Genomic DNA, 52,855 nt, shown 5'->3' with positions numbered 1-52,855 from the left:
GAACTCTCCGTAGAGCTTGACATCGTCCCACTCGTAGGTCTTGATCTGGTTGCTACCCATCCCAGCGAAGGCGTAGATCAGATGGTCACAAAGGCATGGGTCAACGTTGGTAGGGAAGTATTTCCCAGCTCCTGGTCTGTACTGTCCCCAGTTGGTGAAGTAACATGACAGGATGTAGGAGGAGCCTGAGAGACATGTCAGAGAAGGGTTAGGAAATGCAGATTTAATGGTGCTATATTACTATTAGTGATGACTGTATATAATACACATTTTAAAAGTGTATAGAATTGAATTAGGAATGAATTAGTAATTTGTAAAGCATTTTGTTTAACTTGTATACAGTAAGGAAGTGTTCTCTACTCCCTTACTATAGATACTCTACACAGAGTGTGCTCAGTTTAGTTTGGTTGTAATTTTTAACAAATGTGAGTCTACAGTAAAATTATATTTTTGTTCCGGTTCACAATTATTACACTCCCACTCATCTCTAAACCATATGTGAATGCAGATGTAAATACAACCAAGTAATAACACAGCTGAACACTTTGTCAGCTCTACAAATGTGTAATAAAGTTTCTTGACTGGATTTTCTTCTCGGAGACTAACTGGAGAAGGTCTCAGGTGTGGGAAGAGAGACGGGGGTCACTCACCCAGCTGCACGTGCAGCAGAAAGGCCAGACCTGCAGGACAGAGGGAGAGAGGCTTACTCGAGATCGACAGGCATTCCTGGCTACAGCAGATTTAGTTGAATTTTAAGCAGCTAGTTTAAGCACTAAGCTAGTTTCCAGAGTGACTGCAAAGACCTAAATTCTACACAGGCCCTTTGGTACTCAGCATCAAAGAGCTACTAACAAACATGCACACTGTCATGCATCATCACAGTTAAGGGCTACATCCCAAATTACAGAGCCTTGAGTGACTCTAAAGCACTATATTGTACAGTCGCCTGTTGGCACATAAAACTAAACCACCCAACAAACTAAACCAATCTTAACCATCCAGTTAAAGGACTCCAAAACTGTTTTTGTCTTATTAAACCAGAGTCAGGTGCAGTTAAATTCCTCATGCTAAAGTGAAATACAGATCTATAGCACAAGGACAATGCGATGCAGGACATTGCCATCCCATAACCGAAGCCCAACAGTCTCCAAAGTTCAGAGAGAGATGCATGGCTGAGAGCGCAGTACTCACCAATGCAGATCAGTAGCTTGCCCATGTTCGCCTCTGTACAACTAACTCTCGGCAGCCTGGACCTTATATAGCGCCCAACTCCAGAGTTATCACCTTATCATGCAGAGAAACGCCCCCTTCTTATTTGTCCAGGCCCGGACAATAGTATAACTTTCCAATGATGGAAACCGACGTATTTAATTAGGGGCTATCTTTCCATTGTTTCTGAATTTTAATGCCCTTGAGACATGACCCTGCCTGTGCACATGTGTATATTTCCTCCAATCAGGTATTCTGAAAGTTGCCATTATGCCGATTGTGCCAAACTATCTGACCTTACAGAAGAGATATCAGGCATTATATAAAATGTTACCAGTTAATAATTAGTAATAAGAAAGATACAGTCTCACCTATAGCTTTTAACATTTGTAATGTACACACCATTACCATTATTTATTATACTTGGGCTTAACTGTACTGATTAAAGAACAGTTCAGATGGTTCAGAAACAGGCAGACTTTATTTGAAACTAAATGTTGCTGAAATTTTATTAAACAGTTTTAGCAACCAGGATTTTTTGGTCTAAAGAGTTGCCAAAATTGAATCCATCCATCCTTCCATCTATCTGTCTTCAAAACCACTTATCCTGGTGAGGGTTGTGGGGAAGTTGGAGCCGATCATGGCAGGCATAGGGTGCAAGGCAGGAATATACACAGGATGGGACGCCAGTCCATCGCTGGGACCAAATTTGAATATTTCTCAAAATGTGAGAGCTAGCATGTGAGGAGAGCAGGGCAATGCTTAAGGTTTCTCTGTTCTGTATTTGCAAAACATGATGAATGCATATATGTGCAGCAGAGTGATCTTTGGGGATTCTTCAATGTGAATGAAATAAAGTCTTATTATAGTGCATATTGGGCTGTTGCATTATTACTGAGCTTTAGTTAACCAGCAGAACATATAGAGAGAGGGAAAGCAAGAGAAAGAGACATAGGGAGATGCACTCTACCACACAGAGCAGCCAAAACGATATCTTCTTTGTGGAAAGGCCAGATTGCAGTGCTTGTGAAGCATGTGAACACACCGAAAACATGACATAATACAACATAATGTTACACAAACAGCTGACGAACATATATGTTTGAGAGTCCTGCTCTTTGCTATTGAAATGACCACTGAGCACTTCAGGACGGCGCTGTAATTGAATTGTATCGTAGGAGTGTCTGACATTAAGAGGTTACATTTTTCCACAATCATGTGGACGTTTCAGTTATGCGTCAACAGGGTGTCCATACAGTGATCTGTGCAAGTGCCGTCCACCGAGACACAGGGACAGGACAGGGAGCGCAGTCCTGGTACTCATACTGTAATGCAATATATGAAAAATGTATTGGTCAACTGTAAAATGTAACATATACTATATTTTGGTAAAATGCATTTACACAAATTACATTAAATGTATATTTAAAAAAGTATTTAAATGCTTTGAGCCTTTGAATAAACACAAAGTTGAGGCAATAATCAATAAGCTTAAGAACTGTTACTCTTCCTCTATTCCTCAACTATAAATATATATATGCATACAGATATACATGTGTCTGTGAAAAATGTCTTGGCACCCTTTGTTTACTGGTCTGCAGTTGTATTGAGACAGTGCTGAGAAATGTTCAGAATTGCCTACAAGCACTTTCTAAAATTTTGGAATACATATTACTTTCAATGTTGCATTTTCTCACACATGACAAAGTTATCAATATTGTCAAAAGTTTCAAAGGCGAACGGTTAAAGTTACTGTGTTTGTCTGTTGTAGTTAATTTAAATGTCCTCACAGAAATACAGTTTGTGTAGATCTCTTATATGCTGCCCCTGAGAAATGTTTGAGTAAAAAGGACCATATTTACTCCCTGCTAACAGTCTAATGTTGTCTAATTGTGTATTTTGCTGGTCCATGTCATTATATTTGTAGTATTGGACCAAAACACTACCTAGGTAGTGTAATATTGAATAAATGTTTTCTGATATTTTTAATAAGCTTATAAACACATATTCGGGGCAAAAATATATTTTACAAAATATATTAACAATCTTTTGTTACCTCTCTGTGCCTCAGTAAGAATTGTGCTGATTTACTCTGCTTTTACCCTGGTATAGCACAGTGAATATCGACAAGGGTAGTCACCTGTTATATCAATTACAGTGTTTTTGCAGTGTATTGTTTCCATTGGTATACAAATTGCGTTGTTTGTAAGCTGCATTTTTATTAAAACTCTGTAATAATAATCATAATATATTTTTCAGTACTGTTTTTGTTGACACAGCACTGTGTCGGTTCTCAGACCCGAGAGCCCTCGGTGCCCTTAATGGTATTTACTTCTTATGTGCTAAGTGGCTTAAAGTCAAACTGTAAAATGTAATGTAAAATATATTTTGGTTAAATACATTTACATAAATTACATTACCTGTATATTTTAAAAAGTATTTAAGCACTTTGAGCCTTTAGATAAGCACAAAGTTGTGTCAATAATCAATAAGCTTAAGAACTGTTACTCTTCTCTCTACAAATATAAATATATATAAGCACACAGATTTACACTACCGGTCAAAATTTTTAGAACACCTAAATTTCTCCAGTTTTTATTGAAATGTATTCAGTTTATTTTCTCAATGTAGTCTGAAATTAAAACATGGAACAATTAAACAATTGGAGATAAAAAATAAATCATCGAATCATTTTTGTTTAACAAAATTTAACCCCTTAAGCTGACAAACCCCTCTGGTACCTTTAAAAGGGCACCAAATCCATGTGCTTCTCTTTAATCCCATATGTACTCTTTACTGTTGTGTTGTTTGCCAAGTGTTTGGTATCCCATGAAAGCTGAGACTCTCAGCTTTCTAATGATATGAAGCATTATCGGAGGTGAAACAATTGTTTTTTATACCCTCCCTGCATTCTGAAATTTTGGGGGGAATACTTGGTCTGAGTAGGAATTCAAAATCTCAGAAAATATTGACAATTATGACATATTCTGGAACCAGACAGTCTACTGATCAAAACAAGACCATCCACGTTTTGGTAGAAGCAACACACACCTGTAGAGAGCTCAACATGTCAAGATAGAAAACTCTGTGTACAGTGTACTAATACACAACAAGTTTACATAATTGGATCTGAACTTCTCCGTGTTTGATAGAACATCAAATAATATAATATACTGGATTAATCGTTAGGTTGTTCTGAACAAATCAAGCCTAGTTGCAGAGAAATCCAATTGAAACCGAGTGATCTGTGAACATCTGAATGAGATCCCCCTCGGAGCAGACTGCATGTTTACCCCCCGGGCTCTGAATGACGGCGGGCAACACGGAAACTGTGAATCAGATGTGTTTGAGAATAAAACATGCTGGTAGCCAAGAGAATAAGCTTTCAAACGATGTGCACATTGTCAGAAAAAAGTGTAAATTATATGCACAGTAGCTGTGTGTAACTGCCAAATAATGCTTAAGAGGGTGTAGTAACAGTATATGACTCAGAAATGTACATTCTTTTTCAGTTTTTTTTAACCTCTGGCAGTTCACTGCTTACCTTTGTACCATTTCAGGTTATTCACTGAACTGTTTAGATTTCAATAAAAACTCCAAAAATTGAGGTGTTGTAAAACTTTTGCACAGTAGTGTATGTGTGTCTGTGAAAAATGTTTTGGCACCCTTTGTTAACTGGTATACAATTGTATTGAAATGTTCAGAATTGCCTACAATCACTTTCTAAAATGTTGCAAATGTTGGAATACATATTACATTCAATGTTGCATTTTCTCACTCATGATGAAGTTATCAATATTGTCGAAAGTGTCAAAGGCAAATGGCTAAAGTTACTGTGTATATATGTTGTAGTCCATTCATGTAAATGTCCTCACAGAAATACAGTTTGTGAAGATCTCTTCCTGAGAAATGTTTGAGTAAAAAGGAGCATATTTACTCCCTGATAACAGTCTCATGTCATCTTCTGTATTTTTCTGGTCCATGTCATTATGTTTGTAGTATTGGATCGAAATGCTACCTAATTTGTGTAATATTGAGACCCAAACGCTGTGCTTAGATTTTTTAATTTAATTTATTCTGGAGTGAGATTTCTGATTACACAGGGGACAAATAACACCTGAGTTCAGGCCAAGGGAAAGGTGGGTGGTCGGGTGGGCAGAAGGGGGTTGAAAGCCCAGTTTAAGCCCAATTGCAGCAAGAGCAGCTGGGGTCGAAGACCAGGCCGGCGGCGCAGTGCTGGTTGTAGGTCTCGCCATTCATGCAGTGCCAGAAGTGGTTCTTGTTTGCCGCGTCGGGGTAGAGTCCATCAGCCTTGCCGGAGCAGTAGCCACTGCCGCCACTGCTGGGGTTTCCACCACTGCCTCCACTGCCAGGGTTGGGGGCCTGAGTCACAGGGGCGGGGGGGGCCTGAGTCACGGGAGGAAGGGGCTGAGCTGGAGGAGTGCAGCCTGAGAGAGAGGGAGAGAGAGAGAGAGAGGTCAGTCAGGTGTGTGTTTCCCAGTTTCTCCTCGAATTCCAATGATATCCACATTGTAAACAGACAGCCTGGGGGTCTTCTCTCACCTGAGTTGGAGGTGCCGAGCCCGCTCCTCAGGGTGTTGATCAGGGGGTATTTGCCCTGGTTGCAGAAGGTACCGCTAAAGTCATCCAGATCCAGACTCCACACCATGGCACCTCCGAAGTTGTTCTGCTTCAGCCACTGAATCTGTAGAGCGCAAGAGAGAGGGGGAGAGAGTGAGCAATGATTCAAACAGACCACAAAAAATCCCACCATGCATTTTCTCCAGGGGGGTTTGATGCACTGTGACCGACCCTAAAACACCCACCTTGTTCTGGAAGCTCTTCACGTTGTCATATCCCACCCAGGTGCTTCCGCTGTAGGCATAGGGGACCATTTGAGTGGCATCCCAAGCCTGGGTAGCTCCCTGCTTGAGGAAGGAGCAGATCTGCAGAGAGAGGAGGCACGTTCAGTCTTTACTCAACACCAGCTTGTGTTATTAATACACAAAGTAAAGTCAACCATTTAGCACAGAGGAGAGAGAGAAACAAACTCCAAGATGACAGATTGTTACAGGGAAAAAATAAACTCTGGGGGTCCACAGATTATTCCATGCCTAATGGTTGCCTAACCCTAACCCTAAAGTACTCAAAACCTGTCTGTTCGAGATGTTCGAGGGACAGACTGACCTCATAGTAAGCCCAGAATCCAGACTGTCTGGTGTAAGTTCCAGCAGGTCCAGGGCCAGCAGCGGGAGCTCCCACGCCGTTGTTGGAGGGGTTGGCCAGCCTGAAGGTGTGGCCATAGGTGGGGAAACCAACCAGCAGCTTCTCTGCAGGGGCCCCATTGCTCTTCCAGTAGTTCATGGCGTAGTCCTGGGGTGAGAAAAAAACAACAGTGTTTTGTTATTGAACATGTGGACAATGCCTGGCTCAGCTGGTCATGAGGGAGGCTGTTCTTTAGCCTGACAGGACATGGTTCTTTCACCTATATGGGACCCAGGTCCTATACTCACCACATTGAAGTAGATGTAGCTGCCCTGGTCAGCAGGTCCCTTGTACAGGGGGCTGTTCTCACCAGTCTGCTGCTCCCAAGATCCGTGGAAGTCGTAGGTCATCACATGGAGGTAATCCAGGTACCTGGGGATGGGAGGAGAGGAGGGATTGGAGATCGGGTGATGAGAATCTTAATGAGAAGCTTCTGATGCTATGATTACTATATTTTTGTGTATCAGTGTGTCTGCGCTTGTCAGCTGTCCCCCACTGGTCAGGGCTGCGGACACTCACTGGGAGACCTGGGCGATTTGGTATCCAGAGTCGATGGTTGCTTTGCCAGCGGACACGGCTGCGGTTACCATGAGACGAGGACGGTTGGTCTGCTTGCCCTCAGCCTCAAAGGCAGCCAGCATTTCCTGAAGATCACGAAGTGGGGGAAAAGACAGAGCTGTGCTTTAAACAGAGCAACAACACAAAATCCCTCTGCCTACCCCCCGGCTCCCCGACATTGCCAAGTCTCATACCTGGACCAGGGTGGTGTAGAGCTGCTTGTCCTGTGTGGGGCTGCCTCTGGATCCGGGGTACTCCCAGTCAATGTCCAGACCGTCAAACTCGTACTGCCTGAGGAACTTGATCACAGACTGGATGAAGATCTGACGGGTGCCAGAGGAGGACACCATGGCGGAGAACCTAGGAGAGGGAGAGAGAGAGGCAGTGAATGGCTTGAGAACAATGAGACATGGTTAATGACCCAAGAAAGCGCCAAGTGGAAACTGCACTTACTGAGCTGTTCCGAAGTTCCAGCCACCAATAGCCAGGAGGGTCTTCAGGTTTCCGTTCCTGTGAGCAAAAGATGAATGAATTTCAGGTGGGAAACACTCCTTCACACAGCAGCGCATTTACCTTTGGCTTTGGTCTAGACACACTCCCTGCGCACTGAACTGGATAGCAGTCTTTGGAGTGTGGCATTAGACCAAACTCTAAAGCTGAGATGTTTAAGAACCTTAAACTCTGTTACCGTAAATCTGTGCCGGTATTTAGATGTTATAGTTAGCCACTCACTGGTTCTTGAGGGCCTGGAACTCTCCGTAGAGCTTGACATCGTCCCACTCGTAGGTCTTGATCTGGTTGCTACCCATCCCAGCGAAGGCGTAGATCAGATGGTCACAAAGGCATGGGTCAACGTTGGTAGGGAAGTATTTCCCAGCTCCTGGTCTGTACTGTCCCCAGTTGGTGAAGTAACATGACAGGATGTAGGAGGAGCCTGAGAGACATGTCAGAGAAGGGTTAGGAAATGCAGATTTAATGGTGCTATATTACTATTAGTGATGACTGTATATAATACACATTTTAAAAGTGTATAGAATTGAATTAGGAATGAATTAGTAATTTGTAAAGCATTTTGTTTAACTTGTATACAGTAAGGAAGTGTTCTCTACTCCCTTACTATAGATACTCTACACAGAGTGTGCTCAGTTTAGTTTGGTTGTAATTTTTAACAAATGTGAGTCTACAGTAAAATTATATTTTTGTTCCGGTTCACAATTATTACACTCCCACTCATCTCTAAACCATATGTGAATGCAGATGTAAATACAACCAAGTAATAACACAGCTGAACACTTTGTCAGCTCTACAAATGTGTAATAAAGTTTCTTGACTGGATTTTCTTCTCGGAGACTAACTGGAGAAGGTCTCAGGTGTGGGAAGAGAGACGGGGGTCACTCACCCAGCTGCACGTGCAGCAGAAAGGCCAGACCTGCAGGACAGAGGGAGAGAGGCTTACTCGAGATCGACAGGCATTCCTGGCTACAGCAGATTTAGTTGAATTTTAAGCAGCTAGTTTAAGCACTAAGCTAGTTTCCAGAGTGACTGCAAAGACCTAAATTCTACACAGGCCCTTTGGTACTCAGCATCAAAGAGCTACTAACAAACATGCACACTGTCATGCATCATCACAGTTAAGGGCTACATCCCAAATTACAGAGCCTTGAGTGACTCTAAAGCACTATATTGTACAGTCGCCTGTTGGCACATAAAACTAAACCACCCAACAAACTAAACCAATCTTAACCATCCAGTTAAAGGACTCCAAAACTGTTTTATTCTTATTAAACCAGAGTCAGGTGCAGTTAAATTCCTCTTGCTAAAGTGAAATACAGATCTATAGCACAAGGACAATGCGATGCAGGATATTGCCATCCCATAACCGAAGCCCAACAGTCTCCAAAGTTCAGAGAGAGATGCGTGGCTGAGAGAGCAGTACTCACCAATGCAGATCAGTAGCTTGCCCATGTTCGCCTCTGTACAACTAACTCTCGGCAGCCTGGACCTTATATAGCACCCAACTCCAGAGTTATCACCTTATCATGCAGAGAAATGCCCCCTTCTTATTTGTCCAGGCCCGGACAATAGTATAGCTTTACAATAATGGAAACCCGACATATGTAATTAGGGGCTATCTTTCCATTGTTTCTGAATTTTAATGCCCTTGAGACATGACCCTGCCTGTGCACATGTGTATATTTCCTCCAATCAGGTATTCTGAAAGTTGCCATTATGCCGATTGTGCAAAACTGTCTGACCTTACAGAAGAGATATCAGGCATTATATACAATTTTGCCAGTTAATAATTAGTAATAAGAAAGATACAGTCCTACCTATAGCTTTTAACATTTGTAATGTACACACCATTACCATTATTTATTATACTCGGGCTTAACTGTACTGATTAAAGAACAGTTCAGATGGTTCAGAAGCAGGCAGATGGTTTTTTATACACTAAATGTTGCTGAAATTTAATAAACAGTTTTACCAACCAGGATTGTTTGGTCTAAAGAGTTGCCAAAATTAAATATTTCCCAAATTGTGCAAAATGTGAGAGCTAGCATGTGAGGAGAGCAGGGCAATGCTTAAGGTTTCTCTGTTCTGTATTTGCAAAACATGATGAATGCATATATGTGCAGCAGAGTGATCTTTGGGGATTCTTCAATGTGAATGAAATAAAGTCTTATTATAATGCATATTGGGCTGTTGCATTATTACTGAGCTTTAGTTAACCAGCAGAACATATAGAGAGAGGGAAAGCAAGAGAAAGAGACATAGGGAGATGCACTCTACCACACAGAGCAGCCAAAACGATATCTTCTTTGTGGAAAGGCCAGATTGCAGTGCTTGTGAAGCATGTGAACACACCGAAAACATGACATAATACAACATAATGTTACACAAACAGCTGACGAACATATATGTTTGAGAGTCCTGCTCTTTGCTATTGAAATGACCACTGAGCACTTCAGGACGGCGCTGTAATTGAATTGTATCGTAGGAGTGTCTGACATTAAGAGGTTACATTTTTCCACAATCATGTGGACGTTTCAGTTATGCGTCAACAGGGTGTCCATACAGTGATCTGTGCAAGTGCCGTCCACCGAGACACAGGGACAGGACAGGGAGCGCAGTCCTGGTACTCATACTGTAATGCAATATATGAAAAATGTATTGGTCAACTGTAAAATGTAACATATACTATATTTTGGTAAAATGCATTTACACAAATTACATTAAATGTATATTTAAAAAAGTATTTAAATGCTTTGAGCCTTTGAATAAACACAAAGTTGAGGCAATAATCAATAAGCTTAAGAACTGTTACTCTTCCTCTATTCCTCAACTATAAATATATATATGCATACAGATATACATGTGTCTGTGAAAAATGTCTTGGCACCCTTTGTTTACTGGTCTGCAGTTGTATTGAGACAGTGCTGAGAAATGTTCAGAATTGCCTACAAGCACTTTCTAAAATGTTGGAATACATATTACTTTCAATGTTGCATTTTCTCACACATGACAAAGTTATCAATATTGTCAAAAGTTTCAAAGGCGAACGGTTAAAGTTACTGTGTTTGTCTGTTGTAGTTAATTTAAATGTCCTCACAGAAATACAGTTTGTGTAGATCTCTTATATGCTGCCCCTGAGAAATGTTTGAGTAAAAAGGACCATATTTACTCCCTGCTAACAGTCTAATGTTGTCTAATTGTGTATTTTGCTGGTCCATGTCATTATATTTGTAGTATTGGACCAAAACACTACCTAGGTAGTGTAATATTGAATAAATGTTTTCTGATATTTTTAATAAGCTTATAAACACATATTCGGGGCAAAAATATATTTTACAAAATATATTAACAATCTTTCGTTACCTCTCTGTGCCTCAGTAAGAATTGTGCTGATTTACTCTGCTTTTACCCTGGTATAGCACAGTGAATATCGACAAGGGTAGTCACCTGTTATATCAATTACAGTGTTTTTGCAGTGTATTGTTTCCATTGGTATACAAATTGTGTTGTTTGTAAGCTGCATTTTTTTTAAACTCTGTAATAATAATCATAATAGATTTTTCAGTACTGTTTTTGTTGACACAGTCGGTTCTCAGACCCGAGAGCCCTCGGTGCCCTTAATGGTATTTACTTCTTATGTGCTAAGTGGCTTAAAGTCAACCTTATCACTTTCCCCGCTCTTTCCTCTTGACATTTCTAAATCTATTAATATATCAGACGTTTGATCTAATCAGATTAACAGCCCAGAGTATAAACTAATTGGATTGGTCGATAAGGCCCTGGACTGGATAAGACAAGGAAGCCAGCAGTTTAAATCGCAATGCATTCAAGGAATCGGAGGCCCGGACCAACATTTTTCAGAGAAATTGTGTCTGCTGGTGTAGGGTGTATTAATGATTAATATGCTACACAATCATTGTGAAACACAAGAGTATAGAAATCACGGGTTGTCTGAGCAGGTGAAGTTGCTTTCACACTGGGCTGTCCTGGAGAGATACAGCACAGCAGGGCTTCCCAACCTTTGCCATCCCAAGGCCCACCTGATCAGCATCATAAAGCTTTGAGGCCCACTACCCACACAATCCAGCCAAAAACTGTTTTTAACTTGATGAATTTGCATAATTTGTCGATTACGTCTTAACTAGTAATGTACAGAATTGAATGAAAATCCTACTGTTCTTCTTTCTTAAAGGTAATGCATATTTACAAAATAACTTATTTTAAACCACAGGAGATTTTTTTTTATCTCGAACAGTAATTAAAACTCGTGTTTTAATAAATATTTTACAAGTACACGGTTTATATTGATTTTACTTGCATGTAACATGTTAAGCGTCCACTAAAAGCGCCTCACTCATAATAAAATATGCGTATATTGCGTATGCATGTTACATTTATATATGTTCGGTCACATTAATAACACAAACTATACTGAAAGTAGAAAATACTAAAGACACTGGAACACATTAACCTTAATAGCTGGGTTAACTTCTGCAGTTCAGAGTTTGTTTCAACATTATATATTTTTCGGTATGTAATAATAATAATAATAATAATAATAATAATAATAATAATAATAATAATAATAATAATAATAATAATGGGCCAATTGCAACGAACTTGCAGAGTTAGTACGGAGCTGCGTACTAACCACAGGATTAACTCCAGTTGCTTTCAGTTCTATACAATTGACCCATGTGGCATAATAAATAATGCATACTAATTTAATCTTGCGTTGCTTAAATGATGCTTGTCGCTCCGTGATATCACTTTTCAGTGGCACAGATACACTAAGCTGCGTTTAGCAAACAATTCCAAACCGTTTTTTTGTTTCACGTGTCCATGATATTGAATTATTGCACAAAACTGCACGATCAAGAGCCAATAACGCAGAATGACACGGAGTGGTCCACAGGCTGGCAGATGGGGGATATGCTCTTTCAGAAGAAGAAAATAATTAAATCATCAGTGTAATCGTACATTTTCAAAATACATTGTTTAAATTTAATCTGGTAAAATGCCTGCTGATCGAATTTTATGACGGTTTCGAACTTTGTTATATCCAATAACTTTTATTTAAGTAATGGGCACTATACAAATCACACGTTTTAATGTAGATATGCTATGAGGGAAATCAGAAGTGTGGTTTAGTATTCAAACACTGTCAATTTCTATTAATGAGAAAATAAATGTGATTACATGTGACAAACGTTGGTGAAAACCTGCGAACGAGCATCGATTCTTCGAGCACAGCCCTCGTTGACTGATGTATTAAACACAAATGTAATCCTATTTTAAAAGCATTTTTTGAAAATATTTTCGCTGCCCACCTCCAGTACCTGTGTGGCCCACTAGTGCATTACAGTACTGCAGTAAAGTACACACACACACACACACACACACACACATAGGCTGTAGACTTGCACACTCCAGATGCCAAATGTTTAATATTGAGGTATAACCAGCATTGTCAGGAAACGTGCAACACTAGTAGAGAAATTAAAAGCCAGAGTGAATAGAAATGTAATCGGAGCACAAAGTGGCACCAACAAGTGTCCAACCGAGAGGAGGCCATTCGCCCCATCGTGCTCGTTTGGTGTCCATTAATAACTGTGATCAAGGATCCTATCCCGTCTGATTTTGAATGTTCCCAAATTGTCTCTTCAGCCACATCGCTGGGGAGTTTGTTCAGATTGTGACTCTCTGTGTGAAGAAGTGTCTCCTGTTTTTTGTCTCGAATGCCTTGAACCCAATTTCCATTTGTGTCCCCGGGTGCGTGTGTCCCTGCTGATCTGGAAAAGCTCCTCTGGTTTGATGTGGTCGATGCCTTTCATGATTTTGAAGACTTGAATCAAGTCCCCACGTAGTCTCCTCTGTTCCAGGGTGAAAAGGTTCAGTTCCTCAGTCTCTCAGTAGGACATTCCCTTCAGACCTGGAATAAGTCTGGTTGCTCTCCTCTGAACTGCCTCTAGAGCAGTTTGCTAGGGAACAATTTATACGCGAAAACAGGCACACAAACTGCTGTCCCCCATGCCACAATTTATTCAATTATTTTCTGTTTGGTAATTGTAATTAATTTAGAACAATTTGCAGATTATATGTTTCACTTTGACATTATGGACATTTTCAGTGTTGATCAGTGGCAAAAACTCCTGATTAAATCCAAATTGTAGAAAATGTATATACATTATTATTATTAACATGAAATATTAATATATTACAATATTTTCAGTTAAAACAAGTTGCTGATTTGATCTGTATTTGTTTCACACTGGCCCCTCTCTGGGAGGGAGGGAGAGATTATTTGGGACCAACCGTTTGATTGAAATAAAATGGTGAAAACTAGTCTGTCGGCTTCTCCGTCTTTTTGTATTGTTCCTGGGAAATGGGACTCTGCTTTTTGACACGTATGACTGAAATCCAGCTCTTTTACGTGGGTTTGGACATGCGGTCTGGGCTTTAGGCGATGAGATCTGGACCCCCGGCTGTACCGCACTGACGTACACCTGCGCTGATATGAAGAAAAGCCGCAATACCGACAATGAACCACACGAGGGCGATATTGACTTCAGAGAGAGAGAGAGAGAGAGAGAGAGAGAGAGAGAGAGAGAGAGAGAGAGGGAGGGAGAGAATCATTTCCTCAGATATCCAGGACGCCAAAAACTTCCACAGCCTCGCCCAAAATATCTCTAGCTCGTTTCTCTTTCTTTATTTATTTCAAACACAAAGACAGTGCAGCGCCATGTTATTGATACTGATACCTCGGCCTCGCAACAATGGGAATCCATTACACATTTTTAAAATAGTTTATTATTGGGGCACAAATAAGGTAAAAGTGGGGAATTAGTTCAGGCCACCAACCATTCTGCCCATTCTGTGCAGATAGACCAGGCAGACTTTCTCTGGTAAAATTAGTGTATCAGTGCAGTGGTACTGCCATAGTTTGCCATATTATATAAGCATTCCAGTGTCAGAGGACGATACAAGGCCAACATCAAGGGAATTAAGTCACTCGAGTGAATGTCACACTGGGGTGTTTGTGAGAGAGATGTGTCGGATAGGACAGAAATGTGATGCTCATCCTCTGTGCATCGACATACAGTCTGTTCTTAAAAAGAGAAGAGAATAAGAGAAAGGCAGCCGACTGCTTGGCTAAGACATATTACAGTTAGTTCTCCTGTATGGTTTTTATTAGGGTTTGGAAGAAAGCTTGCTATGCTTTAGGTATTTCTCAGTATTTCCTGGCAGCTCCTCCCTCTCTCTCTTCCCCTCTCTCCCTCTCTCCATCTCTCTATATATATCTCTTCTCCCTCTCTCTATATATATATCTTCTCTCTCTCTCTCTCTCTCACACACACACAGGCTCTATATTTAGGCCTCTCCTGTAAGCAGTCTGTGCTGGTATGCCCCTTGCCTCTCTTCTCCCTGCCTGTTTTTACCCTCCTCTGTCCATCCCCCCTGCACTGCTCACTCTCCTCTGGCACCCTGGCCTCCAGCGCCTCCCTGTGTCTCGCCACTCGTCCTGCCTGCATCCCTGACCTCCTCTCTGTCTTCTCCTCTCGGGCTTCCAGACGCACAGTCGGCTGCACACCCGTCCCCAACAGCCCTGCTTATCCATCGCAGGAGGACAGGAACTCGTGCCTCTCGAGTCGGGTCAGCCTCCTCTCCAAAGACAAGAAACATCCTTCCAAGGGCATCGGACTAATCTTCGCATCCCTCATGTCAACACACTGATGTATCCCCCCGACCCCCTTATGGCACAGTCACACACAGTTACACACAGTAATGTCCCAGCTGCAGGTCTCCTCACCTTTCTGTTTCTCAGTGATGGCCGGTAATCGGCCCTATGGTTTTGCTATACCACACTACACCTTACTGTATTTTTACCACAGTACACCACACTCCAATTTAGTCTTGAAGGGTACAAAAGTGTCAAAGCAACATATCTGGCCCCTGGTCCTGTAGGACATTTCTCTTTTGCTTTATAACACCTTTAATCTGCCTTCTACCACACTTTGTCTTTTCCTTATTGAGCCCGTATTGGTATATTATAACAGGGTTATGATGTAATAATAATAATACTTAGAGTAACATTCATATTGCCATGTACATGAACATCCCTGCTATTATACTACAGCTGCTGAAGCTGTTTTGCTTTAGTCAAATCATTAGCTTTGTGCACAGCCCTGGCAGACTCCCAGCTGAGGCAATCTCATACCTTCTGTACCGCAAAAATAAACAGTAGCCTATAAAATGCACATCTTATCTGTGTGATTAATGACTTATGTATTGGCTGCGTTGTGGATGATAGATTTTGCAAAACAACAATTGTGTATCAGCCTACACACTGCCCTGTGGATTCAGATGCTATTTATACAGGCTGCTCTCTGGGCTTCAGACAGACGGTCAGTCACAGACAGACGCATCATTTTAAAGCTGCATTGCGGGTGTCGTGTTGCGGGAGGGGGAGGACAGAAGGACAGCCTGTCTTCGTCTCTGCTAATGTAATAAAATGATCGGTAACTTCCGCCACGCTGGGGGTCCTCCAGGCTTCATCCGCCGTCCGGAGCTTCCCTTTGCGGTGTCCGTCAGAGCCAGCGGTGGCACCTCGACTGAGCTGCAGGGGTCGCTGTGGCTCAACTGTACTGTCACTGTGTCCCTCACACACAGATCCGGCGCCTGTGTGCAGCCGAGCCGCAGCAGCGGGTCACACAGCAGAGTCGGGGAGCACGTCTGCATCGTCCCCTCGGTGCTGCAGGCACTTTGCACGCATCCGGCACCGCCGTTTATCTCATTTCTAGTCCCGAGCAACACGACTGGGCACCGATTAGGACCAGAACCAAACTCCCGAGCGACAAACGGATATATCGGCTCGTCCGCTGTGTCCGAAATCAAGCCGCAGGTAAGAGGTGGACGTGAGCGTGTGGTTTTGGTCACAAAGGGCGCGTTGGGATGCGACCAGGACCAGTGCGTTATCATGATATTGGCACAACCATGTTCCCAGACCGGGACACACGGCAGCGCTGGCTTCATCCTGCTGCCAGCGTTACTGCTGGCCGGGCAAGATATATAATTAAACTAAAAATACAGATAAGTACCTGCTCTCTCTAGACGGCGCAGTGGTACATTGAGTCCGTCTCATCGCGCGGTTCAGTGATGGAGAGCAGCGCGCAGCCGCCGCCTTGGCTCTGTGTTTGTGTTTGTGTTTGTCTTTGTGTTTGTGTTTGTCTTTGGCTCTGTCTTTGTCTTTGTGTTTGTGTTTGTGTTTGTGTTTGTCTTTGTGTTTGTGTTTGTCTTTGACTCTGTCTTTGTGTTTGTGTTTGTGTTTGCTGAGCTTTGCTCGGTGCTGCGAGTGGGGCAGCGGCTCCTCTCCCATCCTGTCCCGCAGCCTCGCCGGTGACCCGCGCCTGCGCAGTGCGAGAGCAGGTGCATCGGCCGGTACTGAGCCACCCGGCGACCGCAGGGTCCAGAGGCGCGGCGGCTGGTGCTCCATGCGGATGCGGAGACGTGGATGTGGATGCGGAGACGTGGCTGCTGCTGCTCTGTCCGGCTCCCACGGGCTCCTGCACAGCCAGCATCCCGGGGCTATTTTCGGAGCTGTCGTGCATTTGCCGGGCATGTTCAGAGACCTCCAGTGAAACCGGAGAAATATAACCGAGCCCTCCAGTGCGTCGTTTAAACGAGTGGTTTTTGTTTGTTTTGTATCCAAAATATTGTTTCAAAAGAGTAGCGAAACAAAACCGCGTAAAGCATAAAAAACATTGTTGCCACTGAAGCATGTGGAAGTGGAAATAAATGTGACAACACTTTGCTTTTTCCAAGTAAAATAATTCAAGGGGTGGTGTAACATCATGGCATGATTCACTGATCGACTGTGTGCATTCCTCCAAATATTTTTATTGTCAATAAATAAATACATAAAAGATATGTGACGCCAGATTTACCAGCAGGGTTTCAGCGGATTTGGCAACGAGTGAGATGTCATGCGGGATTAAAAAGATGACAAGTGTAAGCATTTGTGATTGTGTTTGTTTCAGGACCCATCAGTGTCTGAAACGTGTCCTAGCTGGACTGTTTAGCATGGGATGCAGGTTCAAATAAAATGGGATCACTCATAATGGGCCTCTATAGATCAATTCTCCTTGGTGCGCTGGGGCCCAGGTGAAAATCATACCTTCTGCCTACCAGCCGATCACAAAACCCACAACCCAAACCTAATGGCACCTTCCCATTGGACAGCTGCAAATACACAGCCACTGTCAATGTGCGTGTGGAGATGAATAAATCACAGAGCAGATCTCATGTATTGCAGAACAGGATTATTCATTCTCTCCTGGCCCTCGTGCTGTATCATGATATCTACAGCATATCATCTGCCGGTAGCCGCCCAGCTGTTGGCCGGTCTGTTGACAAGGCACATTCGCACGTTGTTATTCAATTGATACTATTTTCTGGCTTCTGGGTGCTTTTTCGTCAAGTACGTTTCTGACTCAACCCCTGAGTGTCGCTTTGCTCACATATTCCACTGTCTCGCTTTATGTCACTCACATGTAACTTTCCATTCTGATCTCTGTGTTTTCTTCCTCTGATGACATTTCATAAACGAGCCTCCCTCGGTTTTCAAGAGCTGTCAAAAAAACACCAGCTGAACCGATGAAGTGAAGTGAAGTGAAGGCGGCCCTTCAAAGCCGTGGATAAACATGACCCACGGGTTTCAGAATCACTGTCGTCTCTCCTCCAGTGTAGATCATGATTTGGACTCAGGTGGACATTACTGTAGTTTTATCTCCCAGGACTGCTGGCCATTGCTGACTTTGGGTTGAACTCTTGGCACAGTTGAAACTGCAATCATAGCTTTGTGTCTGTGATATTTTTTTAAGGTTTCAAATCTGATCCACTTGGTTGAGGTCCACCCATCTATCTTCAGAGTGTGTTTTACTTTTATTTTCAGTTCACTGAACTCAGCGAGTTAATGTTTTTACTCTGACAGCGCTGTGGAGGTGGGGGGTCACAAATCAACTCCAAGTGCTACAGCAGATGTATAAACATATGCCTGGCCTGCATGTGCACAACCTGGACGCACAGAGCCGTTATCTGATCCTTTACATTACTCATATTGTCTTTCAATCAGGGTCTGGCTGTAAAGGGATGTGAACTCGATCGTGAATGTTTGCAGGATTTCACTGTTTAATTACAGGATCCATGTTGCCTCGTGGACAACTGTAATCCATTCAAACATCAAACTAGGGTGCTTTGTTGTGTGTGCGTGTGTATTTATATCTGCATCCGTATGTATGTAAAAATATATAGTATTTTAAATTGACAAATAGAGAAAAAATCTATGGCAATTCCTTAATGGGATATAGTAAAATCTGGATACGTAATTCAAAACTATTGACGTGGATGGGACAATTTGCTTTAATAAGAAATAACAAAAATAAGACAATCTAATAATAGATTCATATAATAGCTGTGGACAGTGTTTGATAATGGACTATACTGCCACTGCAAAGGTGTGTGATTAAAAAGGTAACATTCAATTCAATTCAGTTCAATTCAGATTGTGAAACAGCTTTTTTGAATGACGCCAGGCCAGCAGTCAGCTCACCTTTTTCAGTATGAATGTCTGTAAAAGAAACATATATATTCATATCCATCCACTGCTGTATGAAGGCCTCCCCAACATGTTTCCACTTGCTTCTATCTACACACAATGGCACACACCTGACCTTGTGGCGTTATGTTTGTGACGGCAGAAAAGCTCTAGTACAATCTGTAAGGGTTCAGCGAGCGCAGTGATGCCCTTTGTTGTGATTGTGTATACAGTAACAGGCTTGTCTGAATAGTCCTTGAGACTTTTATCCGCCCCGCCATCAGCCTGGCTTTTGTTCTGGGCCGCAGTCCTGCTGCCGCTGCTGCCCGATGTCCTTCTGTTTGTGTCGTGCCCCGCGAGAACGTTCTGCCCCCGTACAATGGGACACAGAGTGTGCTGTCAGAGCCCTGTTCTGCGCTGCGCACGCACGCTCTTCTGGGTAAAACCCGCAGCTCTCCCCTCGCGGCTGCCCTGGCCTCCCCTCGGTTGCCGAATTGCGTCTGTCTGACGCTTGCGGTGAAGTTGATGCGTAGATTGAAGTATTGCACCCACCCCAACCGCACACAACCCCCACTGCCCCAAAGCCATGCACACGCACATGCGCACACACACATGCACACAGTCTTTCCTCCACCGTTTCTGACCTCCAGATGAAATTGAGCAGGGATGCAGGGGACAGGATTACATGTTCTGAATAAACGTACGCTGCCTTGCCCAGCCCTGCAACCCACTCGGTCTGGTTCTGAGATCAAACACCAGCAGTGTTTAGACTTGCGTGGCATCTCTTTAGACGTGAGGTGAGCGCTCTTCTGGGCTTCTGGAGGTGTTTAGTCTGCTGCCTTAAAATGATGCAGATTCAAAACATCTAGGTTTAAAAGTCCCCTTTACTCAAAAAACTGACGAAATATTCCTTCATTTGCTTTTAGTTCCTCCTTAAAAGTGGTATTTTAAGTCCAAACATCAGTGGCTTCTCCATATCAGTTGTTTAAAGCGTTCAAACAAAATGGGTATCAGGCCAGAATTCCACAGATTTTTTTTTTTTATATTCTGGGCTTAGTAAACATGAATGATTGATGGTATGTCTTCTAGCGTTTATTTCAGCTGTTATCTAGACCTGTCGCAGAAGGTCTGAAGCCAAAACGGTGTAATAGATTTATGTTTTATAGTTTTAATAGGTTTGTTTACTCTTAGTTATGTGATACATCAAATGAAGAGACCAAAACATTAAAAAAATAGCAGTGTTGTTATAAATTTCTAGCCGAGATGTTTTTAAGTTGTTTTTGTAATTCAGACCTTCCCATACGCCAAAAACAGAAAGCACCCTTTTTTCTGCAACATCAGACTACTGAAGTCAAAACCTCGTTCACTTTAAGCCGTCTCACAATCGCGTTCCCACATCAGAAGCCCTGTAGGCCTTGGGGGGCCGCCTGCAGGCTATAGCATATATTACAGGGGGTCTGCGGAGTGTGTGACAGAATGCGCCGGGTCGATGACGGGCCGTGGATCAGCTGGGCATGAGCGTGTCTGTTGTTGTGGGAGAGCAGATTGTGTTTGGGGAGCCAGCCTGTGTGTGATGGCCGCTGGGAGTGTGTGTGTGTGTCGGGGGAGGGGTGACAGCAGCTCTTTTGTCTTCCTCTGTAAGGAAGGGACCGTGTGACCGTGTCTGAGTTGCCCGCCTCACGTGACAGCGCCCCATCCTTTGTTCGGCAGATCTGGGAGCAACCCTAATTGAATCCGATTAATTCCCTGCGGGGGATTAATTTCGCGAGCCGGTGTTCCTGCGGCCCGGCCTCGGGTCTCTGCCGAACAATGCCCTCCTCACCCTCCCCCTCTCCCGTGCCCTCCTCCCCTCCCCCCCGTCTCTCCTCGTCTTGGGAGTTCGGCTGAACTGAAAACCAGAGGGGGAGGTTTCTTAGGAGCAGGCATGGCGTTTATATTTTATTCTTCGAGTTAAGCCCTAAATCCCTGTACAGCACACAGTCCTTTCCCTGGTCCTGATGCTGGCTTCACGCGTTGCTGAAAGCCGTGCCTCCCTGTCACCAACCCATCCCAGCGGCACTGAGATATCTGTGCCTAAGGGCGCTGCGTTGGTCTTGTGTTGTTGTTGTCATTGTTTTTGCCTCTTTCTATGCCAGCAGCTGTGCCGAACAAAAAGGCTAGCGGGCCAATTAGACGTAGGCCGAGTGCTGCCGGATTCCCCTGGAATTAAAAAAGGCTACAAATGACGAATCTCGGAATAGGATTATGTAAACAGAGACATGTTTGTGTGTAGGCCTCCAGAACTCATCGTAATTGAGAGAGAGAGTGCTTCAGCTGCAAACGTGGATGTGATATTCCTGCAGAAAGCCTTTCTGTGTGTGTGTGTGTGTGTGTGTGTGCGCATCAGGGATGCCTCGAACAGCACAGCCAGTGTCGAGTGACTGACATTCTGCAGACGGCATCCCGGTGGGAAAACAATGCCTTTTCTGGTGGGACTGGGCTGCAGTGTGGGGCTCGGGGGCACCAGTTTCCATGGTAATGGGGGGTCAAGTTGTGCTGGGCTCTCGTGGCAATCGTAGCCTGGGATTTGTCCTGAGGGGAAGTGAGGAGGAAACGCGGACGGCAACTTCCTGTCTGAAGGAAAAGCGGAGGCAATTTATACGAGGTGTTGAATTCAACCTCTTTAAGTGCACTGCAGCAAGCCATTTTTGGGGGGCAGCTGTGTGTTTTTCTGATGTGCAGTCGACCGCATGCGTTCGGTCAGGCCTTGCAAGTCCTCTCATGTTTTACTGAAGAGGTAGGAAAAGGTGTCTTTAAAGGGTAGATTTAAAAATACCACTAATTTATATGTTAATGTTCTCTGTCTTGCTGCTTCTGGAAGGAACCTGGCTGCCTAGATATTTATTGCGCGGATGGCAAAGGAAAACCAATTACGTTGTCTGCCTGACCTGTGCCTGCAGCAATCAGTGGGAAATTAAGGAATGGGGGGGGATGTATTCTAGACATAAGCTTCTTTTATCCTTGGTGGTGAGAATAACTTTGGGGCAGTTTAACATGTCGAACAGGTTTCTGTGGTGAAGCTGTTGTGTAACCGTTGCTGTAATGTCATGTTGAGACGACGTAAAGTCCCCTGTGGGTTTGAACTTGAGACAACAGCCCAGAGAGGATCTGATCATGCGTTACTGTGAATAACTTTCTTTACATCGAGTCAGTGCTGTCTTTAGTATTGATTATTTATTCCCAGATTCCCGGAAACCGCATTTATTAATGTGTTGTATCTCCACAGGGTGTGTTAGTATTCCTGGTCAATCATGAAAAAAATAAAAGATATGAATACAACAACATAAAATGTTAAAAATAACACTCCAGGCATTTGCGGCTCCTGTGCGAAACCTCTGTGCACCAGGAATAGAACCAGAACCAGTGCACGTTCCCTGGAAGCTGGGTGGGTGATAAGTGTACAGTAATTAATTGGCTAATCTGTGTACTGAATAGATAAACTTAAATATATGATTATAGTGTTTCTAAACAGCTGGCAAATTGAGCTGAAGGAAACTTAGGCTTAGGCTTGACTCACTGATAATGCCTGCATTCGTGCTGTGTTGAGGGCTGATCACATGATCACAGGGTGCGATGACAGTCCAGTCGGTAGGTGTGTCCCAACGTTTGCTCACTCACCTGAACTTTAATCCTCACTCTCCTAGTTGCAATCCAACTTATGTTCTACTTAAACGGTTAGATTTGTCTGGTGACTTTACAAAACACAAAAGAATATGATGTGTCTGATTATTTTATTTATTAACTGTCCATCAGCCTAACCTCTGCTTCGCAATGAACTCGAACAACAGCACCGCGAGGGAAAATGTGGAAATTAATTTGCAAGGAGATCCTCAGAGGATTCCTGTGCAAGAGTCCCAAGAGAGGGTTTATTAAGGGCTGCCAGTGCCCTTTTCATTTCTCTGATGACTGTTTGTATTGCATTGGCTTTTTATAGACATTTTTGAACCACAGACATTATCACAATCATATGCAATAGAAGGCATAGACAGACAGAGATAACCAAACCACTTCTGTTGTAAGTTTGCACGGCTGTAAAAAAAGCTTTACATTTGTGCAGAGTCCGTGTTGCTTAATCCTTCGGGTTGGTTGCCTCGTCGGAGATGGTAGTAAAGTACGTCGGGTGGTTCTACCTGGCACATGTGGCAACAGAAACACGACAGGAAGATGACATTTGATTAGATCACATTTGACTCCTGTTTGCTTTCTAGTTATCTCGCCATGGCACTCACTGGCCTTCTCCTCTCTCTCTGCTGTCCACAGGTTCCTGGGTTCCATGCGCCTTCTGAGGACCCCGTAGCGGCCCCACCCCTGTCCCCGTCCCCGTCCCGTCCGTCTCTCCCCTGTGGTGGCGCCCCCGGCAGGCCCATGTCGGCGGCACAAACACAGAGCGACGGCGAGCCGCGCTGGGGCTGCCTGGAGTCGCTGGGGCTGAGTCCGCGGGAGCTGGTCCTGGCCGAGGCCCTGCAGATGGAGTACGATGCCCTCTCACGGCTGAAGCAGGACAAGACGCCCGCCGGGAGGGGCTTGGGCCCGGGTGGCAAGGATGTGCCAGGACAGAGACTGGAAAAGAGCCCCACAGCCGAGAGGGGAAACCTCCTCCGTGGGATGTCCGGCTCCGATCCGACCCTCAACCTGCAGCCCAGCCGGTCCACCCTGTCCCACGCCAACCTGGAGCCCCGTGGCAGCCGCAAGGAGGCGCTGTACATCCTGGACCAGCCCGTGAAGGGCTCCTACGATGAGTCGTCTCTCATGCTCCCTAAGAACTTCATGCCACCCGACAACCCCCCGCCGGCCGTCCCACCCCGCACCCCCGTCCCCTCGGACCCGTCCCCGTCCCGGCGAGGCTCTGCCCCCCGCAACGTCAATCTCTTCACGCCCGACGTGGAGACCCCCAAGCTGTCCTGTGGCGAGGAGGCCCCCCGCTGGGACTACGAGGACCTCAACGAGGTGCTGACGCGGCTCAACAGGGAAACCTCGGGGAAGCCCGTGGCCCGCAGCAAGACCCTGCCTCCCCAGGTGCCCCCCCGCACGTACCTGCCCGTCCAGAGGAGCAACAAGAACCACCGCAGGGTGTCGGCAGACCCGGTAAGAGCGCAAAACCACAAACTGGCCTTCCCTGCCTGTGCTCAACTGCTCGGAGTGAGGGACAGTTTTGTTCTGGTTTATAATCCCTGTTTCTTCATCATTACACTGGGCATCTTGCTCTGAAGTGCCTGCTCACATTTCTAACAAATGGGGGAAAGTAAGGAAAATCACCAAACATTTCATTCTCAATCCTTCCTCTTTAACAGCATCCTGACCGAAACCTTCAGACCATGGTGGTTCCCATGATGAACTTGTGGTTTTCAAATGCCTTTTGTTTCCCGGTTATTTTATTGAATAAACAGCTCCTGTGTGCCTTCATTCAACACAGTGAAGAACAGTTAGCAAAGCCACTGACCTGTTGTCACACACGTGCTCTCTCTCTCTCTCTCCTCTCTCTCTCTCTGCAGGTGTCTCTGCGCACGAGGCTGAATGGCTTCGGCTACGAGCTCTTCCAGGTTTCGGAGGAGAGGGACGAAGAGGTGGCGGCGTTCTGTCACATGCTGGACGTGTGAGTGTCTCTCTGTCTGACCCGCCGACGTGTCTCTCATTCCCTCTGCCCTTTGTGTGGTGTGGTAGCGTGGCTCGAACTGATGAAATTCCCTTCCCCTTGCACCTGCAGGCTGCGATCGGCCTATACATACGACGACCGCTCCAAGAACCCCGGCTTCGTGTGCAGCCCGGCGGTGCCTCAGGACGAGCTCCAGCACGGCCAGGGGGTCAGCATCAAAGTGACTGTCATCAGCGACCTCTTCCGAGAGCCACTGACCTTCACCTGCGACGGTAAGAGCTGGGTGCATGTCTCTGCCTTCACTTTCAAGAGCTCCAGGACATGGTGGGACTTGGAGTTCAGAATGTGCTCTATTTATCCAAAAGCCTACTTTCACATGTTTTAATTGTGATGTGGAACAGCTTAATAGAGAAGCAGTTTTAACGTGCATCTGCATTCTAGGAAATAAACTGTATAATAACTTCACACTGCCACTTTGAAATGCCTGGATCTTGAAGGCAGTATTCCCTAAACATCTCCGCTCGGGACCCAACCCTTTCTTTCCTGGCCACCACCAGATGACGGACTAGGCAAACGAACCTCTCCCTATTTTGAATCACGTCATCCGCAATGATGGCTCCAACCGACACCCCTGCTCGGACTCGATTGATCCCCACCCATCTTCCGCTCCCTACCTCCCTTGCGTCATCCTCCTCTCTCTCTCTCTCTCTCTCTCTCTCTGAATATTTATAATCCCTGACAGCCAGGGACTCGGCCGCGAGAGCTCTTGTGTAATGTGTGGGGGGATTAATGTTCTGTCTGCCCCCGAAGGTAGAAACTGCCCTGTGAAAGCTTTTGGCGTGTCAGCTGTCAGCCTTTTCCAGACAGAAACGGAGACGAATGAGAAATTTTGTACACTTAATGGCTAAACCCCCATCCCTTGTTTGTCTGAATCAAGCAAACCACCTGTTTAATAATATCGAATGACCGGGAACAGGATCTGGTAACAGGTTTAGACCCCATCAGAGCATTTGACCTTTTTTCTGTTCTTTGTTCCTTTTACAACCCGATAATGGAAGTGTACTGTTGGGATACATCGACAGCCGTCTGTTGTTCTGCCTGTTAAAATGCATGTCTATTGATTATTGTGAAGGAGATTTGGAGGATAAAAAGAAAAGCAAAAAGCAAAACATCTGAGTGAACCAAGTGTCTTTTCATATGTGCAGTGTTCCATGTTGTCTTATCGCTGTAACAAGCAGAGATTTGGGTGCAGGGAACACTATTATTATACATTAACTTGGTTGACGCTTAAATGGGTACCCATTTCGCTACTACTGGAGCAGTCTGAGCAAGAATTACACCAGACCAGAGCGGTCTCCTTCCTTACGCTTCGTTTTTTTTTTTTTTTAATTGCATACCTCACACAATTTGTGAGTAAAACATGAACGGAAGGAAAACGTCACCAGTAGGCATTGTTCTTAAGATGTATTTCTTGTTTTTTTTCAATGATCTTATTTCCTTTTTTTTATCCACCACCATCACCCTTTGGAGTTCCCCTACGACTGCTCGAACAATAGACGCACGAAGAACAGAATAACCAGAATCGCTTCACAGCAGATGAGGGAAACAAAAGCCCCTAAAATTCTGATACACAAGATCGCACTGCGTCCCCCGTTCTCATAGTGTGCCAGACAGGGTCAAGGGTCAAGCTGGATTTCGGCTTAATTTGCTCATGGACAAACATCTAAATTCTCGAGAATCAACCAAGTTTTCTGTCCCGTTGCCCTCCGAACTCTCCCTTCCTTTCAATCTCTCACCGTTTCCATCCTCTCCCTGCCGCAGGCACCTCCACGATAGACCTGCTGATTTACCAGACTCTCTGCTACGCCCACGAAGACATGGACCTGATCGACGTGGAGAACTACCTGCTGAAGGTGTGCGGCCAGGAGGAGTTCTTACAGAAGTGAGTGTTGCCCATAACCTGCTGGGCTCTTCTCCTCCGCGTCTGGCTCTGGGGATGTTTGTGCATTGGGAGGGCAGACGGACATTATCTGTTGTGTGATGTTATGCTACACTCTCTTGTGCTGTGCAGAATAAACGCATTCATTTCCCCATGCAAGCAAACCAGTTGCACCCCATTCAACCTGTCCTGTCTTGCCCATTTAGGAGCTGGTAGCAAATCCTTTGTCTTTATTTTCCTCAAAGCCGGTTATGTGGCGTGACACAAACCTCTTTATCAGCTTTTCTGTGGTGTGGGGGTGACTGTGTGTACAGAGAATGATTAATAGTCCAAACAAGTGCCGTACCAGACCGGCTTGCGTGATATTGCACAACGCAGCTGAAGAACTGCGGCAGGCACACCTGGTGTAAATCGGTGGGAGATGTTTCCCCATTTGTGTGGGCGCTTCTTCCCCAGCTCCCACTGCCACCTCTCACATATCTCCCGCTGGGCGCAAACCACATTTTTATAGCCACGGCTCCTCTGTTGTGGCTTTGTGGTTCTTCCCTGCAGGAAGCTTGGCTGTGAGCTGACAGCCGCTCACCAGCGCTGCTCCAATGGGAGGCCGTTTGCAGGTTACACATGTGGTTCAGTCAGAATAGCGGGCCACTTGAGGCCACACTGCAGTCCCCTTCCCTCTCCTCACATCCCACGCCGGGGGAGTTTGGCTTGGAACAGAAACGCTGGCTGGTTTTTCTCTTCTCTCTCTTTAGGAATGTCTGGTTATGTTTGTTTGTTTTACAAGAAGGATTTGTACGAGGTCTGGGCTGTGGGGTTTGGTGGCTTTAAACACTCAGTTGGGGAAAAACCGAGATGGGTAGTAGTTGCGGTGGGAAGAAATAAAAGGATATTTGTCTGATTTTGCTAGGAGTTTGACAAGCTTTTTTGTCTGTATGTTTGTTCTTCTTTTCAGATTTCAAAAACAAAGTCTGGTCAAGTATACTACTAGCCAGAGCCCAGCAGAAAAGCATTGTAATAGGGAAGTATAAACCTAGTGAGCCAATACTTTGGATACATGAGCAGGCAGATCCAGAATTGAAGAGGTTCAAGTGGAACAATTTTGTAAAGTTAAGGTCACATTGTTTTGGTCTATTTCTCAACACTTCACCAATAAACTGCTCAGAAAAAGGTCTTGTAAAATAACAGTAAGCCTTATTTGTCAATCAGTGTTTGCTTTAGATTTCACCCAGTCACCTTGTGTTGTTTCCCTGTCCTAGAGGCTTAAAAGCAACTTCTGTCACTCATTTGTGTCTATGATTTGAATAGGAAGGTATTTCTGTGTGTGTGTGTGTGTTTGTTGGGTGTGGTCTGTTACGGCTACCAGCTGCAGCTGGGCAACAGGAAACGTGGGGTTACCAGATAACTGAGAGGTTGCCATAGGCTGTCAAAAGAGGAGGTACTTCCTGTGTTTAATGAGGCCATTGTTCTCCGGGTCTCAGTGCCAGAGGATAGCAGCAGCAGCTGAGGCTACGATTCAATAACTGCTGTGTGTTTGTGTTTCAGCCTTGCTTTTCCCTCTGTGTTTCCCTTGGCTTGTTTATTCCATATGAGCTCACAAGCCTGGCTGAATCTAAAGCAGCAGCTAAGCATTACGAAGGGAATTCATTGCCCTACTGTTAAATGCCAGTGTTGGCATCAACTCAAATCGACTGTGGATGGAGTGTTCTGTGTTTAAGATGGTGTTGAAATCACTTTGTGGTGGCTCCAAAGTATCCAATATTAAAACTGCAGGTGTTCGTTTCTCTACTAGTTCTCCAAATGACAAGATACACAGAGATTTCAATTGTTGCTACCATTGGACAACCTTTCTATGGGCTTGGTTACATTGAGATAAGGAGACATATATTTGTTAAGCAGAGTCACACTAAGTTTGGTTTTTATTTTCAGTGAGGTTATTTGAATAATGTATACATGAGTGTATGTAGAGTTCTCCCCCCCACCATGGAAATCTTTACACAATTCAGCCTTTCCAGGGACACAAGTTGGACCTTTCCTTGTTGCATTAGTGTGGATGTAACTGGAAACACAGTTATCCCTGAGTAACAATCCTTCACACGATGCTCTCGTTGTCTTTCAGTAATCAGATCCTGGACAGCCTGGAGTACATTCAGCAGTGCCGCAAGTTCGACTGGGACATCCGTCTCTATCTGACCAGGAGAGGTTCTGTGAACCAGGAGCTGGCCAGAACGGTACGGCACGCCACGGGGGAGCAGTGGCATTGAGCCGAGGCTTACAGGCCAGAGAGATGATGGGGAACTGGGTGACTTAGTGGTTAGAGCTGCAAGGCTTGGGTTAGGGTGGGAGGAGTGTGTGGCCTAGAGGGTTTGGGCTGTGGTTGTGTGAGTAATGCGAAGATGCTGAATTATAGATTTTGTTGTTGTTCTGGTCCACGGTTGGCGGCTCTGCGTTGGATGGACAGGCGGAAGATGACGAGACTCTGTCCACCATGAATCAGAGCATCCTGCTGCAGGAGCGGCCAATCAAACAGACCGTGACCAGGTAAAGGGCAGGGGTCAGAGGGCAAAGGTCACAGAGTGGATGAACCCGACCCGACTCTCCGCACTTCTGCGCTTCCTAAATTTCACACCTCTATTCGGCAGGGAGGCCCTCACGCTGCAGCTGGACACCTTCCACACCGAGGCCGAGTACTTCATACTGACGGAGGTAGGTAACCCTCACCGCCGTCGCCTCTCACTCTCTCTCTCTTCATGTGCTCCAGTCACATTTTTATTATTATTACTTATTTTTATTTATTTATTCGCAAACACCTTTTCTCAGGGTAACAAACTTGAAATAATACTCTTTGGTGACCTTTTTGTTTTGCCCCTAAGCCCTGTTCTGCTTCTAGACCTAAATACCGAACTGTAAGCCAGATGCATGTTGATTAAACAAAAAACAAAACTAAATAGTAATTGTTATATTATCCCTTTTCCTGTCCTGGAGGAGTACAATGCATTAAGCACAGTTTGGTCTTCATGGCTTTGAGATTTCACCATCGCTGACCGCCGTTTAGTCGCGAAAACACAGAGAAAGGACAAAGCAAACGATCGTTTCGAATTGTTTGTCCCGTGGATGTCGCTGACGCTGTGCTGCTCTCTGGCTCCCCCTGCAGGTGGACCTCCCTCTGCGCGTGGAGCGCCTGGTCCAGTCCATCAAGGCGTTGTGCAGCTCTCTGGCTGCCATCGAAAGTCCTGAAATCACCAATGCCCTGAGCCTGCTGCCGGCCTGTCCCTGCCGCCTGCAGCCCCGCATCCAGAAGGTAGGGGGCGCTCCATGTTGCAGTCTTGAGTCCTTTTCACACCTTGTTTCCTGCTATTGACTGTATTTCACATAGTATTCTTGTTTTCTTACTGGACTGCTCTTGTACACTGATGATCAGACCAGTTTAGTTTTGTTTGACCTGTTCCCCAGCTGAATTATTGCCCCTGCACCCCTACACCGATGGATCTCGGCACAACAGTGTCACAACACTTCTGCCCCAACTCGTCATGTTTATTCCCATTACAATCCATTGAACGGTATTGTTCTTGCTTGTGTTGTGCTGGTCTCAGCTGTAAGTGTGCTCTCACACCCTGATATCTCTCTATCTCTCTCTCTTCCTCCCAACAGGATGTGACAGTGTTGGCAAAGAGAGAGTATCGAGGTAACGCCGGCCCCCCCGCACCCCACACACGCACACACACACACTTCCTCTAGATACCGGTACACACCAGGGGTGGGGGGAGAAGCAAACGGATAAAGAATCCAGGAAGAATCTTGTTGAGAAGAGGGAGGCTTTTGGCCCTGTGATTCTTTGTCGTGTGTGTGTGTTTGTTGGGCAAAGGATCCTTGACATCTTTCCAGAGGACGTCTGTCACTGGCGTTCAAAACAGAAGGGATGTATTAGTTCCTTCCTGGTTGTTAAGTTTAATTTCGTATCTGGGGGTTGGGGGGAGGGTCTAGTCAGATTACATTTCATTCTAATACACAGTAGACAACAGTCGAAACACTTGTCACACTTCAGACATTCAACCCAAAACAAGACCTGGAAAGCGTCTGGTTGCGTTTCATCCCCTTGAGAGATTGACACAGCAGCCACAGTCCCTTCCTTCACCCGCCGATCCCGCTGTTGTCTCCTCAGAGCGGGTGGTGGAGTCCCTCACCACGTCCATCCTGGAGCTGGTGGAGCTCTACTGCAGCACCTTCAACGCCAACTTCCACACGGCCCCCCAGAGCAGCCGGCCCACCGCGCCCCCGCAGGAGTCGGGGCGCATCACCAGCGTGCTGTCCTTCAACGTCTACGCCGCCCACCGCATCCCCATCACCTGGGCTGCCAGGTACCGGCCACGGGGCAGAGAGGGCGGTGGGGAGAGGGCAGAGGGGAGATTGTGGGGCATCTGTGTGGGGACTGTTTTAGTTACTTGACTGGTTATGGGTTTATGCAGCAGATGTGTTACGAAGTGGTTTATTTTAGTAACAATTCAGTTCGCTTGCTGCTTTGTTCTTTTCTCTGAGGGATGTTGTATCTTTTATGACTTGGCAATACCCTAAACTAGTTTATCATCTTTATTGTACCTTACATACAATATAAATTCAGCAAAAAAACACACAAAACAATGTGCAGAAATTGTCAAATCAGTTTGACTAAGACCTGTGTTATTTTATATACAGGAAATGCTGCACTTCTCTGTGTATTTTAAGTGTTATATTTTTGCTTTTATGTGTATAAAAACAAACACAGTTCCTGTTTATTAAGTTTCTGATGACGGCTGGTAATTGTGCTTGAGAGACGGTGTCGAAAACAAACAAACACAAGTAACAATGGACACCTTCTGGCATCAGAGCTGAAACAGGAAGGTCCCGAATCCCCGCCAGCTGTTCGCGCCGCGTGTCATGGAGAGTGATCCATCAGTCGCGTGTCGCGCGGTGCTCGGGCCGGGCCTGAGAACGGGCCGCTGCATTGTTGGCGTCAGATTCGAAACGTAGGGCCGCCGCTGAACAGAGCCGAGCCATGCCGACAGATGCACACAGTCCCACACACGTCCGCTGTGCCGCTGGCGCATTTTGGCATGCCGGTGCGGTGCTCTTGGTTCACCGCCCCCTCCTCCGCCATCTCATTGCCATTCCCTGGGGAGCCTGGCCCAGCCCACTGACCCCCGCTGACCCCGGGACATTGTTCCCCGCTGAAATTGATTCTGATTGATGATTGGTCCCCGACAAAGGAGGCAGCCTGGGAACCCCGCGTGCCCTTTGACCCCCGAGGCTAGGAGAGCAGCGGGCCGAGCGCTCGGCACCTGTCCGCCTGGGGTTGGAGGGCAGGATTGATGTCGCATGCCATCTGCCTATCTGTGGACGGGGGCTCCTGTGGGAGGGGAGGAGGCGGTGGTTGGGGGCCAGGCCAGTGAGCGCACATCCGATTCCCTCCCCTTCAGTCACAGTGCAGAGTCGCTCCCCGTGGTTTTTACTTAATTACCGGAGGGTGGCGGGTATGAGGTAAAACGTGGTGTTTAAAGAAGCGACCTGACGGCATGTTTATGAGCTGTACATTCTCCTGCAGTTCCCCGATCTGCCCTCTATAATTGCTGCAGTTATTGTGATTTGTATTATTAACTGTCATCTTCAGTCATTTGTCAACTGACATTTCTATATATTTGTTCTTTGTATATCTCACAAGCTTACAAAAACAGCCCTGCCTCTGTCATAAGGTCTTAATTTACTATTATAATTTCTCCTTTACCTCTAAAGACACACTTGTTCTTCATCCTGGAGCTCAAACTACAACAGATTAAGAGTTTTCAGAGTTTGTTGTGTTTGTTTTTCAGATCACACATGGCTTTTTTAACTATCAGGCGCCCCAGCTATAACGTGAATGTTATTTTCGCAGGCCACCTGAGTAACCCTTTCTCCCCATCTCTCTGCAGCTACGAGGGCTTCTTCCTGTCCTGCTCTCTGACCCACGGGGGTGCCGAGCTCTGCGCCCCCCAGCACACCAGCAAGCAGTTGGTCAGCAAGTACCTCTTCCACCTGGTGGTGTGGGACCAGAGGTGAGGGCCACAGGGGGCTGCGTGGGGGTTGTGGGTGTGGGGAAGAGCTATAGGGGCCCTTGTGGAGGTGAACCGAGCGCAAGAGAAATCCTTAACCTCTAAAAGTCTGGGCTGATATCCAGACCCACAATGCTTTGTGTCCAGAAGCAGGAGAGATCACCCGTTCTGTTATTCCTCGCTTGAGATAAGGTGGATTTCGAAAGTGGCTGAGATTTTATCGTGTCAGCGTCTGGATGAGTTTCGGGTCGCTAGGCCACACAAGTCATTTGTAGGAAGATGTACAAAGTGCAGAAGTAATGGGAAAATAATTCACTCTCGCAGTACAGGACCATAGTTCTAACTCTCAATAAATACATTTATGTGAATAAAATGTGAATGTTTTATGTACAGGAGAATTTAAGCTCATTCCACACAGAAGCTCCTGCTCAGATATCTATAAACTGCCTTTGCATAATGGCATTCGACCGGATCTTGGATTTCCCAGCCATGATTAGCAGCCTTGAAAAACGCATGTTATTTAGTACATTATGCTTTTGAAAACAGGACTTATAGTAGCCGGACGACATCCTGCGACTTTTTAAATATATACTGAGCTCCCGTGTGTGGACTGTTGTTAATGTGTATTTTTAAAGACCATTGTCTCAGTGTTGTTTGTTGTGTATCCTGGATTGTTAATCAGGCCAGGGGGAGGAGTCAAGTGCCTCTCGATTAAAAAATACCGTGCATTTCTGTGCTTCATTCCTGTTGCTATCAATCATCTTATCTCCCGGTTGCTAGAACCAGTAAGGCCGGTTTTCTGTGTTTCCATTTCCATCGGGATTTTACAGAACACGATCGGTACGCGTTCTTAAAGTTCCAAAGTTTTATGTCTCGCCTGTTAAGAAGATCCTACCGCCGCCCCCCCCTTGTTCAGTCTGTTCTGTTTGTGTCTGCCGTGATTATCAAACTCTTCCTGTTTGTTTCCTTTTCCGACATAGTGTAAAAGGTTTAGTTTTTGCCTTGTTTTTGAATTGCCCACAAGCCACGCAAACATGATTTCTGTCCGCTTCAAACAAACAGTTATACTAGAGGGGGTCCCGGACTGACGATGTCCTGGCTGCAGGTTTCAGTTGGACGCAGTGTCCAGTTTCCCTGGATATGAGAAATCCGAGAGAAATTAACTAATGATAATCAGCATCTCTCATGACACTAGGATTAATAATAACATCTCTCTCTCGTATATATACATATATATATATATATATATATATATATATATATATATATATGAATATGGAAATGGGATTCAGTTTTCCCTTAAGCAGGTTGGTATTCCCCCTTTTTAACCCCCGGGGCGAGGCACGTGTCACTCAAACTCGCCGGAGCCGAGTTATGGGCTATTTCTGAGCTGCTGTATTTACGGGGGTGTATTATTTTGGGTGTGGTGTAAAGTGAGTCCGAGGGGTGTCTGCCGAGTGCAGGGCTGCGTGTCTCTGTCCCTGACCTCAGTCTCCGGGGCTTGAGGGACGTTGAGCGCAAGGCCCACGGAAACACACCTTAACGGTAAAGATCTGGAAACTTCTGAGACCTAGACCAGGCTTCAGGCCTGACAGTGAGGACTGACCACCTTCCCCAGGTTCCTGACCCACTACGGGCGTTTCTGCAAAGAGGAAGTGGATTGTGATGCTCAGTAAAACATTTTTTTTTTAATTTTAAGCGATTGAAAAGCAATGCGTTTGGAAGTGAGGGGCCTATGACGTTAATGTCATACAGGCAGATTCAGGGATTCAGCTGCCGGGGGTAAACACCTGGGCTGCTGTTATTGTGTGCAAAAGACTTCCTCTTCCTGGCATCTTCCTGTGTGGAAATCTGTGATGACGCTGGGCCTGTGACGGCGCTTCTCGGATTTGCGTTTGTGTTGATGGATTAATCCGCTCCGTTTGGGGAATCTCGTCAGAGCCTTCATGGGTCCTGCAGCCCCCTTGTACTGGCATAACGCCCTGGAGAGAGACACCACTTAAACCACAGTGTTACCAGCATGCCTCCAATCCCCTCATCTGTCAATCCCACGATGGAGCTCGCAGCCTCCAAAGTGGTCCGTCAGACCTGCCCAGCCCTGCCCCCCTGTGTCGCTGTGTCTGCCTCTGTGGACCCCAGCGGGAAGAGGTGTGCCTTTCACTGGAGAGACGGGGGGGCTCTCGGCCTGCTGTGGACGCTCGCTCGCTCCCGTTAATGATTCTCTTTGGCTCGTGTCCATCTGTGGGTCAGAGTCTCCGGTCTCATGTGTGTGCTGTTGTGTTGTAATCGCACATGAGCAAAGGCTGTGCTTGCTCTCTGATGGTGTGGCAGCTTCTCCAACTCTTTCAAAGCTTTTAGGGTTTGCTGTAGATAAGAGAATACAATTTTGGTTTGGTTTTCTTTGGCTGCCGGCCCACTGGCTTAGATTGCTGACACATTTTTCGTGCAATTAGTCAGAAATGAGGAAACGTCATGCGACCATATTTGCATTTGTCGTGTGTGTGTGTATATATATATATGTGTGTTTTTAGAGACACAGTGGGCCGATAACCACATGATTACAAGAAGGCACAGCTTCAGTCCCCATCGTTTGATGATAACACATGTTGATTGATCAGACAAGCCGCGATGCCGTGGTGTGTACCTTAGGCGGCTTAGAGCTACAAAAATGGAAGCAGCTTGAATCTAGTGCTGTCCCAGTCTCACCCACTCTCTCACTCTCCCTCTCTCCCTCTCTCCCTCTCTGTAGGATCTGTTTCCCGGTGCAGATTAACCGCCTACCACGGGAGACCCAGCTGACGGTGACGCTGTATGCCATGCCACTCCTGCCACCGGGGGGCACCGAGGAGAAGAGCAAACAGCGGCGCAGCATGGAGGCGCTGGGCTGGGTCACCATGCCCCTCTTCAACTTCCGACAGTGAGTCTTCCTCGAGAGTGAGAGGAGAGAGTTGGGCAAATATGGGTGTTGTGCTTTTTCTGCTTTTGTTACACTCATGTTTTGATAACACATGCAAAACATGCATGGTTTTTGCATGGTAGAGACGTGTGAACGTGTCCTTGTGTAGCCCGGTGCGTGATTCTTTCTGCAGTGTTGTTTTGTTGGACAGCACTTCTGTTTTCAATTCTTCAGAAAAGGGATTTAAATTCTTTTAAAGAAATGCCCTATTGACATTTTTTTTGATAGCCTGTTTGTTGTTGGTTTTTGTCCCCCCTGTTGTTTTGCTTTTAAATCCTGGGGCCCTGATGCGGTTACATTAAAGACTGAGTGTTTAATCGGAAACGACTCTGGGCTTTTCAGCGAGGGTTCGAATGGGCTGTGACGTGACGGCAAAGCCACAAAAGACGGGAGATAAAGGAACTGTGAGAAATTAAGAGCAGAAGTGCTGAGCCAGCGAATGCACAGATGTCATGCATTAATACTAAAGTTGGAGATCTGCAGCCTCAGCAGCTGAACGTTAATCTCCGGGCTATTTTCTTTAACGGGGAAATTAACCTCTAGTCTTACTGAATTTGTACTGAATTTGCATTTGTACCAAATCTGCAACTCTGGGGAAAGATTGTTGCGGGTAAAGAAATGCACTCTGTCAAATGCGGTAGTCAACCACAGAACTGACCATAGCAGGAATTTTAAAGCAGAATAAGTAGCTTTATTTTCCTGCAGCGTTGTCTCTCTCAGTCTGTGCTCTGCAGTCCGGTTGTGCTGCCCTCAGTTTCTTCACTGACGCCCGCCCCAGCTCCTCTCAGCCCCCCGCAGGTGGTGTTTAATGAGTGGGAGACTCTCAGGAGCTGCCAATGTTGTCTCCTCCCATTCCTCACACCCTGTTCTGTCCCCACAGTGTCCTGACCTGCGGCAGGAAGTTGCTCGGGCTGTGGCCTTCAACCCCAGGAAGTGAAAACACTCGCTCCAGCACCCCCAACTTCAGCCAGCCAGATAGCGTCATCCTGCAGGTGATCATCCGTTCCTCCCGTCCTTCTCTTCTGTTCCCCGTAGCTTCCTCTGTCACTCTGCCTTCCTTCCCTTTTCCATTTGTTTCTGCTCCCTTCCCTCTTCCCTCGCTTTGCTAGGCTCAGCTCCGCCCCTTCTTTCCATAGATAAGCAGTGCATGGCCTTTCTCCAGAACAAACTGTATTTAGACGACCAGCAGGTAAAGGGAAAGCAATCGGTCATTAAATAAAAATGCAAAAGATCATCTTAAGTGCTGTTTCTACGTTATTTTCCTTTGGGAGAGTCAGCTGTGGAAAACAAGACGGTTCCATGGTGTGAGAGCACGGCAGACCAGTTTGTAGAAATCCCTCATTCTGCCAAACATCCCGGCACTCTGCAGATGTCGTGGGACAGTTCCAGCTGACTGGAAACTGGTGTCCTATGTGAGCTACACTTCCTATAAAGATGTGTTTAAGCACAGCCCTGCTGGCATTCGTTAGTTGCTCTGTCCTGTAGGAGGGAGTCGTACTGTATCCATCCCCAGACCTTGTTTCCTTCACTTTGCCCACCTCTGTCCTGTGTAATTTAAATTGATTGTGTGGTTTCCTGCCACATTCACTTCATTAGAAGCCCTTTAATCTTCCCCCCCCATTAAAGACATCTCAATGCAATTACAATATCTATGATCTCTGCCCCCCCAGGGAGCCCCCTCCCACTCCGTCCCTCCAAGACAAATAACATCTGGGACCAATCGCACATCTGGCACCGATTAGAATCCCTGAGCCACCTTCGCTGGTTTGCCCGTTCTCTCTCTCTCGACCTAATTCTTTAGATTCTTTCCCTTTTTTTATCCCCCTTATTTTCTTTTTTCTCCCCCCCCATGTCTGCACTGCTTTCCTCAGATATATGCTTCTCCCCTGCATCTCTCCCTTCCCTTCTATTCCCCTTTCTTTTTCTCTCTCTCGTCCCCCCCCTCCTACCCTCTCGCTCTGATGATGTGGCACTGTGCTTATACTATGTTGTGTTGCCAGCATCCATCTCTCCCTCCCTCCCTCCCTCTTCCTCTCTCTCTACCTCCCAGTATCCCAGGCTCTGCAGTGTTTCTCTTTCTCTGCTCTTCTCCCTCTCCAAATCCTCTACACTGAACCTCCATGGCGTCAGATCTCCTCTTTTGGTTCTTTTATACTGTTTACTTTGGCAGGCCAAGATCATTTCTGTCAGAAATCATCTAACACTTGAAAAGTCTCGGGAGAAGGTGTTTTAAAGTATTTTGTGTTATTGTATTATCACATAATTGGTTATGCGCTTGGCCAGGAACCTGAAACGTGACTGTTAGACTTTGAATCACAGCAGCAAGGCTCTTTACTTGGTTTATATTCCTGACGTATCCAGAAAACACAGCCATTGCTTGACTCTGGCCCAGCAGAGGCCAACTACTTTGTTGTTGTTGGTTTTAATCCACAATTTCATGCTTGGACCTCTTCCGTCAACATTCAGCCAATCAATATCAGGACAATGTCACCTTGTTCCCTTTTATAACGCCACCCCCATGCCCACAGGTGGATTTCCCCACTTCCGCCTTCGAGGTCCGGTTCTCCACCCCACCGCCCGCAGAATTCAGCCCCCAGTACGACCTCGCCCGCTTGGACCGGGACTGCCAGAGAAAGCTGCAGGACATCCTGCATAAGAATTCCCTGTTCTGGTAAGAGCATTTGGGGTTTGTTTGTTTGTTTGTTTGTTTCCTCCTTGACTTGCCTTTAAAATATAGATATATATCAGCAGAAAGGTCAGGCAGCAACACGGGCAACTCAAAACCGATCAGATGATCAGATGCCTCGCAATGAAGAAACTGGCAGATCTTGATGTAGCTGGCTTTATTTGAAGATTACCTTTGGGATAAAGATTGGTTCCGAGGAAAAATGCAAACAAAAATATACATTTTGTTCATTTAGACCCCTCTGTTGCAAAAAGCTTTTCTCCCGTGTCAGTTCCTGTGCTGTAATTGCTTTGAATGTCCATTTGTTTTTCTGTGTCTGAAATACACCGACTTCCTCAGATATGATCTGTTTATATGAGCGCAGTACCCAGGAAGAACCAGGTTGGATTCCCAACACAACCTGTCTGACTTCCTGTAGTGCCACAACCGAGCAGGACCGGCCCACAGCAGCCCAGCAGAAACATAAAATGATCATTGAAGGGGAACGAAAGCTTGATTTTCTTCATTGAGACACCAGCCGCCTGCCTTTGGGAGGTGTCTGTGACTGGTGATGACCCAAGCATAACAGAGACTCCAATACCATGTCGATTTCATTTTTTTTGAGGGGGAGGAGGGTCTAATATTAGATCTAAACAAACGAGAATAAACCCCGGCTTCATTTTTAGCCCTCACTCTCTTCCTTTAGAAAGAGGAAGTGAATCAGAGGAGCCCAGAGAGAGATGGGCGCCCTGGGGCAACGACAGAAAAGCGAGGTGGGGGTTTCATCATGCCGAGTGCCAGGCGGATGCTTTGCCAGGCCTGCTGCCACCCCCAGTCTCTCTCGCGCCTTTTGTGACCCTGTTTTCTGTTTGATTGTTGTCCTCTGGGTTTCCCCTCTCGCTCGCTCACTCGCTCGCTCGCTCCCTCTCTCTCAGACAGTCAACAGCACATCACATTTCAGTGGGATGTTAAAAGGGTCAAAATGCAAATGTTGATGATCGCCCAGGAAACCAGATTGCACACAGACATGGGAGTGGGGGTGAAAAGCTGTTCGGTACCCCCCAATCCAGCCTTCCCCTTCCCCCACCCCCCACCCCCACTGCCAGCCGCTGCCTCTCTGAACAATCAGCCATTCAAAGGGGGGGGGGGGGTGTTGTTGTTGCCGAGCTGCAGGCTTCTGCACAAGACAGTAGGCCGCAGTCAGAGAGTGTCCGATCCGAAGGAGATAATCGACGCTCTGTGTACGCATTCCTGGCGTGTTCATGTGCAGATATTTCCAGTCCTGTGTACGAGGGGCGTGAGAGAAAGGGAGGGGAGGGTGGGGAGATGCAGAGGGATGGGGGGAGGGGAGGCAGTGAGGTTACACAGGAGAAATTGGAGAGAGGGAGAGAGAAAGAGACAGAATCCGAGATGCACAGAGGGAGGGGTGGGCATACAGACAGTGGGGGGCTAAGGGGCCGTCCATAAATGATGCTCTGTCCCGTTCAATACAATCACCTCCACCCCGTCCCACTAACGACACAGAAAGTGTGACTCCTAATCCTTAAGCAGAAATAAAGAAGCAGAACAAACCGCAGTGGTTGAAATGAACGACACCAGTGGCATTTCAAGACCGAGAGCTCTGTGCGGCGGCAGCTGACGCTTAGCGGACTCAAAGGTCAGACCGCAGGTGTTGCGCTGCGAACCATTTCTTATCTGGCATGACAGTCATACCCAATGAAAGGTAGTATTTGTATTCCCCCCCCTCAGGTTCAGTTAAAGTACGTCCCTTGGGCAAACAAACTCCACAGCGACAGTGTTTACTGCTGATCTGAAACTGTACACAATACTACAGGTCTGTTCAGGCCTTTGAATAGACCCACTGTGACAGAGGGCATATCAGCGTTTCACTGTTGAATTGCCTCCGATAAAACCACCCAGAACCCAACTGCCATGTGCTCTTGATTGGCGATCCACGGTCGTCCTCTGTACCGCCGAACCAGTACGCTTTAGTATCACAGTAAATCCCCGAAAGTGTTGCGATGTGAAGGGGTGTTTGGATCTAACTGCCCCTACTGTTCATACTGTGGCACTGGAATCCTTTTAGAACATGTGTGGTGACGTTCTGCCCCTCAATGTTCTGACAACCAGACGAGCAAGATGGGCACCATAGCTTATCTTTCTGTTCCAACAATGTCTGTGGCGAACTTAAATGTGTCTCCGGCACACAGTGCTGTTCTCGGCCTCCAGTGGGGCAGCAGAGCAAGCTGACACTTTCCCAGCGGAAGCCCAGAGTCTTCCTTTGTGGACAGCCCCTGGCCAGCCTCAGGGGGCAGGTCATCTGATACGGGCCGGGGCTCCACGGCTGTCATCCTGGGGGGATGCTGGAACGCACGCTCGTGCGGCCAGCTTGGACGGTGCATGTCTGTCCACAGCTCTGCTCGCGCCCACAGGATCGGGTTCTCTCTAGCGCTCTCTCGCTCTCGTTCGGCCACTGCGGCCCTTCGGTCCAGCTGCAACCCTATCCTCTCCCGGCCGATGGAGGGCAGGGGAATCGGGACCAAAAGGAGACGCTCCTCCTCCCCTTCTCCCACCGGCACTGCTCCCGTCGCTCTCCGGCAGGGTCTCCCGGCTCCTGTCTCAGCGGACTGCCAATGCTATGGACGGGCCCCGAAACACCACGGGCGAAACCAGCCCGACTCGGTGTGTGAGTCGCATGCGGAGTGGCCGTACGGGGTGGCCGAGGGGAGTCGGGGCAGCGGCACGAGACAGACACTTTTAAAGAGACCGTCTGTGTTTATTTTCTAAAATGGTCGCGTGCCCGTTTATGCTGGACCTCATTGGATGCCAGCATCGCGTTCACTGTGGTCTGAGCCAGTTCCAGTTACATCTGCACGCGGGGGCTTTATTTATCTCGCAGGAAGGAGAGTTTACACATTGGTTTGGAGTAAACTGGTGTGTGAATATTCAGATATTGGCAAAATGTGTTTTATTTTAGTTATAGGCAGGAAATCCCTTCAGAAAACTTCCCTGCTGAGTTTCCTCGTGTTCGTTTATCTATTTATTGTACAGTTTCCTGTGTGTTACGTCTTGTAGTAACACCCCGGTGGACAGTGGATGCACCTGCTACGTTGTGTAACATGTCAGAGGTGTTGAGATGTGTTGACTGTGTTTGGCTTTGCTGTAACCATGGTATGGCATTGTAGAAGTCTCTGGGAAGCGCTGGTGGGTTCGTTCCTGAGGATTTGCGACTGCGGGGCAGTGGAGTTGGAAACCAATGAGACAGGAAGGAGATAAGAGCCATGCCATCTTAGACCACAAAGAGAGAGAAACAGCAGAAAGACGGTTATATGAGGCAGAAGACACAGGGAGTTTTAGTTAATGTGTTACGGATCATTTTAGTTTTGGCTCTTACTTCGTGTGTATAGACACTGAGATATTTCAGTGTGCAAGAGGCGACAATTCAGTATTTGTTCAGTAGGTGTGAGAAAAAAGACCGGAGCTCTTGTTAGAGGGAACTTATATAGAATTTCCTTCGCTCTGTTCTCCCTATTCTTCGTTGTGACTCTCATTAAATAAGTGTCGTACCAGGGTCTTGTATTCATGTGAGCCTGATACAGTGTCTTAGAATGGTGAAAGTGCACAATGATGTCATTACATGTGTTTTTTGGGATCTTTCCCTTGCTTACTTTTGGAGCCAAAAACGAAAGATTTCCCTTCCCAGCCCTGCCCAGGCCAGAGTAAACATGGACTATTTTGCCCCCTGGTGGTTGCATTGTGTTAGTCCACTTTTATTGCACACACACACACACAGCTTTTACTTTTAAGATGCAGCACCTTGTCTGCTTACTTTTTAACTGCATTTTCTTTTCAACAAGACTAGTGACTAAAATAAAATCTATTGCATTTTACTCCATCTTGGTGCAGTCCTTCCTATCTGTACCAGAGATGTTGCTTAGTTAATTAAGTTGAAAGAGCCTCATTCAGTTACTCTTACATGTACTTTATTTTTTAAGGTTGAGAAAACATCTTCCTTTTTGTTGTTGTTGCAGTTGTTGTTTTTGCAAAGCTGTATTGGTTTATTCTGCTGCTATACAGTTCATAAACAGTTTGTGTTATGGGTTTGGTAATCCACAGCATGTGTCAGTGTTTTTTTGTGAGTCAACAGTTTCTCTCTGCAGGGCCGAAACAGCTGGACTATTGCAAACCAATGTAAACGTTTCTACTGTGTCTTAAAGTGCAAATTATTTTGCATGGTGTATAATAACCCTGCACAGTGAAAAAGGGGAAGAGAGAGTCCGTGACTAATTATTAAAATGCACAGATATCATCTAATTTGAATTGCTTCCCTTCTCTCCTGTCATGACTGTTTTTCTGTAGTTGCGTTTTATTAAAACTGTGCTTCTCTCTCCCCCCTTCCTCTCTCACTGCTTCCCTATGCTTCTTCTCTTCCCTGTCCCTCTCTCCTCCACTCTCCCCCCTGTCTCGCTCTGCTCTCTCAGGCTGACCCAGGAGGACCGGCGACTGCTCTGGGAGAAGCGCTATTTCTGCCACTCGGAGAGCAGCTGTCTGCCCCTGGTGCTGGCCAGCGCCCCCAGCTGGGAGTGGGCCTGCCTCCCTGACATCTACGCCCTGCTGAAGCAGTGGGCCTGCATGAACCACCTGGATGCCCTGGGGCTGCTGCACGCCACGTAAGACCAGCTCGAGATTAGGTGGAAACCGAATTGCTAAAGGCCTTTGAAGTAGATTTAATATGATCAATAAAGGAGTAAACAAACCGTTAAAGCGCCACGCACACCACAGCGCCGCCAACAGTCCGTCTCACGAGACATCGAGGCTGTGTTGTGCAAATGCAGTTCAGGGAATCGTTTGTTCAGGTCTGGTCTCAAATGCATTTACAGATGCTCGTCTAGTCAAATTTGCTCAGCCCATTGTGTGTGTCCCCTGTGCCCCAGGTTTCCAGATCAGGAGCTGAGGCGGACAGCAGTACAATGGATGGAGTCCATCTCAGACCCCGAGCTGCTGGACTTTCTGCCCCAGCTGGTGCAGGTAGAGTGTGTTCAGGAGGGCAGGGCAACAAGCCGGGGGGTTGGGGGGTCAAACAGCTGCGCTGGACGGCAGAGAGATGCTTTTGTTTTCTATTTTGATTGATTTTGAAAACTCACAGAGGCTCCATGACTCTCTTGTTCTCTCCCCTCAGGCTCTGAAGTACGAGTGTTACCTGGACAGCCCACTGGTGCGCTTTCTGCTACGGAGAGCCATCGGGGACCTGCGCATCGCACACTACCTCTTCTGGTACGATCTCACACACAGACAGAGAGACAGACCGACACAGAAATGAACACAGAGACAGACACACACACTGAGACGGACTGACAGACAGACAGACACACAGAGAGCGTGTGCGTGTGCGTGCCATGCAGTGTGTGAACAGTGGTGTCCAGGCAGTGAGCGCTGGTTTCCCCCCCCCGCAGGTTGCTGAAGGATGCGTTGCAGGACTCCCAGTTCAGCGTGCGATACCAGTACCTGCTGGCGGCATTGCTGTGCTGCGCGGGCCGAGGCCTGAGGGACGAGTTCGACCGGCAGTGCTGGCTGGTCAGCATCCTGGCCAAGGTGGCCCAGCGCGTGCGAGAGGCCTCCCCCTCCTCCCGCCAGGTGAGACCCCAGAGCCCAAGAGCATCAGGCACATCAGTGGTCATCTTCTGCTTCTTCTGCCTTGTTCTAGAATTGCTCTTCAACACACCGGAATTATGGCTGTGTGTTCTTTTTTTGTTTTGCTTTGAACTATTTTATATTAAAACGCCAAAAACTGCCCACAGGTGAAAACAACAGTGAAGACCGTTTGATCATGTTTATTGATCTACCTTACCTTCCTCTTGCTGTTCCAGGCTATTCTGCGCGAGGGGCTGGAGGAGGTCGGGCAGTTCTTCGCTGTCAGCAGCAGCTGTCGGCTGCCTCTCAACCCCAGTCTGATGGTGCAGGGCATCAATATCCAGGTGAGCTCCGAGTGTGTGTGTATCTGTGCGAGGGGATGTGTTGACACAGAAGGACTGATGTTGTGTTCGGATAGAAAAATCCACATGATGATTTATAACCAGGTTGTCGGGTCGCAGTAGCATCCTTTTGAGTGGTTTACTGTGCCTGTTCTTGGGCTCTCATACCCGCTGTGCCCTGGGTGCCTCCGAGGTGGCACACTTCCAGAAGACTGGCTCGTTGTTTAGCTTGAGACAACCTGGGCCATAACGGCCCCTTTGATCGATCGTATCGCTGTTCTGACAGGGTCAGGGTCACATCTCCTTAGCCGACAGTGTCTCCACGCTCTCACGCGCTCTGTGCTTCTGTCCCTGTGCGTCCTGCAGGCGTGCTCCTACTTCAATTCCAATGCCGTCCCTCTGAAGCTCTCCTTCCAGAACGTCGACCCGCTGGGAGACAACATCAATGTCATCTTCAAGGTTAGAGCGCAACCCTGGAGTCTGAGAAGCTTTCTGAGCGAATCGACCCTCTGTGTACTATCACTGTCGTGCCACTGATGGGTTCTGGTTATGCAGTTTCCCAGTTGTTCACTCACCTACAAAGCGTTAAAGATAAATAAACGTGTGTTTTCTCTGAGCTCTGGAGTGCCGGTATCATAGTCTCGTCTCTTTGCCCAGTCAGGGGATGACCTCCGGCAGGACATGCTGACCCTGCAGATCATTCGCATCATGAACAAGATCTGGATCCAAGAGGGGCTGGACATGAGGATGGTGATCTTCCGCTGCTTCTCCACCGGGCGAGGGCGAGGTGAGGAACCCCCCTAGATTCACTGACACCCAAACTCTTTCCCTCTTGATCTTCCCTCCTCTCGTTTCCCATAAAGCACCACCACCACATAGCAGGCTTTGAAAAAGTACATCTTCACATGATTTAATTTGAGCCAGATGGGGTTTGAGCTGGTATTGATCATCACATCTACTCTCTGTGTCAGGTATGGTGGAGATGATCCCCAACGCAGAGACGCTGAGGAAGATCCAGGTGGAGCACGGAGTGACGGGCTCCTTCAAAGACCGGCCGCTCGCCGACTGGCTGCAGAAGCATAACCCCACGGAGGACGAGTACGAGAAGGTGACGTGTATGTCTTTCTCTCGTTGCGTTAGCAGGTGGTCCGTTTTGGTCCGGAAGGGAATGATCATCTCAGTTTAAATGCTTTTCACACGGTGATAAGCCAGTAATCATTTAAAGTCACATTACTCTTGATAGTAGATTTTCCATTAAGATCTGTCCATAAATTATAGTAGTTATAGTGATTTATTGTCATGATGTCAGTGAGTCACCGTGTGTTTTTTCTCTCCTTTCAGGCTGTGGAGAACTTCATCTACTCCTGTGCAGGCTGCTGCGTGGCCACCTACATCCTGGGCATCTGCGACCGGCACAATGACAACATCATGCTGAAAACCAGCGGCCACATGTTCCACATCGACTTCGGCAAGTTCCTCGGGCATGCGCAGATGTTCGGCAACATTAAACGGTGAGAGTAGAGCCCAGCTGCCAGGACTTCGCTGGGTTAATGTCTTCAGATTTTGGGTCTTGGGTTTAGGTAGACTTTCCTCCTTTTTGTTTTCAGATTGATCTTTATAAAAGTATGATGTGTTTGTCAGTGATGCAGATAAGAGCGTCTGGGTTTGTGTTGCAGGGACCGGGCGCCCTTCGTGTTCACCTCAGACATGGCGTACGTCATCAACGGGGGAGACAAGCCGTCCAGGCGCTTCCACGACTTCGTGGACCTGTGCTGTGAGGCCTACAACCTCATCCGCAAACACACGCACCTGTTCCTCAACCTGCTGGGCCTGGTATGACCCCACACACTCAATTTACCCACAATACAGTGGACAATAGTAATCGGTGAAAATGGCAGCTCTGCATTATTGTGTCGCTCCTCTGTGACTCGGGGTGTTTTACGGTTTGCCCTCTCTCTGTGTGACCCCTGTGTAGATGCTGTCCTGTGGAATTCCCGAGCTGTCAGACCTCCAGGACCTGAAGTACGTTTACGATGCGCTGCGGCCCCACGAGTCCGAGGCTGACGCCACTATGTACTTCACCAGGTGAGACTGCAAGGGCAGAGAGAGTACATTTTCCTGGCAACTTGGAAGTTTTTCACTGGCTCGCTAGCTGCCATCTTGGTAGGGGGTTGTGGCGTGTTAAAGCCCCTGTGTGTCGTGCGCAGGCTGATCGAGTCCAGTCTGGGCAGTGTGGCCACCAAGCTGAACTTCTTCATCCATAACCTGGCCCAGATGAAGTTCGCCTCGTCGGAGGAGCGACCGGTGTTGTCCTTTGCCCCGCGGGTCCACACCCTCAAGAGCGACGGGCTCATTGCCAACCTGTTCGTCTGCCGCCACCTCAAGACCTTCAACCCCAGCAAAGGATACGTGAGTGTGGATCTGTCTTTGAGACATTTAGCTACATTTTAGGATTAGGTTTTGGTACAAGTTAGGATTAGAGTCCCCAGTAAATTTGAGCTTTCATTCAGTTCAGGATTGTTCTTTGACTGAATCTCTGAGCCTTCGTTAAAGTTCTAGTTTCTGGTGTTCAGGCTTTGATTAGGGTGTAAAACGGCCTAGATAACCTTCTGATGTAATAGTGTTTTTTAGTGGAAATCTCTCCTTTTCCACAATGCAATGTATTATCGCAATTAAAAATAAACATTTTGAATATTATAACAGTGTCAGACTAATTATAATTAACTATATTCACTGATGATCTGCATGTTTAAAACTGAATAAATTGCTCAAGCTAGATGCTGTTTTGCGATGCAGATTAAGGTAGAAATGGTTTTGCAGTTACATTTTGATTGTTTGAGAGTGTTGTTTTGAGTAATCTATCTATAGTGTGCACTTAAATGAGGTTACAGATTGGGGTTTGGGTTCGAATCCCCAGTAGACCTAGGCTTCCGTTTAAAATTAAAGTTGGGTTTCTACCAAGCTTACTGTGACCAGGTTTGTTTACAGATGTGGCTTTGTATTTTTGTGTGGATGGGATTTGGGGTTGTGGCTGTCGTTCAGGCTCCTAATGGAATTGGTATTCTATTATTGTAATCCGATGGTGTCTGCTGTCCAGTTTTACACAATCACTCTCTCTCTCTCTGTGACAGACCTATGTAGTGAAGGTTGAGAGAGAATGCCAACAGGGGGTGACGCTGGTCCAGCGGAGCTTTGAGGAGTTTCATGAGCTCCACAGCAAGCTGCGCCTCATCTTTCCATCCTCCAAACTGCCCAGGTAACGTTCCCTTCCTCCCACACCATTCCTACTCCTTTTCTAATGCTATTCCATCCACTGCCAGTTTTCTCCGACAAGAAACCAGTTATATAATCACAATCCCACGTGTGCCCCTCTCCAGTTTCCCAAGCCGGTTTGTGATCGGACGGTCGCGCGGCGAGGCGATGGCTGACCGGAGGAAAGATGAGCTGAACGGATACGTGTGGCACCTGGTCCACGCCACGCCGGAGGTCGCGCAGGTAACTAACCTCTGACATGTATGGTTGCCCTTTGGTCAGTGACCAGAGCCAAGGGCTGTGAAGGAAGGAAGGCCCGCCCGCTGGTTAGATCTGAAACAATTACCAGGCTGTAAATGTGTTGACATGCAACCGAAGGGGTTAAAGTGTTCTCAGCGCTTTCGGTTGCAGTTTCTGAGAACTGGGTTCATTCTAAGAAAGCAGAAGAAATGTGGAGGCGTGGCTCAGTCGCTCAGCCTCCATATGAGGGCCGTATCTAGTTTCACAGGAAGAGCCGTGGTCACCAGCAGAGATAGACGGCACACTAGCTTGAACACTGTGCCTCGTCAGCTGCAGAGACACCTCGGTTTAAAGTCACAGGGGCTTCTTAATTCCTGTTTTCTTGAGGGCTTGCTGCAGTCGGCAGTTTCAGCTTCACCACAGTCTGCCAGCTGTACGAGACATGTGAAGGGTCTGCACAACACCACTGTCACACTAAAACCACCACTGGAATACACTTACAAGTGTGTTATTAATGTTATTATTATGATTATTGTGTAGGAAGAGTGGTGGTGAATTTGTTTACAGAGTTGTCTTAAGGTAAATAGTGCGGTTATTTTGCTTTTTTGTTCAGCTAAAAATCATTTAAAAGAAACAGCAATCTACTCTATCTCAGATATTAGACAAGCCCCCACACTATAATGACAGCAGTGCCTTAGACCTTGCCTGCGAGAAAGTACACTTGTCAAGGGCGTGTCAAAAGTAATTCCTGCCACTAACACGGCTCTCCCCTACAGTGTGATCTGGTCTACACCTTCTTCCACCCCCTCCCTCGAGACGAGAAGCCGGGAACTTTGGTCAACACCCTCCAGATCAAACCCGCAGGTGAACAGAGATGTCTCGCACTCTCCACACACACAAACGCAGACACACACCCTTTCTCTCACACACGCACACTTAAATACACACACACACACACACACACACACACTCACTCACTCTCTCTCTCTCTCCCCGTGTGCACCTCTATCTTGCTGTTTCTATCTTCTTCCTGTCCATCTCTATAATCTTCTCGCAGTTATATACATTTCTGATACTCTCCACATTGTTGACAGAGACGTCCACGTGAGGTTTTAAATTTCAGTTTGCAGAGCTGGGGGTGTCAGTTGTCTTCCACTCGGATTCAGTTTCTTAATGACTGTCCCAGGGTTATAAGATCTGCCTCTGTGAATTTGCATAATGTTTCCTTTGAACAAACATCCGGACCTTTTAGTAGCACCAGAGAGTTGTCCTGTTGACCCCGCTGTCAGGACTGTCCATGTCCTTGAAAAACACATGCATGGCCTTCTGCTTATCAGCGTTTACGCTAAATTAACGAAAATGTCCCTGGCACCGTACCTACTGAATACCAGGCAACACAAATTCGATCTGCAAACACAGATGGGGGGTAAAGTCACAAATCACCAGCACTGCTCTTGTAAAGTGGTTGATAGTACACAGGGGGGAAGAAAACATTTGACTTGCTGTAGGCCTTTGGTCTTCAGATAAACCCCAAATGCCTAAATAGTCTGTCTCTTGCTTCTTCTAGAACTGTCTGTTTAATAAAACTGAAAGCATATTTTGCTCTTTGGAGAAAAGGAAAGCAACCTCTGCAACTTTCACCTTAACCACTCCTTTAAAATCTCCCCATCCCCTCACAGAAGTGGCCTGGACCCCCCCAGCGGGGAAAGTGGTGGGCGAAGTGAAGCTGTCCATCTCCTACAAGAGCGACCGCCTGTTCATCATGGTCATGCACATCCGCGGACTGGTGAGTCTCAGCCATATGGTGATCCATCTCTGGCTAGATTTCCTCCTTCTACACTTAGGCTTCAGAAAATGGACTGAAGTTTTATTCAAAGCATTTGGGAAACCTGTCTCTAACGCTGGTTCAATCTGTCCTCCCCACAGCAGCCGCCTCAGGATGGCACAGACCCAGACCCCTACGTCAAACTGTACCTCCTCCCTGACCCCCAGAAAACCAGCAAGAGGAAGACCAAGGCAGCGCGGCGCACCTGCAACCCCACCTACAATGAGATGGTGAGAGAGTTACATTTAGAAAGAGAGAGATCAGGGTGTGAGAGATTTGGAGAGAGAGGGAAGTTGGTGCAATGAGAGATCAGGGTGTGTGAGAGAGAGAGGAAGAGTTAGAGAGGGAGAGGGATGGTGACATAGAAAGCAAATGAGTAAGTTGGTGAAAGTGTCAAAGTGATTGCTTAAGAATTTCATGACTGGAAGCTTTGGGGTGAAAAGCTTATTCCCAGGGCCCTGGGGGTGGCCGTTGCCATTGTGTAGCAGGGCTGTTCGCGTAGGAGATGTTCCTCTCTGAACTGCCTTGTCAGTCTTACCTCCTGTGTCTGTTGTCCTGCAGCTGGTCTATGACCGGATACCACGGGGGGACCTGCAGCAGAGAGTCATCCACCTGCGCGTGCTCGGCGAGGGGGCCTTCTGGGAGAACACGCTGCTGGGAGAGACCTTCATCCCCCTCAAGACCCTGCAGCCCGGGCCACACTGGGTGGACTGGCACCAGCTGGGAACTGGCGGGCAGGACTCCTCTACTCGCTAGAGAGAGAGGAGCGGACAGAGATGGACAGAAGGCCAAGGAGAGAGAGAGAGAATCTGAGTGAGAGCGGTTAACCCAGATTGTGTTTGTGTGTGTGCGTGTGTGCGTGTGTGTGTAAGTGAGGTGAAGAAGCTGAGCTGCTTGGTCCTCAGGACTTGCCGAGTTATACCCCCAGTGGGGGTGTGATGAAGAGGTTTTCCTTCTCAGACCCCCCGCACACGTGGAGAAGCAGTGGTGGAACTCAATCGCGGGACGCTGCAAAGGCCGACGCGCTCAAACAGAGACCCAAGGTGTCGGAGCAAAGCTGTGTTTACAGATCCCCAATGCGATGGAGTGTCTCTGAACCAGTCGGCAGCCAGGGTACTGGCATAGAGAGGACATGTGCTTCAGACACGGGCCTACTCTAGCTGTCGTGGGACCACAGCGCTCTGAGATTCAGTGGGAACAAGAGTGGGGGGTTCTGGTCTGGGGAGGTGGAAGTAGGAGGTTGGTCCTCGAATGGAGATGGGCTTTGACGTCTTCCTCGACGCGAGAGAAGTATGTCTTCCCCATCTCTGTAGGGTCCAAAGCCATGCAGGGTCCGGCAGAGTGCAGAGCCACCAGACTTGGGACGAGGCCTGTGCTGATTGAGGCGTGCCCCCCCGTGAGGACGTGAAAAACTGAAACAAGAAAGGGAATTTCTAAGTTATTTCTTTTTTGATTTGACCATTCTGTATTTGCTGCTCAGTTTGAGCATGTTCATACTCTACAGTATATATTTTTATATATATACTGTACTTGATCTATACATAGACTGTACCTTAACTGTGTGTTAATTGTTCTGCCCAGTCTGGTGAAGAATGTAAGATGGGGTGACTGGTGTTGTACTGTAAGAGGGTACTTATGCCCAGTGAAATTATGAATTGGGCTACAGAGTGACTTCATTTCGTAGCCCAACTGGCTTTCGTTGACTCGTGGAGTCTTAACTTTTTCAGTTGTATATAGTTTGTGTAGATCCCACCCCCGTGTCCTTCTTAGATTGCTTTCCTCTAGTAGTTGTAGCATTAATTGAGTATTAAGTGTTGGGGGAAAAGCCACTAATTTGTCAAGGCCAGAAAATAACAGCATTGCCTACTTCTACACAAGTGCCCAATGATCAAGGTGAAGACTACAGTGGTCCAGAGTTTGGTTTTAAATGGAAGCATTTCAAATACTGTTCTAACGTGGCGTTGCGCTTACTGTTGCACTTTGGGGTCTGATTTGTCAAGCGTTTTTCAGTTTAAATGTTGATGTGATTTTGTTTTTGTTGAAAGAGGGGTAAATCTGACCTGTTGATCATATAACAATAATAAGGAAGCCAACAACAACAACAACAACAACAACAAAATGACCTGAGAACGAGACAGTGGAGTATCCTCAGCAGTATGTATTATTGCCGCCATATGCTGCGCTTTTATGTTTACAGGGCATGAGGAACAAATTGTATTTTGGTCCAGAGACCTTGACAAGTTAAATTCCCCTTCATTTTTCTCATTCTTTAATCTCATTAATGTCTCTTCCTCCAGGAATAGCTGGCTCGTGTATAGACCTCTCCAGTGTGATTTGCTCTCTCTTTGATAAAGACAGACAAAGACATTTTATTCTATCATCTTGCCCAATATGTCTAATTCTTACTGAAGATTATTTGATCATCCGTCCCCTGTTGGAGGACGTTTTTCAATTTTATATTTCAATTTCATTACAGTACATATATAAAACAACCTTTGTACCCCTTTTTTTTTTTGGTCTGCACGAATCCCAAACTTACCATTCCAGAAGCTTTCACAATCTGTCACATGCCTTCTGATTACTTTATTTTATTATTTTATATTTTATCCCCCTGAGACTTGCAAAGAATGTCCACCTCGACCCACTTCAGAGCTAATAATGGCCTCAATCCATTAAGTAACTTCCGTTCCGTCTTTAAGAAAGCATCCATTTTTAATAGTGCTCAGATACGGAGTGTCTTTCTGCACTCAGTAGAAGGATTTGTGGAGTCCTAGGTGGCTTGGAAGTGTAGTGGTGGAAAAAATAAAACTAACCATGTGAGTGCTGGCTGCCCACCAACATACACGGTGGATATCCACACTATTAAAATAAAAACAGTTTTGGGACCATGTTTTACGTTTGGATAGGATGTGTATTGGTGATTTTACAAGGTGCTAAAACATTGTAATGTTTGATATATATATATATATATATATATATATATATATATATATATATACACATAGTTTTTACATCACTGTTTTATGTCAGCCTCGACACCATGACAGCTTTTCCAGTAATCGATGAGTTGCTGTTGGAAATCGTTTAGGCCCCAACCCTTACTGTTGGAGAGGGTGGGGCTTAAACAGAGGTTGTAGCAGCTGGTCCAACACATTCAGGTTAATATGTCTATATTTA

General features: G+C 46.5%; 3 protein-coding genes across 3 annotated transcripts in view; 1 reads left to right on the top strand and 2 right to left on the bottom strand.

Annotated features, from left to right (window-relative positions):
* LOC136749196 (acidic mammalian chitinase-like) overlaps positions 1-1,245 on the bottom strand; it is a 3,770-nt gene extending 2,525 nt beyond the window's left edge. Inside the window, exons 1-3 of the mRNA XM_066703235.1 lie at positions 1,192-1,245; positions 651-680; positions 1-185 (exon numbers count right to left, since the gene is read on the bottom strand). The exon at positions 1-185 is cut by the window's left edge and continues 17 nt beyond it. Coding sequence (XP_066559332.1) covers positions 1-185; positions 651-680; positions 1,192-1,216 — 240 coding nt within the window. The 5' untranslated portion in view covers positions 1,217-1,245. The remainder of the gene's footprint in view (positions 186-650; positions 681-1,191) is intronic.
* Positions 1,246-5,262: 4,017 nt separating this feature from the next.
* Positions 5,263-9,026, bottom strand: LOC136749197 (acidic mammalian chitinase-like). The gene is made up of 11 exons (XM_066703236.1): positions 8,973-9,026; positions 8,432-8,461; positions 7,765-7,966; positions 7,486-7,542; positions 7,227-7,392; positions 6,994-7,118; positions 6,723-6,846; positions 6,397-6,582; positions 6,036-6,155; positions 5,773-5,914; positions 5,263-5,657 (listed from the first exon to the last, which is right to left on the bottom strand). The coding sequence occupies exons 1-11, from the start codon at positions 8,995-8,997 to the stop codon at positions 5,389-5,391; spliced, it is 1,446 nt and encodes a 481-aa protein (XP_066559333.1). The 5' UTR covers positions 8,998-9,026; the 3' UTR covers positions 5,263-5,388.
* Positions 9,027-15,911: 6,885 nt separating this feature from the next.
* pik3c2b (phosphatidylinositol-4-phosphate 3-kinase, catalytic subunit type 2 beta) lies at positions 15,912-52,626 on the top strand. Its single transcript, XM_066703216.1, has 33 exons — positions 15,912-16,447; positions 23,438-24,262; positions 24,670-24,770; positions 24,882-25,042; positions 26,592-26,712; positions 28,826-28,937; positions 29,168-29,247; positions 29,349-29,412; positions 29,861-30,007; positions 30,358-30,391; positions 30,869-31,064; positions 32,649-32,771; positions 35,518-35,685; positions 36,605-36,716; positions 38,253-38,395; positions 42,871-43,059; positions 43,324-43,417; positions 43,569-43,663; positions 43,843-44,023; positions 44,257-44,364; positions 44,728-44,820; positions 45,019-45,148; positions 45,333-45,469; positions 45,703-45,872; positions 46,038-46,194; positions 46,337-46,446; positions 46,569-46,770; positions 47,493-47,617; positions 47,739-47,856; positions 48,630-48,717; positions 49,533-49,639; positions 49,780-49,908; positions 50,240-52,626. The coding sequence occupies exons 1-33, from the start codon at positions 16,058-16,060 to the stop codon at positions 50,432-50,434; spliced, it is 5,205 nt and encodes a 1,734-aa protein (XP_066559313.1). The 5' UTR covers positions 15,912-16,057; the 3' UTR covers positions 50,435-52,626.
* Positions 52,627-52,855: the final 229 nt, after the last annotated feature.

This window comes from Amia ocellicauda, chromosome 5 (genome assembly GCF_036373705.1).
Source record: "Amia ocellicauda isolate fAmiCal2 chromosome 5, fAmiCal2.hap1, whole genome shotgun sequence".
Lineage (NCBI taxonomy): Eukaryota > Metazoa > Chordata > Actinopteri > Amiiformes > Amiidae > Amia > Amia ocellicauda.
This window is presented reverse-complemented; position numbering and strand designations above follow the sequence as displayed.

Coding starts and splice junctions, on each gene's coding strand:
- LOC136749197 (XM_066703236.1), bottom strand. CDS start 8,997: ATGGGCAAGCTACTGATCTGCATTG. Junction 6,156..6,396: donor GATTCTGGGCTTACTATGAG/GTCAGTCTGTCC, acceptor CTCTCTCTGCAG/ATCTGCTCCTTCCTCAAGCA. Junction 5,658..5,772: donor GCTCGGCACCTCCAACTCAG/GTGAGAGAAGAC, acceptor CCTCTCTCTCAG/GCTGCACTCCTCCAGCTCAG.
- pik3c2b (XM_066703216.1), top strand. CDS start 16,058: ATGATCGGTAACTTCCGCCACGCTGGGGGTCCTCCAGGCTTCATCCGC. Junction 43,418..43,568: donor TTCTGCCCCAGCTGGTGCAG/GTAGAGTGTGTT, acceptor CTCTCCCCTCAG/GCTCTGAAGTACGAGTGTTA. Junction 49,909..50,239: donor ACCCCACCTACAATGAGATG/GTGAGAGAGTTA, acceptor GTTGTCCTGCAG/CTGGTCTATGACCGGATACC.